The sequence below is a fragment of the Pinus tabuliformis genome, chromosome J, assembly GCF_031772625.1.
Source record: "Pinus tabuliformis cultivar Carrire ecotype Pingquan chromosome J, CPIR1, whole genome shotgun sequence".
Classification (NCBI taxonomy): domain Eukaryota; kingdom Viridiplantae; phylum Streptophyta; class Pinopsida; order Pinales; family Pinaceae; genus Pinus; species Pinus tabuliformis.
Window position 1 is genome coordinate 385,053,803 of NC_142295.1, and position 72,089 is coordinate 385,125,891.

At 35.9% G+C, this 72,089-nt stretch overlaps 1 pseudogene across 2 annotated transcripts; it reads right to left on the reverse strand.

Annotated features, from left to right (window-relative positions):
- Positions 1-27,556: 27,556 nt before the first annotated feature.
- Positions 27,557-33,631, reverse strand: LOC149227392 (pentatricopeptide repeat-containing protein DOT4, chloroplastic pseudogene; annotated as a pseudogene). 2 transcript variants are annotated; one of them, XR_016247796.1, is made up of 5 exons: positions 30,585-33,631; positions 29,095-29,204; positions 28,814-28,962; positions 28,434-28,598; positions 27,559-28,207 (listed from the first exon to the last, which is right to left on the reverse strand). The product of XR_016247796.1 is annotated as a pentatricopeptide repeat-containing protein DOT4, chloroplastic pseudogene, transcript variant X2 (transcript). The 2 variants fall into 2 exon arrangements; XR_016247795.1 differs by having other exon boundaries at positions 27,557-28,598.
- Positions 33,632-72,089: the final 38,458 nt, after the last annotated feature.

A 72,089-nucleotide genomic window follows, 5' to 3' on the forward strand; every position in this document is an offset into this window, starting at 1 on the left:
TTCCCCTGTCCAACAAATATCTCTCCATCTCCTTTCCACACCTCCAAGCCAATTAAGTAGTGAATAAAACCCATATCCTTCATATCAAAATCTCTTGCAAAGTCCTCCTTGCAACACTGGATCAACCTGTCATCTCCTGTAAGTATCAAATCATCCACATAGAGAATTAAGATGAGCAGACTGCCATATACCATAATGTAGTACATATTGGCATTTTCTTCACTCTTTGTGAAGTCCAATCCATTTCTATATTAATATATGTGAGTGTACCAAACACAAGGTGCCTTCTTGAGAATATAGAGGGCTCTCTTGAACCTAAACACATGTGTCTCCCTTCTAAAGGTCTTGAACCCCTCAAGTTGATCAATGTAGATCTCTTCCTCAACCACTCCATTGAGGATGTTAGAAAATCAGAAAGGTAGAAATATTTTCCTATGTTGATAATTACTTGTGATATTCTTATGTTCTTATTAACTTTATTTTGTTCTTATTTTATATTTTTTTCACCAAGAAATTATCAATAGCAAAACATGGAGATCAGGGACACCAAATGTAGGCAGAAAGTCAGGGCTAAAACCCCTATATAGGGGAAAACCCAGTCAAGAATTCTTCCTTCGATAATTCAGATTGAGATGGACCGAAACCCTAGACCAATAGACCTTCCTACTCCACCAAGTCAACCTTCCAAGATTATGTAGTAGTCTCTTCTTATCCAACAACTTCAACCTAGCAACAATCCTGAACTTCGACTTCCTAGTTACAGAATTTCAATCCCCAACAACAGAATTTCGGCCTCCCAGTAACTGAAAAATTTCAGCCCCCTTCCAGCAGCTTCACACGTGTGGGAAAGAGAGAGAGAAATTCTACTTTTATGCTTGAAATATTCCTCCTTCTTTTTTATCCTTCTTCTTCTTCTTCCTTGAATTTCACACTTTTTCTACCCCATAAGTTGTAGATCAAACTTCTTGTGAGAGAGTGACAAATGAGGTTGAGTTGTTGCCTTTATATAGTGATTTTGTTGAATAGTTTTAGGCTAACTTGTCCATTTTGATACCGACTTGGTGGAGGAGGCCTAGAAGACTTATTTTAATAAAAAATAAATTTCTTTCTTGACAAATAATTCTCAAGAAGGGTTCTTTACATTATGACATAGACAAGGACACTTGACATAAACCCTAGAAGCCTACAATGGAGGCTTTGACCTAAAAAAAAGACCCAAGCATGAAACCCATGCTTTAATAAGTCAATTTTATTCTCTTTATTTTGGAAAATACATTAGATTGTGACTTAAATACATTTATGAAGACCGAACATATTTACATTGTTCAACACTCCCTCTTGACTAGGGAGGTATTCATAATCACAACCATATAGAGGTACATGGAAGATCTCAAAAACACATGAACTATAAAATAGTTTAGGCGCACTTAGTGCCACGGACTAGATACCTTACCAGGGTTATCTATCCAGGTGGGACTAAGATGGACTAAATTTTTCATCCACTCTAGGTACCATCAAGCTTACTAACTAACCATCAACCCAAGGATCTAGGTGTTATCCAAGGTTAGAGCTCCAAGGCCAATGCCACCTTCCCTCTTCAAGATCAGGACATAAAACACACATAGGCCAACCATATTTCCTCCCAAGAATCCACCATTAGATGCTTCATCTCTCCCTATAAAACTAAATATATCCATTTTTCCAATCATGCTTCTAGAGTGTTCAACCTTTTTATGGAGAGATTTACTTGTACAAACAAAAACCCCAATCAATAATAAACTTTCAAATATACAAAAATGTACACAAACCTTTGAGGTCGGGATGCTGCTTTTATCAACAAGTCATCAAATACATCTTGTCGAAAGCTTTCTTCTATCATTTCTTTCATTTCTTCAATGACACCAAATACATCGTTAGATCTTCTCAGGTCCTCTTCTTTAATTCAAGGTGTTCACTATCATAATGTGCCCTCCCTCTCAATTGGGGAGATGTACCCTTTCTTCTATCGATGCTCCTTCTTAACTTAGGAAGATCAACTACTTTCTATTTCTATAACTTCGTTAAGGTCATCTTGATCATGTTCATATGGACATCATGCATACCTGCAAAACTTTAATAGCAAGTACAACCAAATATATATATATATATAGATAAGCATGAAGTTAACATTATTAAAGTTGTGGAACCATCAAACAATCAAATACTTTAGACATCAATTACCTAAATCTAGTTATGTTCACAATCAGTAAGAGACATATACTTCTAAACTTCATATTTTTTTGCTAGGGTTTTGTTACAAACCCTAGACTGCAACATAAAGCAACTTAGATTAGTCTCATTATATCTAGAGCATCAATATTATTTTTAGAGATATATGACAGATTCTATGATGATCCATTACAAACCCTAGATTCCATCTTAGAGACACAAAGCCTTAGATATCAGTTATTCAATCAAATAAAAATTATATTATTCATCTAATGTTTTAACAATGTTAGACTTTATGAAGGTTTGATGCAAACACTAGACTAAATCATATCGAAACCAATATCATCATATCCTATAATATCATACTTCTACTAGGGATTTGTTACAAACCCTTGAATAGACTATGAGCATCAACAATTAGGTTAGCATATATAAATATCTAGGCTTTCATAATCATGCATAACCATATCACAACAATATCTACTAGGAAAACCCAAGACACAAATATCAATACATTAAAGTTATACAACAATTGGATGAACATACACTTAGGGCTTCATTCCTAGGATCTTACTATAGACATTACAAGGTTTTGGTCATAAACTCTAATTTACCAAACCCTAAAGGTTTAGGGCTTCATATTAACAACAAACCCTAAAGGACTATGGTTTCTATTATAACAATACCAAGACTCTAAACATCAAGAGAATAGGATTTCTACACTTCATCATTAATCATAAGTAGACTAGCATTTCATGGCTATAGACATACCCTTAGGTTAGGGTTTTATAGAGAACCTTTTATGGTTCCATATGAATGATCAAAATATAATGAGGGTATATTAAATCTAATGATTAATTACCCAAACAAGAACCTCTTATGATTCAAAAACCTAGACATAATGATGTTAGTAATTTAGAGAAAAATTTAAAAGAAGGGATGATTGTTCCCTTTGCATGAAGAGAACTTTATAAAAAAACTTGTAGTTTAAAGACATACAGTGAGTTGTTCTTAACAAACCTTGTATGAAAACCATTGTTAAAGGGTGGACCTTCTTCCATGCTTCAAGTCTATCCTTTGAAATCTTCTCCATGATCCTTGAGCAATTAGCAAGCTTTCCTAGCCAAAGAAAAATATAAAAAGAAATGTTATTAGCATATAATACAAACACATCTTGATAAGAGAGGGAAACCAAACATAAAATATAAGACAAGGAGTAAGATACCTATCTTTGTTAACATGGTGAGGGCTCCCTCTTAATCCAATCTTGAGGGACACCTACAACTTTATCAAAATAAAAGGTGTTCTAACAATACCTATTAGACTTACAAATTCTAGAGATCAAAACATAAATGAAAACAATCCAAAACCTAGAATAGAAGACCAAGGGAGGATATGTGTAAGGGAGGACTTAGTAGTATAAGTCCTTGACTTTTGATTCTTCTTCAGTGTTATTCTTCTTTGGTGGTCCTTCATCGATAACATTTCTTTATTCCTATTTTGTTTCTTATTTCTTGGATTTTTAGGACAATGACTCTGGTAATGTCCCAACTTGTGGCAATTGTAACATTCAACCTTGTATAGGTCCATTTTATTCTTTGGTTCTTTGAACTTCTTGAAGGTTCCCTTCCTTTTGTGATGAGCATAGTAAGCATTTGAGGTGTTTTCTTCTTCATTCTCCTTTTTGTTGTTTACCATCAATATTATGGCTTCTTCTTGGCTACATCCTTTCCACATTTGTTAAAATGTTGGCATATCCTTCCAACTATTGAGTCACGATGCAAAGGCATTCCAAGATTTAGGTAGTCCTAGAAGGGAAGTAATTATTAACTCCTTTTTCGGGATAATTTCATCTATTTCTTGGAGTTCATCCCTGATTCTAGATATCCTTATAAAGTATGATGAAACAATTTCATCATTTGTGATTTTGACAGTTTTTAGTTCATTCTTGAGGCTTTCTATTTTCCCAATGTTCTCGATTGTGAATAACTTGGAGAGAGCCTCATACATTTCTTGAGCAGAATTTATGTTGGATATGTATGGAATTAAGTTATCCTTAACTCCATTTATTATTAGATTCATAGCCATGATTTCAAGTTCTCTAAACTTCAATATATCTACATTACTTGATTCATCAGTAGGCTTCTTGACTCTTCCTTGAACAAAATATAAGACTATTGTTTTCGAGAATGAGATCTATTCTCTTTTTACAAGCCCTATAGTTAAAGTCCCATTCTAGTTTGTTATCTGCCTTCATTGAGTTTGTCGTGTTGATATATTCTATTTCTAACCTTGAAACCCCTTATTATCCTTTCAATAGATCTTCAAACTGCCTTTTTCCTTCCTTCTTTCACCTTAGCTCTGATACAATCTTAGAAAATCAGAAAGGCAGAAAGATTTTCTTATGTTGATAACTAATTTTGATATTCTTATGTTCTTATTAACTTTCTTTTTATCTTCTTTATATTTGTTTCATCAAGTAATTATCAAAAGAAAAACATGAAGATCAGGGACACCAGATGTAGGCAGACATCTAGGGATAAAACCCCTATATAGGGGAAAACGCGTTCAATAACTCTTCATTCATTAATACAGATTGAGATGGACCAAGACCCTAGACCAATAAACCACGTCAACCTTCCAAGATGATGTAGTGGTCTCTTCTTATCTAGCAGCTTCAGCCTAGCAACAATCCAGCACTTCGACTTCCCAGTTGCAAAATTTCAACCCCCAGCAGCAAAATTTCGGCCTCCCAGTAACTGCAGAATTTCAGCCCCCTTCCAACAGTTGAACAACTTCACACGTGTGGGAAAGAGAGATAAAATTTCGAATTTTATGCTTGAAATATTCCTCCTTTGATATCCTTCTTTTTATTCTTCCTTGAATTTCGCACTTTTTCTGGCCCCAGAATTTGTAGATCAAACTTGTTGTGAGAGAGTGACAAATGAGGTTGAGTTTTTGCCTTTATATATTGATTCTTCTATCTAGTTTTAGGCCGACTTTTCCAATTTGAGGCTGACTTGGTGGAGAAGGTGTAGAAGACTTATTTTAATAGAAAATAAATTTCTTTCTTGACAAATAATTCCCAAGAAGGGTTTTTTACATTATGACATAAACAAGGACACTTGACATAAACCCTAGAATCCTACAATGGAGGATTTGGCCTAAAAACAATTGACCCAAGCATGAAACCCATTCTTTAATAAGTCAATTTTAATAATAATATATTTTTATTTTATTTCTTTAGGAAAATATATTATATTGTGACTTAAATACATTTATGAAGACCAAACCTAGTTACATTCTTTAGTAGAGGAAGGAAATATTAACATCTATTTGGTGGATCCTCCACCTCAACTATGCTTCCAATGCAAGTATGGTCTTGATAGATGAGTATCTTGCCACAAGGGAAAATGTCTTCTCATAATCAATCCCCTCCACCTATGAGAATCCTTTGGCCACAAATTTGGCCTTGTACTTCTCAACATTTCCATCAACTGCATGTTTCACCTTATACAACCACCTGGAACCAACAACTGACTTGTTCTCAGGTCTAAGCACCACCTCCCAAACATTTTTCTTCATGATGGAATTATACTCCACCGTCGCATCTTCCCACACCTGCTAGGAAACAACCTCTTCAAAAGAAGATGGCTCAGAATCTATCAAGTTTTTCATGAGTGCCATATATCATGTATATCTATCTGGTGATCTCCTCTATCCACGCAAGGAGCTAGGAGCTCCAACCTACTCCTGAGCTTCCTGCACCAATCTATCAACCATATTGGTCCTCTTCATCCCTTCTCTGGAAGGATATGTGTGAGTGGGTGCCTCCACTCGACCTTCTCTCTGCTCCTTCAAATGTGGCTACTCCACCTCATCCTCCTGGAATGTACTCTTGCCTTTAAGAAAGATCTGTCTGTGGATCTGATTGAGGCTCCTCCATTGGAGCTAGAAGCTCCTCCTCTGGTGGTATACTTCGCTCTCGCTCTAGATATCTCCTCACGATTTTATCCTCATCAAATCTCACATCCCTCCTCATTACGGTCATCCCAAGTGAGGGCATGTACATCCAGTAAATATGGGTTGTCTTAGAATAGCCCACAAATATCTCCCTCTCTACAGTAGGCTCCAACTTTTTCCTACTATATTTTAAGACATGACAATAGACTATGGATCTAAAAATGTAAAAGTGGGACATTTGGCTTCCTCTTAGTGAAAACCTTTCAGGTGTAATCATTCCAAGAATTTTGTGAGGGATCCTATTCTACAAGTAAGCAGTTGTATTGCAAGCTTATGCCCATATGAATAGCGGCAATCCTTGGCCATGCAACATTGCTCTATAAGCTCCTACAACACTTCTAGTTTTCCTCTCTGTAACCCCACTTTATTGTGGGTTGTGGCATGAAATCAACTCCCTTATAATACCCTCCTTGGCAAATAATTATCTTATGGAATTAGAGACATACTCTCCTCCATTATCACTTCTCAAATATTCAATTTTCTTTCTAGTATCATTTTCAACTAAGGATTTAAATTCAACAAACTTTGAATAAACCTCATATTTATTCTTCATGAAATAGATCCAAGATTTGTGGGAAAAATCATCTATGAAGATCACATAATACATGTGCTTTGCATTTGAGACCATGGAGAATGGTCCACACACATTTGAGTGAACTCACTCTAAGATGGGTCCAGCTCTACTATATCAGCCCTAGAAGGAGGATTTAACACATTTTCCGAGAGTTCATCCCTTGCAAACATCATGTTGATAAAGGGTGCATTTTGGAATTTTGGTGGTGATTTTATGCATTATTTTCAAAGCTCCATGGTGTAGGTGTCCCATGTGCCTATGCTAGAGCTCTCCAACATCTCAGCCTTGAACATGTTTTTCCTTGCTACTCAATGCATCGCATGCATCCACCTCTATCTTGTAGAGATTTTAAACCCGAACACCAATTTGTTTTACTTGTATAGTAGCAACATGTTTCAGATAAGCCCTCCCTCTATTGAACACCACATCATATTCTCTGTCTTCAAGTACAGCTACAGAAACTGTATTTTTCTTCAGACCAAAAACATATATTACATTCTTTAAGTGAATATGGGAACCTGACTCCCTCTTAAAGGTGACAATGCCAATCCCTTTGGTACTATACCTTCCATCATCTCCAAGCTCTATGTGTAATTGTAGGTCCTTCTCCTCTAAGTTGTTGAAGAACTCCTTATTTCCTATCATATGAAATGAAGCAATCGAATCTAAGTACCATACACTACTTCATACAGTAATTTCCATGCAAGTAATAAGGGTGAAATCCAACTTGAATTGTGATGTGAGAGCATCTCCTCCTACTCTTGTTGTAGGTTTATTACTGGATTTCTTGTGTGGACACTTGGTTGCATAGTGTCCATACTCATGGCAGTGAAAGCATTTAATTTTACTGAGGTATTTCTTCTTTCCATGGTTTTGGCTAGATTCTACCTTGCCTTGGGCCTTATTGCCTTTGTCTTTATTTCCTTTTCCAGCTAAGGAAAAGTTTTCTTCTTCATTATTTCTATATTAGACCCCATCTCTAGTGTTTCTTCTAATCTCCTCCTGCACCAAGTTAGACCAAAGTATCTCCCAATCTGAGAGTTGGTCTCTTCCATTAATTGAATCCTAACCGTTGTTCCAGGACTTTGGAAGACTAGGCGGTGCTAATCTCACAAGTTCATATGGTGGCACAATCTCTCCAACTCCTCCAATTTCATCTCTCACTTGAGTGAATCTGGATAGGTATTGAACAACAATTTCATGTTTATTTATTTTGAATGTTCTTGAGCTTATCTTTTAATGTTAGCCTCTTGGCATCACTGTTGGTTTCGAATAGCTCTGTGAGAGTTTTCCACATTGCATAAGAAATCTACTTTCCATGAAAATTTGAAACCACATGCTCTCTAACTCCCTCTAGGATAATCCTCTTGGATTTAGCTATATATTTCTTCCATTGAGCTATTTTTGTGCATCTAATGTTGTTGGTTTTGGAATATTAGTTTGTGTGCTCTCTAATACTCCATTTTCATCTAGCACAACTTCCAATCTGTCTTTCCAAGAACAGAAATTCAAAGTTCCCTCCAATGCATACTGAAGCCTCAATCCATTGAAAGACATTGTTCCTACACTGAAGAAATACTTGCACCACAAATATGTTATTCAAAATTTCTTTGAGGGATTATCGAGAACCCAGTTTCTATGTAGTTTTCAATAGCTTTGATACCACGTAGAAATAAATTGAGATTTGCAACTTCTAATGAAATCAGACTAAAATCAATAGACCCAAATTTCTTATACTAAATTCTGCAGAAGGAAAACTGATAATAGAAACACATGCAATCATTCAATCACAATGAACACAATTGTTTTTCTAGAGAGCCAAACTAGGAAAAACCCCTCCTCTGTTTGTATTATATTAGATGAGAACAATGATTTATTGCAATGATAGCTCCAATTCTTGAAGCTCAATCTGCACTGCAATATCGATCTCCTCCTGACTCCGCTCTGGCCAATACTTAGCCAAAATAGGCCTCTTGCTTCCTCCTATTTCCTTGCACAATTCCTGCTCCTAAGGAATAGGGAAGCTCCTACTCCTTGCGCAATTTCTAAGCAAATTAGCTCACCTACTATGTGAAAACACTATACACTCACTAGTATACAGTAATGATTATGTTATGCCTTTTCTCTCCAACTTCACTAGGAAATTGGAATTGCATGCATAACTAAGGCTATTTTTAGTAAATTGATTAGCTAGTTGACTTTGAAACAGTCACAACTACTCAACTGAACTCATACGGACTTTATTCTAGACTAGAGCTCAAACAACTTACTTTCACTCAAGATAACACCTCTAGATATCTAGATCTTAGCCATTAACTTGCACACAACTCTACTTATAGCCCATAAACTCGAATTGACCGACTTAACTGAGTGATTTAGCCATGTCACTCCTGCTAACTACCTTCCAACTCATCCTGCTGAAGTGGAAATTCAAATTTCTTCATTTGACTAAAGCACAAGTCAAATGAATTTTTTCTTCCTACAATTTCACATGAACTTCCTATTTTCCTTCCATTTATAGGAGATTGTAACAAACTAAATTTATATAAAAATAAACACAAATAATGTAAAAACAACAAAAAATATTAAATGATTAATTAGTTAGAAATTAATGAAAATGTATGTGAAATGGTACATACCTGGCTATATATACAAGACCCTCATTCTCACTGTATCATCATTCTCATTCATAAATTTAATATATAATATTTGTATCCTCATGGATATCTTTATATTCCAAGTCTTCTGGAGTAATTAATCTGAAGAAGGAACTTTGTTTGCTTCATTTGGTATCAGATCAGTTCGACCCTTTGGTCGCTCCACCATTGCACAGAGCCACGCTCTCTGATCTAGGCCCTTGGCCATCCAGGTTTTGTCAACATTTTTTCTGTTGAGATTGAAGCCTTTTGCTGCACTTTTGGGAGTTTCTCTGTCGCTAATTCGTCAGAGGCCTTTGGCCATTAAACCAAAAAAAAATAAAGAAAAAAAGAAGATAGTCAAAGAAAAAAAATACATATAAAGATTAAAAAAAGTAGAGAATGTAAAGTTTAAAAAACAATATTAAAAATTCAGAAGCTTATGTGAAAGCATATCTCTTTATATAAGTATAAAGAGAAACATTCAAATATATATAAGTGAATATAAGAAAAGGGTAGTATAAAATTGTATTCCTTAGTGGATTAAAGGGAAGATATATATTCTTATAAAACATAAAAAGGTGAATTTGGAGAATATACCAATTGATATCTAAGTGTTCACAATCCATCAAATTAAAAGAAATTTTATACATTTAGATTACATAATACCTTAAGTCATATCGACAAAACAAATGGGATCAATCATTGAAAAAATATGATGGAGCTCAATTATAAAATGACGAACAAAGAAAGGTTTTCCTATAATGGTATTTCAGTTACAGATCATAGAGTAATTACGTTAAAAGGAAGTATCCAAGGAAGAAAAGTTAATGTCACTATTAGCCCAAGCAATGATAAAAATTATATCAACATCAACTTGGCAAATCAACTATTAATTCCAGATCTAAGCATTAGTGTAAAAAATATATATTTTTGACCAAAACAAGTATAAAATTAGTGATCTACAAGTGGCAATAGGTCATTATGAGTATATATCTCAATTTCATGTTGTAAGGATGGATAAAAAGATAGACATCATACTCGGTCAGCCTAGGTTTAAGGATTTGGGTACATTCATGTTAAACATAGAGAAACAAGTTTTGATGTTTCCTTATAAAGGGAAGATGGTCACTTTTTGAGACATAACAAGTAAATCAAAATCAATAAAATCTTCATTAGAAGACCTTAAGGATATCTCAAACGTGATGTTTCAAGATAACGAAAAACTATATCAAAGAAGAAAAAAGAGCTTGAAGAAGTTATCTGCAGCAAAGACAGAAATTTCGCGCATGAGAGATCACCAAGAAAAACTACTCGAACAAGTCAAGAAAGTTAAAGCATCAAAGAAGGAATTCAAGGAGCGTTTATTAGAATAAGAAGAAGAAAAATTACGTTTAAAGAGCCTTAACCAAAAATTAGTAGAACAAATCAAGTGTTTAAAAGACGAGAAGTGTGAAGGCCAAAATAAAGTTGACTCGGAGAATGAGGAATGCTTACGTCTCAAAAATCATAATTAAAATCTACTCAAATAGGTTAAAAAACTTAAGAACGAAAATAAATCATTGACGAATAGGTTCAAAGAACTTTTCGCAAAGGAAGCACCAAAATCCCTAGATGTAGCAGTCCAAACCGAAGAAACAAACATCAATACCACTAATTCCGCAGTTTAGGCAAATCCAAAACCTATTGAATTAAAAATGTACTCAGAGGTTGTTGTTCAAATAGAGGACACCCTAAATAAGGATTCAGTGGTTAAGTCAACAACAACAATGCCTGATGGAAATCAGGAAACTGCCATAAAAACGTTTAAGGAAGTTCAAACAAGAAAAAAACCTTATCTACATATGAATCACAAGAGTAGACGCCTTAATAAATCTACAAATCTATATGACATAGAACATAAACAACAAACTTATGTTCTAAAGAATACTGAATTGATCTCAATCCAGTCATACAATAACTATTCACCACACAGCTCCAAGGGTGAGAAGATTTCCTAGAAGATTAATCTAGGATGGTCCGATACATTTTCAGTATGACAATTATGTCTATCGCTCATAACATCATATCGTATTGTATCAACAAAGATGAAAGCTCAGAAATAAGAAGATATGCCAATCAACAGAAGAGAATTGATCCTTCATCAGTAAGCTTTGAGGACAAATCTTTTTGAAGGGGAAGGCAATGTGACAAACTAAATTTATATAAAAATAAACACAAATAATGTAAAAACAACAAAAAAGATTAAATGATTAATTAGTTAGAAATTAATGAAAATGTATGTCCCTAAAGGACATAATTGTTCGTGAAAGGGTACTTACCTAGCTATATATACAAGACCCTCATTCTCATTGTATCATCATTCTCATTCATACATTTAATATATAATATTTGTATCCTCATGGATATCTTTATATTCCAAGTCTTCTGGAGTAATTAATCTGAAGAAGGAAATTTGTTCACTTCAAAGATGTATTTTATTCAAATTCTAGCTATGGAAACATGAAAGCCTTAATTGAAATAATAGTTTGATTTAATATTTACTCTTTTATACAACCATTTGTTGTACTTTTCCTTTTGTCTTAGACTATTGAGTTCTTTTATCTCTCTCTAGGATGTAGAAGAGAAACTGAGCAATGAGGATGTATGGTCTTCTTGGGCCTTTTTAATTTATTTTAATTACTTGAATTCTAATTTTTATTGTTTTTAGTTTATAGAAATTATGCAAGTGCTAAAGATTGAAATTGAAAATTATAGCTACGTCCCCATTCCTGGTTACTACCTTACTAGCCCTCACTACCTTAGCGAGGTGAACTTCATCCCTCCTATCACCCTTGACAGTATGATGTTTGGTTCATCCTCCTCTTTCCAGCACTTATTGTCTTTGTGTGAGGGTTCATATCCCTTCGGATGCCTCAAGGAATTGCTTTGCTTCCTTAGGTGGTGATATGTTGTTGCTACAAACTCAGAAACCTTCGCTACCACGAAGGACGAGGTTCCACATTCCTTTCTGCCTCAAAACAATAATACATTTCCTCCTCGCTGCCACAACCAACTTAAACTATTCCTCACTTACCTTACAGAGATTTTGCTGACACCATACCTCAAAGATGATTCACTTCCACATACAAGCCTCAAAGTTTTTTTTTCCAGAGAGAAGCCTCAAAGTTGATTTGTTTCCATAAATAAGCCTCAGAATTTACTCATTGTTACAGAGAATGCTTGGAGATGATACACTGCCAACAATAGTATTTCAGAAGTATCCTACTACCATAGAATGATATACTCAATCCCTTACTATTGTTGAGAAATCTAAGGGCAGCAACATAAGATGATTTATGTTGCTTTGATAATTGTTTGTGATGTATTTTTTACTTCAATTAATTAGCTTCTTCTTTCTCTTGATTATTATTAGTTTTTTTCTTCATCAAACATCTATCAAACCATAAATAACAATAAGACAAAGGACACAAGATATAGGCAATCAATCAAGGCCAAAACCTCCCCAACTCTCAGAGGAAAACCCACAAGAATTCTTCTTCTTATAGAATCTTCAATTGACGAATTCCAAGACCTAGACCCTTGACCAAAAATCCCTCCAAGACCAAGTCAAAGCTTCTTCTTTATGAACTTCTCTTCCTTCAAGTCAACGTTGGTCAAACTCGTTCCACAGCTTCAAATTTTGGCCCTAGTTCAAAATTTCAACTTCTTGTTGCAGAACCACAATTTCATCGTCTTCTGCAGAAACCCTAGGTCACACGTGTGGCTTGAAAATGGACAAATTTGCCTCCTTTCAAATTTGATTGACCTAACGTCCTTTCCTTAGAAATTCGGCTTGCTAGAGAGACCTTTCTTGACCTAGAATTCGACCCTTGATGATGACTACAATTTTGGTACTTGTTGTTGTAGAAGGATGCCCTAATCCACTTCGCACGTGTGAGAAGAATACCCAAAAACAGCTATGAAATCGATCTTTCATCTCTTCCTTTTCGTCCTCCTCTTACTTGCACTTCTCCTTTTCTTTGATAGAACTTGAGTGGGTTGTGTGTGTGATCTTGAATGAGGTCAACTGCCCTATACATAGGCTTCGTGTCACTCCAAATTGGTCGACTTGTCATTGTCTCTAGGCCAACTTGTTGTTTATGCAGGTTGACTTGTTCATTACACTTTAACAAGGTCTTGGAGGGTCTTTTGACTCTAATTTTGACTCAAATAATTCTTTACAATACATAACATGCCCAAGAAGGGTCTTTCATACATGACAATGACTATTTTGACTTGTAGACTTAATGACAAGCCCTAGAAGCTCACAATGGGAGCTTGACCTAAAAATAAATTTCCTTGAACATGGAACCCATGCCTCAAGAACAATAATATTTTTTTTCTCATTACATCAAATAAATAAAATCATGATTACATATGTCATTATGAAGATCGAACCTAGTTACATATTTCAACACTCCCACTTAACTTGGGAGGTATTGATAATTCATACAAGGTACTTAGACATTCTCAATCTGAAGAATTCTCATAAGAAGAGTCGGATTGGTAACCCAGACTTTTAGCATCATATCATCCAGGATTGTCGCATAGTAAGGCCTTGACTAACAACTCTATCTCTCCACAAGATTAGAGCATAATGTTGGCGAGATCAATGATTTATAGACATCATCATCATTGTCTCTTAAGGAGCATACCCCACCAAGGTGTTCACAAGGTATGTCCTTCTAGGACTATTCTTATATTGGATTCTCAGTCCTCAAAGAATATCAGTCCTCTACGACTACTCTTATCTTGGATTCCCTACCACATACTCAAAGAGTATCGTATGTCAGATGCTTACCCAATCCTCCATTATTTCTTCCCAAAGTGAAGACAATAATGATATGTCTATCTTTCCTTCTCAACTAGGGAGGATGTACTCATTCCTATAAAGGAATGTACCCATTCCTACAAGAGGGATGTAACCAATTTCCTCTCATCCTAGAACTTGTCCAAGCTCCCTTTCAACTAGGGAATTGCTTCCAAGTTCCCTCTTAATCAGCGACTTGTGTTCCAACAACAACTCTTTGGTGGAGATCATGGAACTATCAACTGCTAGAAGAGCTCCTCCTTTTGATGTCATGAATTTTATCTTTATCATTATGGAGCCTTCAACTCTTGGGACATCTTCGTATGGCATTTACCATCCATCACTTTCATTCATGAACCACATCATTCATGTCATCCTTTCTTTCATCAGAAAGTTATCTACTAGTTCATATCTGGCTTTTCCTCATACAATTACCTTTTTCACGCCATGTTCCCTTCAAGATCTTCCATCCCTCGACATGAGTACTAGTTGTAGGTGACATACACAACTCTTTTTCGGTATCCTTGTATAATCCCATCCAGATATTGTGAAAAAAAAAATGAACATCAAATCAAAATTACCTTTTGTGATGGTCCTTCATCATGAAATCTACTTGTTGCAACATCAACATCCTACATACATATTAACACATCTCCAAGATATTCAATGTCAAGGGTCTTTCTTTACAGACCTTATCAGGGTCTTCATTCCTTCTCTATGGAGATTTCATGGCCAATTCTTCTAGTTATTGGATTTTGATTTCCTTTTCTATGTGACCATAGTTGCATCTTCCATGATCTCCTTTCTTTCTTCACATATTGTTCCCCGAGAACTTCCATCTATAATTCCTTCATATTTGTTGACCACCTCATATTCCATATGAGGACATATTATGTTGATTTCCTCTAGTCAATACGTGAACCGTTCCTTCATGCATCTTTCCAAAGGAGGAGATCCCTTTTCGTTTTTTTTAATCATGCTCATGAGATAAAGCATTTTCCCATGCAACTATATGACAACATGACATGCATACATACCTTTTTCCTTCTTTTTGGTCATCTAGGCTTCCTTTAACAACTTCCCTTTCTTGATTGAGAGTACTTCAACCATTTCAACATGTTGTATTCCTTTGTCACCATACCATCATCTTTCTAAACAATGAATCCCATACAACGTGGAATTCTCAGTGAGACACTTGCTTCCTTCAAGAGAGGTGAACCTTCCAATGAAGATTCCAACAAAGGATCTAGATTATCCTCATTTGATAGAAGCTCCTTTATCATGATGATGATGTATGATGAATTCCTTCTATCATGCTAGATGGATTTATTTCAACCATATGCACTACACATGCTTGCAATGAGGTTACCAAGAGCTACTTCCTTTACATTATCACTGCTACATCCATGTAGACTTCTACTTCAACTATTTTTCAAGTTTTTCTAATGATATCATGAGCTCTTGCTTCAATGGTATGCTACTATGATGCCATTTCCTAAAATGATGCATCCTATCATGCTTATAATGTTTCATACCATGATAGTTATACTTTAAAATCTGAAAAGAACTAAGTGGAGGAGATTATCTCAATCATAGTAGAGATATTTTACTTCCTCTTTCTTTGACTTCTTCTTTTTAGCTTCTTCCACTTCTTCGGTGATATGGGCCTCTTCCCTTCCTCTTTTGTTGTTGTCCTTCTTGAGTTTAGGACAATCTTTCTTGTAATGTCCATATTCTTGACAGCCATAGCATTGGATCTTTGACATATTCTTCTTGTTATTTTTTTGAAGACCAAACTTTCCAAACTTTCCTTTCTTCCTAGCCATGGCAACAAATGCTTGAGCTTGCCCATTTGATCCTACATCACTTTTTGCCTTTAACCAAGTTTCTTCAATCTTACATAATGACCAAAGTTCATTGAATGGGGTGGCTTCCTTCTTTCCATAGATTCTTGATGTGAAGTTGCTCCATTCCTCAGGTAGTGCCACAGGGGCTTCACTCAATGAACCTCTGACATGGCACATGCATTCGTGGCATACTAAACAATACCCTTAATTTGACTACATATTGGAAAATACCTCTGCAAATCACTTTATTTAACCCCCTACCAATATGAACTCAATACAACTTCCCAATTTAAAAAACCCCCGCCTTCAGTAGATATTATAGGTATCCATTTTTTATTAATATTTTTTATACCCCTTTATATTTATATCCCTAGTATAGTAACATGATGTATCTCTTATGACCCCACATGCATCCTACAATTTACCTTTCTTCGTTTGATATATATTGTAGATTCATATTAGTTCTCCCATAATGCAAAATTAATTAACCCACACTAAAGCACATCTCACTATGATTTGTGGCATTTAATGGTCTAAAGCACACAAATATCAACCATGTTTTAGGAAGATTGATTATGTGCATGTATATAAAATGACATATAAATTGATCTATATGATGATATAAAATCAATGGATGAATCTTTTTTAATACTTTTGCACCAAATAAAGTGTTCAAGCACAATTCTAGATGTTCCCTATGGATTCTGAAGGCAATCTGTCTAAGGCTCATGTTCCTACTGGTGTTTTAGGCTAGGAACAAAACCCATGAACCAGAATTATGAAATGGATAGGCCATGAATTCAAATTATAGATAATCATGAATTCTTGTTCATGGGTTCATTTTATGTATGATTCCAATGCAAGGTGAATGTACATTTTTTCTATGAAAAAGATTAAAATGTTGCAAGATAATCATTTCATTAACCAAGCAATTTATCCCAAAAGGTGCATGAAAGAGAAAAAGTTTTGCCACAGGTAAAAGGTGCATGAAAGAGAAAAAGTTTTGCCACAGGTAACCTCTAAAATGGTTGCATGAGTAGAACACTCAAGAGATTTTACCACCAAGTGATGGAGTTTTGACAACATGTAAAGTATGACCATGGGAAGAAGCCTTATGGATTAAGAAGAAAGGTTAGGTTTAGGTGCAGTTAGGGTTGGAATTTGGATTTCTTTTTACCAGTCAGACAATTTTTTTTTACATTTTGGCTCATGATGCTTCCCTTCAAGGAATGTTATGTTTTAAATTTCACCCTTAAATAGAGATGTTTTAATAATAAATTAACCCTTCACCAATAAATATTTGATTAAAAAATTATCCTTCAATTGTAGATTTTGGAAATATTTTCGAATTTGGTGGATAGGAATTTTTTTTGGACCTAGCTCTTGTCTATCAAATTCCAAAATATTCCCAGAATCTATAATGGAGATAAAGATAGCTCAAAATCAAGGGTGGAATTTAAGGCACCTAGAAGTTGGGGGATGGTAGTGATTTGGGATCAATGTGTGTTTGGATTCAGATTTAGATTGTTATAGTTGTGAAAATGTTGTAGTGAAATTGTTTTAGAGGTTTTTTAATTATTATTTTTGGTTAAAATTTGTCTAAAATTGATCAATTTATCAAGGTGTTGAAATCAAAAGTTTGATTTGTGAACTCTTATCTAATCTAAATACCTCAAAGATTTTTCAAAGTGTTGAATTCATTTGTACTTTGAAAAACAAATTTTAAAAATACAATGTAATCAACCATTGTTTCACCAAATTCAAACTAAAAATTCTAAAACATAGAATAATTAAACAATAACTCTGAAAATTCTGGGTATGGAGATTACTTGCTAGTTGTAGGTCAGTGAATTGCAAAATTAAAACTGTCATTTTGTGATGTGTTTAGTTGGTAATGTAATTCAACACACAATGTGTTATAACGCATTTCAAAGCATGGAATGACAAGAGCACATCCAAAGACAAGATTACCTAATTTTGTTATTTCATAATGAATTCTCTTCAAATAACTCCACAAAATCTATTTAGGTGTTGTAGTTGGATCAACAGTATGTTCATGCAGTATATAGTATATAAAGTAAGGTGTACCATAGAATGAACCTAGTGTCTAGTATCTTGCTATATATAGTAATAAAAACAAAGCACTTAATCCTTATCTAGAAAATGGAATCACAACATGCATGATGCATTCAACCAAGGTTGTGAGGTTGTCAAGTAGAGATCATATGCATATTTAATGTTGTTACAACTACAGAAATAATCTATGCTTTTAGTTATGCATTCACCAAACAGCCTAGCCAAGTTGAAGCCACTCTTCAATGAGCCAGTGAAAAAAACACATCAGCTTGACATGTTCAAACTTCAGATACAAAATTTGCATAAGCAACCTTCTAGCAATACTTATAAATAACAACCTCTCTTATGATGGCCAACTTCACATTTATTCCTGTTGCATAACCTGAACAACTCATATCCAATATCCAATATTGAGTTTTAATTCAACTTAGACTTCAAATTATCTAAGTGCAAAATCAAATGATGCATGGATTCTTGGCCTTCAAAAAAAGACAAGTGAATTTGACTTGTTATACACCCTTACAAGATATTGCTTCAGAGCTTGTGAATACACCTATCCCAAACTATGTTGGCTTCCAAAACTTTCTCAACAAGCTCTAAGGTTAATAGTCAAATTCATTTTCCCTTTTACTTTATATAAATACAATGAAGGACAGATAAGTCTCCTCCAATTGATTCAATCCTCTCACATCGTTATACAGACAAATTAGTAGTGCACATTAATTTTGTTGGTCCTATGTCAGAACTTGGACAGCCAAGGGAAATGCTAAAATCAAATAATCGTTATCATAATGTGATATATACATCAAAAGAAATTCCACTTGTGTCAAGAGTTAGCCCTGTTTCTTAAATCAGTCCTCTTTTGAAGAGAAGTTATAAGATTTGGCACCAAAAGTAGGCCCTCTCTATTCTACTTCATGTCGGACATTACCACAAAGTAGATTTATCAGAGTATCCTAAGAGTATAGGAACCATCCCCATGCCCATAATTTTAATTAAGAGCTTACATACATCCTGCATTTGTCCCATCTGTAAAATGCCATAGATTATCCCACCGGAAGTTCCAAGTTAGAGTGTTTGTCATGGCAATGACCTGGGTTGAAATATTCGTGGGTAGGCTCTAGTAAAAATAACTACAACAAAGAAAAACATAATTACTCTAGGTATCATGAAACATCTGAAATGTGGATTTAAAAGATGTGATTTTATTGACCTTATAACATGCTTCCTTAATGGTCTAAATACTAACACTGTCTAATTAAGAAAATACAAGTTTTTCATAGCTAGGAAGTTTTTTCACTTTTGGAAAGAAGAAACAGTAACGAGGAGCTTTCATAACGGAAGGCTCAACAACAAGATTCAATAAGTGAATGTCTTGCAAATGAGCCTCGTTGCACTTCTCTTATTGATCAAACTAGAGCAAGACCCAACAACAAGATAAATATATATATATATATATATATTTAAACATTAAATATAATATTATTAGAATGTTAGGTATGGCAATATATTAATTTATATATATACTTATATGTTTATATGTTTATATATATATATATATATTAGTTTTGATAACTAACCATTGATCTAATTCAATTTTTAGTAAAAATTATAGTTTTCTAATAATTTATATAAATAATTTAAAAACTAAATATTAAATATAGTATTATATTAGGTATGGAAAAAAAAAAAATATTATTATATATAATTATATATTTATATATTTATATATATATATATATAGAATAATTTAAATATATAAATAGATTAATAACCTCTGATCTGGTTAAAAAATTTACCCGGTTTACTTAGCTCTAGAAGTATAATAATAATTATAAAGAATATTAATATTAATTTAGTTAAAGGGAGTTTGACTGGGTCCTTAAGTTGAAAAATAGCCGTTAGTCTTTTTAGCCGTTGGAGTCTCTGCTTGGACTATTTAACTCGCTATACTGGATCTGTATCTTCAACTTGTCCTGACGATGAACCACACTAGTTGGTTCGAAACGCGTCGACAAATGATCAATTATGTGATTTCGCCAAAAAATTTCTAAACAAAAGATAACTTCTCTTTATGAAACCCCATATTGATACCAAAATATGAAATGTTGAATCGTTATCTTACTAAATTTACTTAGATTGAAATTCTTAAGTTTAGACAATGTACAGAAAATCCCTGAGTCACTGTGAAATGTCTATTCAAGGGATTAAAACCATTACAAACACCCATAATGCAACACCCAGTTCCAGAGAATCAATGCACGTCCCAGATTCCCAGATTGTAGAAAAATCAAAGACATGATTTGGGATAATTCGATAACAGCAGTTCGTTCATACCTGGGTTTATAAATCACAGATAATAGAGGAACAAGCACTCATCCAAAGGGGAATCAAAGCAAGCCTGATGCAATGGAAGGTCTAGCCTTCTTTCAGGAAATCATACACATGGAGGATTTTTGAGCTCCATAGACATTGAAAGGGGTATCACTTTGCTTAGGCCAACTTCCATATTCCAATCAGATTATGAAGAAGTTGGAAAGGAAGAGGATAATCTGTTGCGTACTCCTTTTTGAGATATATGATGTCTAGTTGGAGGCTCGAACACCAGGATTTGTCACCAACTATTCAAGTCTTGCAGTGGTTCTCCAAGCATCATGAAAGAAACATGACACCTTCCCATTTGACTTCTAAACGATTGAACAAAATATTGGTTGTTCAGTGCTGAGAAATCTTCATTTTTCTTTAAGAAAAAGAAGATTTCTACTTTTATAGGCATTTTTCTAGGATTTAAATTGAGAGATTTAGGAACCAGGATCTGCCTTTCTATCTGTTTCACCTCCAGGAATGATCTTGTAGCCATGTTTTTCAGAGACTTTTGGTGATGTATTCATGGCTGTTACAACTAATGATGAGTGCATCCATCAGACTGGTGCAGTGCCAGTGGGTTATGTCTTGTTTCATGCCATAATATGAGTACATGATCTTAGTGCTCCAGAACATGGATTATAGCAAAGGGTCATTTGTAAATTATGGGTTTCCTACCAGATCCCTATAGAAATTTATGGTAGGACCCTTCCTACAACAAATATGTAGAACATATTACAACCCTCAGAATTAATTCCAACTTCCACGTCTCTCTGACATTAAGATATCGTTGGATGCCTAGTGAGACACCAGTGAGACTGTTTTTGTGTTTCACAGTGGGCACAGTTGAAATTTTATGGTAAGGCCCTTCATACAACAAAAATATGTAGGATGTATTGGAATTGTCAGACTTAGTTCTCTCTCTCTCTCTGAAAATATTGTCAGTTGCTAAGTGAGACACTAGTGACATTGTATTTGTGTTTCCACGGTGGGTGCAGAGTTTTTATTGTAGGATTAAAGTTAACTTTATAGGTTGGTAAGAATGAAAAGGCTGACTATCCAGGTCTTCATGTCATCAGATTCAAAGTATAGTATTTCTTGTGGATATTTTCGACTTTCAAACCTCTTTTCAGTTTGCCCATTTAGGCCTCTTGACATTTTATATAAGCTCAATTAGCAGGGGCAGGGTCCTTTAAAATTTAAACCTAATTAAATAAAACAAAGCAGTCATATTACCTACCATATGTATTATAGTAAAAAGGATGAAAAAATTGAATAGACGGTATGAGGTTATAGGATTTCGATATTTGCAACTACCAAGGAAGAAGTTATTTGGAGAAATTCATCTGAAAATGCAAAAAGTTATTAAGAAAGAGGGCTAAAGAACCATGCCTCGTTAAGAGAGAACCAAGATGTGCTCAATTCTATAATTTTTTTGGAAATTAATGAAAATATTATTTATTAAAATGCCAACAATTCATTTCCACCAGGAACGGAAAGATGGCCCTCGGTAAAATTCATCCATTCATTTCCAAAGGAATTAACACATTAAACAGAAAATGAATGTTGAAGAAAGATTAGGAATAAAAAAGCATTAAAAAACTGATATTGAAATAAATTGTGTATTTCTTATGGGCTTGTTTTGTTGCAATTTAGTTTTCATTCCACAACTCAATTATCAAGAGAAGGTGCATATAATGAAGAAGACATTGAGAGCCGGATTTGGATGGAAAATAAACTTGGAAATTTTGGAGTGACCTCAATGCAAAACAATAATATATTGGTCTGTTAAGAATAGATCTTGCAGACATAGATCAACAGAATCATGGAATAGTGGTTTTGCAGTCCTATCATCTTGTTCACAGGTGAAAAAGGTAAATAACAGAAAAGATACCCAGAAAGGCTTAGACAACAAAAACATTGTATTGTTTCATGTAAAACCCAACAGATATATTTCGTGTATTTCTCTTAGCAGTAGACCTAGCATACATATGACACTGCATCAATGGATTCAAAAATCAGTAGTTTTGTGAAGCTATCTTCACGTTTATTAAAGAGAAAAAAAATACTTTGAAGGGAAATAATATCGGTACATCAATGTAAATATTGAAAACATACTCACCAAAATACGTATTGTAATTGACACTGCATATATCTGCATCATAAACAACTTATGAGCCACAGTCATATGAATTGATTCAAGTTAAGACCTGAAGCTTGAGGGGCCATTTAGAATTTGAGGTTTGAACGCGAAATTGTTAATTGTTAATATTTTTTGGAAGTTTGGAAAGTGCTCACAACACTCATTCTTATGAAACTGAGTCCAGTCAGGGAGATTTAAAATATCTCATTGTTACTAATGAGAAAGTTTGAAATCAATCCTAAAGGAATTTGGCCACCATGCTTTTAAGAGGGAGAAGGGATGCCCCAATTGGCATCTGAAACACAACTCTTAAATAGCTTTAACTCTCAAGAAGCACCTGCTAGCATACGCGAAATTCTCCCTTACCAGCCCTCTTGTTGAACAAGAGGCCTAATCTGCAGTGTGCACAACCTACGCACTGGATTAGAACATCATAAAATGCCACACAACCCCATCAGATTCTGATATTCATTGTCATCCCTCCACAGTTGCAAGAAATAGGAAGTCCACATCCACATGTCCCAAGTAAACTTCTTGTGCCTTCCCCCCTCAATTTGGCTTTTTCATACCCATATCTCGCTCATGCACATGCCTTCATGCCTCTGTTACACGTACATAGCAAGCAACACTAGCAGTTACAACCCTAGTTTGCAATGCCAGAATATCTTGCAGTTGGAGAAATTGCAAAGGAATTCCCAACCATTAAAGTTTGACAGATAAGAACAATGGTATGGATGTGAAAATTTCAAGCCCTGGGTGACTAATGTCCTTATGATATCAATTAAACAAACAAGTAGATTGATGAATTTAACTAATGTTGAAATTAAATTTCTGACCGTAACATCGATCACACAATAGCTAAAAATTAAATAGCAGAAGCATAAAAATTAATTTCACATATACACAGATAATTACTACTTCAATTCAGCACACAGGTAATTACTACTTCAAATCAGCTTTTCAATCCTTGAAAAACTTATAAGGAAACCTCCACACACTAACCAAAAATCAGGACTGCACAGTTACCAAAATCACCCTCAACTTGAGCTTTGACAGGCTACTTGAGAGGTACACCTGCTGAAAAAACAAAACAAAACAAAACAATCCTCTGCTATACAGACTATATGACGGGGCATATGATCCTGCTGTATGGATTCCGTGTGGATGTACAAAACTATGCACTGCCCAGAAATGCCTCTTTCCTGGTTGCTTGCACTCTCTCTCTCTCTCTCTCTCTCAACCTCCTCAACTGCTCATGTGTGTTGAAAGCGTTCTCATCCCTCTTCTTCTTCCCCCTCCTCATTGTCATGTTCTTTAGTTTATAGGGGACTACAATAAATGAATATTCCTTCCACTTCTAAGTTTCATTCTAAGAGTAAACAAATTAGAAATGGAAATGGTCTTAAAAAACATTGTAACTGCAACAAGTGTTTTGGCCATTATAATGAACAATGCCTTGAGAAAAAAGCACTCAAATCACGTAAGTTAATGGCTGAGAAAGTAATGTAAACTGAGGAAAAATATAAGCTAACTACTAGTTCTCCAAATCCATTATTAGTCCCAAAGGCAACTCATTGCGCCTCTGTGGTTTATAAAGAAGCTTTGTTCAAATCAAAGCCTAGCTGGCCCAAAGCATAGAGAATGATAACATGAAGAATCTTATTTCAGAAAATCTTAGAATGTCTCTTAATTTTCCCACTAAATCTCATCCTCATCATTTTTGGGCTGAATGAAAACAAATGAGAAACCAAAGTGAATAGATAAGGACCGTCCATAACGTTACGTTTTCCCACTTTTCATTGACAATGTTGAGTGTGGCATCACATTTGTTGATTGTTGTGACCCTATCCTTAAGGAATCCTTTACAACATGACCACCATGCAATCAAATATGCATATGACAACACTAATCAAATGGTACAAACTAGGATGAGCCTATAAATAAGAGTTTTCTTTTGCCTATTCATTTTCAATACATGGTAAGCAGATCTGCACTCTTAAAACAAAACCCTAAGATGGGAATTGAAAACTGATTAGTCAGATATCAAAACAATAGACAATGAATGCTATATCTACAAACACATAATTCTTCAACACTTCACCACATTTCTCTCTATTAACTCAAAGAATGGATTACAATGCAACAAGCTCAAGATTTCTATTGTTTAACCCCATCACAATGAAGTGCATTGTCTAACCATAGTGAAGTTCCCTGTCCTTCTTTTATTGAATAAGAAAGGACTAGGGTTATGCTAGATGTGGGAAATACCACTGGTGTGCATCACATGAGCAGCTAAACCCTAACCCTAATGCACCTAGTGGATATCACCATCACGTGTGGATAACATTGCTTCAAATATAAGACCCAATAGGGTAGACTGAATGCATGAACTCATGCACCCAACACACTTAGAAAATTGCACCATTCACATGATAGACATTCACGCATGCCCTCTCCTGGATGGGTAACTGTGCCTTCCTAACTGAAGACAACACATGCATGCATGTGCCTTATCTAGTGACTGTGATCCTACTAAAATACTGCAACTCCAGTAGAGGATCTCTTATGGGCCCTCTACTAAACAAAAACTTGCCTCTGCACAAGTTGGAATGTATCTGTTGAAGGATGTTTTTGTTGCTGAAGGAGAACAACTGCTGAGAAACATGTAAAATCTAAGACTTCCAACAGTCTAGTATCAGATAAAAATAAAATTGTTGTCAAATTGAGCAATACTGCTAAGAAATTTTCTCTTTGTATATTCAGCAAGCCAAAAATGGAAAAGGATAATTGTAACATTCTTTGAATTTCACCTGACGAAACAAAGAATCTTTTGAATGCCTGCTTTGCATTTTTGAGGAACCTAGTTGTCTTCCTCATTTAATGATTACACTGACGATATTCTTTGCACTTTTCATCAACTACTATATTGCAATGTCCTAAAGCACATTTGTCAGCTCGACTTCATTGTTGTTGTAGTCAGCAATCTTATCAGATATGAATGTGCATGCAAGTGGGTGTGAGAGTAGGTGTGGTGAATTTCCAAAAGTCTACCAAGGATTCCTTTATACACATAGTTTTGAACATATACCAGTAATAGATATATAATTCCTTTATACACATAGTTTTGAACATATACCAGTAATAGATATATATATATATACTCTCACACCCACTTGCATGCACATCCATATCTGATAAGATTGCTGACTACAACAACAATGAAGTCGAACTGACAAATGTGCTTTAGGATATTGCAATATAGTAGTTGATACTAAATTCTTAGAAATATAAATTTAACATAGTTCACATCAGTCTTACATGTATGCTGCCTAACCTTATACTAAAAAGGATAAATAAATTCCTACTCACTCGAGAACAACAAAAAGGAAATTATTAGACTTTTTTTTTCTAGAAAAATGAGAACATACTTTGTTTAAGAGCAATAAAAATGAATATTGTCCATGAACTATTGCTATTATAGCTAAATATACTCTAGTGTTTCTCTTTCATGCTCCACAATATATATAGGTCATCTCCCTAAATAGAATGGATTGTCCATAATTGCACAAGTTACTATTTTTCCACTGACTGTAAGATGTGCAATCTGCTCATTTGAGTCTCTCAAATGCAGTCAGATTTGAAATAACTATTATAGAGAGACAACTACTTCAGTGCCAGAATTCAACCCTTGTCATTTTTGCATGTTTTTTCCAAAGTTCTCTTTATTTTCCCCATTGCAAATGCTTATACATTGATAAAAACTATCTATTTATTCTTGAATCCCTATTATACATCAATGATGTTGCAATAGTCTAGACTAGATATATACAACTGTCATTGGAACTGGTTGTGCATAACTGCACAGTGCACAGTCCTTGATCTCAAATCTCCAATATTTTGGATGTGACTGTTCCCTGTGACTTGGAGCTGATTCAAAAAATCAGAAGTCACAAGAAAATTCAAGATATAAATAGAACGAAATGACAATATAAAGAGAACCCATTGATTATAAAATGGACCTCAGGCAACTTTATCTAAGCAAAAACATTTATGTTCATTCCCACATGAAACCAGCTTAATCTCAAATGAAACACAAAAGATTATAATTTGTAATTTTGTAATGGAGAAACTCTATTTCAGACAACACACAAAAATAGAATGTTAGGGGATTTCATATGCTACTATCACACTTATTGATATTTTTCTTGCTAGTTAACCGTGATTTGAAACAGAAATTTCATTTTTTAGTGATTTTGCATCACAGCAAGTGTGCTAATGTCTGATACCACAACCCGATCACTTAAGAGAAATGAAAATGTTGATGATTTAAAACGGAAAACTGAACTACAGATGACCTACCCACACATAGAACAATAGAGAATTTGATAGCCCACTAGCAACATACTGTTAATGTTATTCCACTTTTAATTAGCTATGTATTGATGGATTACAGTGACACCCGCCTGTTAATTTTTACGTGTAGATATTAATTTGGCCTAGATGGAAATATTCCCAGAGGAAATCATGTTAAAATAATATTTATTCTATCATTTCCATTATAATTAAACAGTAAGCAGTGAAATGCACTTTAGCTCATTTGACTAATCTAATCACAGTTGGTGTTTAATTCTCCTTGAGGTTCACTATATTATGCGTGTCTATGCTACATTGAGACTCAAGTATATGCCTCTAATGTTTTACCTGTCATCCATATGATCAATAGAAAAATGAGTCCATTAATAATTTGAGAAGGATAGCTTGGAATAGTCAGATCAATGGCCTGTCCAACATAAATGTGCAAGGCAGCCAAAAAATTGTTGGCTCCAAAATAATTTTATGCACTCAAGCATGGTTAAGTGTGTTTATTTAAAATAGCAAAATGTAGGAGCACACCAATGAAAATTGTTTAGAAAATACAAGTTCAAATCTAGTCTTCTTGTAAATTTTATAGGTCGCAGGTACAACTACGTTCTTCTCTATTTACAAATTGCATTTCCCTTTTGAACCGCTAGAGATTATTCACAGGAAGATGGAATTTACAACAAATGCATTACAAAGCATATTGTTTTTGTAGTCTCATTAAATAAGACAACATAAAACAGTGATATATATATAGTAGTCCCCTAATCTATATATATATGAAATATGTATTCAAAATTAGCACCGAAATTTTATGTAATTCATTTAGAAAATGCTAGTAATTTTATAATCCATGAACAGTAATTCAAGTAAGTTTACAGTGTAATTCTTCATTCGCTGGAAAATTGCACAACTTGTCAACATTGCAGTGATAATAATACTGAGAGTCGAGACCTGGCTTTGTCAAAACTATGTCAGAAGCACTTCTTGTTGCATCAGTTGCATCGACAACAACAATTCCTATGCCTGCCTTCTTCAGTGTAGGGACATCATTAACACCATCACCAGCCATTCCACATATGTTCTTTCTAGCCTGCAATGGCTTAACAATCTCGTACTTATGCTCTGCAATGACCAGTCAAAATCAGGAAGGCCATGGAATCAGACATTACTTAAAGAAATGAAAAATTAGAAGTATTTGAGATAAACATTTACACTAGCGAACAAATAGTTATAATATAAACCATGAAACATAAAATTCCATAACCAAGAGAGGAGGGAGAGGGAAATATAAATAATTGACAGGAACTCCCAAGAAAATCCACAGAAGTAAAAGATAATCGTTACTCACCAGGGAAAACACCATAAAAACCATCAGCCTTCTCTATCAGTTCATCAATTGGAAAAGCTGCAATTGATTATTCTTTGTCCTGGCCTAGTAAAGAGGATGATGGATACATGTTTGTACCCATGCCCAGTCAGCAACATGTCTCCTTGGCAATAGTTAATTGATCTCCTAATGAACATTTGAGATTGTGTCTTATAGGACATGGGCCAAACCGATCTTAAGACTATTTTGAAGATTGCCTCACTGTGGCATAATATTAAACAAATGTTATTTGATAGACGTTTGGCATTAAACATATATATTTATGATCGATACAGTCAACTAAATTATCTAATGCTTTCCCATACAAAACTTGGAGAAGTTAATAGCAAACTCAATCCTACCTCCATCTTCCTGGAGATCATATGTCCACAAAGTGAGATTATCCCTCAAGAGTTGCATGATTAAAGTGCTATCTTTGTATGACTCTTCACTCAAGGTGTCAAGTTCTGCAATAGCTTCATCAAAAGCTTGCTTGGCCAGATGACAAGCCCTGCAACACACATAATATATATGAAAAAATGTCATAGCAAATTTGGCATATACTCACTTCTAAAACTTTCTAAATGCACTAGGCTACTTAAGCATACTTTTTATATCAGTGAAAAAAGGGAAACATGCATACCTTTCAGGTGAATTTATTATTTCATAGTAGAAAATAGAGAAGTTCAAGGCCAATCCAAGCCTAATTGGATGAGTTGGTGCTAAATCCGACTTTGCAGTACTTGAAGTTGTCTGCAGTAATGCATTGTAAATTGTAATAAATCACTGCTCTGGACAAACTCTTTGGACCCAAGTACTTTAATCGAAAGGACCATCAATATTATAACAAGGAAACAAAAGTATTCTCAGCAAGGACAACTACACTAGTTTTCAACCAACAAACTAATGCACACATATGAGCAACAAACACAGTAAAGTGGTTAAATTGTAAATAAAGTAATAGAGTAAATTGAAATTTGAAACCTGAAATAGGAACAATATAAATTTTCTATGAAGCATTTATACCAGTCGAAAAGGCCATCAATAGTATAGCAAGGCCGCAAAAGAGTTACTTTATTTTCTACTTCATATAACCCTCAGGGAATAGTGAAAAAGTAAATTCAAAAATCAGAAAACTAGAAATACACTGCAACACCATCTAAGCCATATTAGTCAACCCAAGAAATCAATGGAAGAAAATAATAGAGAGCCAACCCATTAACCATCAGATTTACTTAGGTATAGTATAATCATCAAGAAGAACCACTATGTTAGTTTCACTCTTTAAACATCTAACAAAAGCATAATGAAAACCACTGCATTCCAACTACCTCCATTGTTCAACCGAGCAGGAGCTGTCAATGTCAGACAACATTATGCAAAGCAAGTATGCTCCCTGATCTGAGAGGGTTTTGGTTTTCATTTTTCAAAAAACCAACGATATCCAAACAGATTCCAAGTATGACACGCTCTCTCAAAAAATGTGCTTCATGAAATAATCTTCTTCTTGTGTACCCACACAGTCTATGTTGGATAGAGCAGAATCAACCTGCCACAAAGAAGATGACAAAACTCACACCAGGCTCAACATGTTCTATCTCTACAATCTGTTCAACTGACTAGAAGCTGTCAGTGTCGGATAGAGTTATGAAAAACTCATACCAGGCTCAACATGCCTCATCTCTACAATCTGTTAAACTGACCAGAACCAGTCAGTGTCAGACGAAGTCATGAAAACCAAGCATGCTTCCCTAATGTGAAACGGTTTTGGTTTTCATTCTTCAGAAAATTCCAATGGTATCCAACCAGATCCTTCTTACTATGATATGCTCTCTCAAAAAAACATGCCTCGTGAAATATTCTTCTTATAGTGTATCTCATACACAAATCCATTAAGTCTATGTCCGGTAGATGTGAATTTCTAGCAGTTATTGCACAGTGAACACTCAAACTCTATACCATGGTGGTTATGACATTATAGCTATGTCATGTCACCAAAGCAGGGAAATTGGGATTCAGAGGTACTTATTCTATCATAAGCATATGGTTGTTGCATGTTGCACTTAAAATCATAAACAGTCACCAGAACATAGTCCTTTTTGGAAGCAAAGAACAACTCATGGTGCCACTCACAATAAATAATGGAATATACAGAAGGTAGCATCCTTTGAAATTAAGGAACATCATTTGCATGTCTCTTGATAGTCTCTCATCCTTCAATTTTGGAGATAAACTTGTTGCCCATGTCTAACACAACTCAGAGAAAGGTTCTTGGACCTGGAGAAATTTCAGAACACGTCTCAAGAAAAACCCTCAGCAATGAACATAGTCTTTTTTGTTAGTGAAGAACACCACATGGTGCTACTCACAATAAATGATGAAATATACAGAAGGTTGAATACTCTGAAATTAGGGAAAATAGTTTTCATGTCTCGTGAGAGTTTCTCATCCTTCAATTTTGGAGATAAACTTGTTGCCCATGTCTAGCACAACCCAGAGAAAGGTTCTTGCACCTGGAGAAATTCCAGAACATGTCTCAAGAAACCCTAAGCAATTGCCAGCTACTAACCATGTGCACAGAGGATATATTCCCTTTCCCCTTCATCCACACCGTGTAGCAGATAGTGAGTATCTGGTACATACCCTGCCCCCTTCAACTGGACATCCAATGTCTCTATCATTGCATAGATTTCCTTCCATTTTGGGTGAGATTTGTCACCTGTGACAAATGCATGAACTCTGTTCTTAACCTCAATCCAGCTACATCCAGGGTTCTTTTTCAATCCTCTGTCTCTCATCATTGTCCTCATCTTTGCTACACCATCCCATTGACCTGCTTCGGCATAGATGTGTGACATCAGTACATAATAGCTAGCCTTCTCAGGTTCTAACTGAAAAAGGTGTTCTGCTGCATATTCTCCTAACTCGACATTGCAATAAATTCTGCAGGCACCAAGCAAAGCTCCCCACACACCAACACCAGGTTCTATAGGCATATTTTTTATAAAATTGCATGCCTCGTTTAGACGTCCTGAACGGCCAAGAAGGTCAACCAGGCATGCATAATGCTCCACCCTTGGTGTAATATGATGGTCTGAAGTCATGCAAACAAAATATTTGCACCCTTCATCTACAAAACCTGCATGGCTGCATGCAGAGAGAACGGCAATGAAAGTTATGTGGTCAGGCATTACACCCTCCTGTTGCATTTCACGGAACAGTGCAAGGGCATTTTCAGCATAGCCATGCATTCCATACCCTAGAATGATAGCATTCCATGACACCACATCTCTATTAAACATGTTGTCAAACACTTGTTGTGCAAGATGAATACTTCCACATTTAGCATACATGTTTATGAGAGAGCTTCCCACAAAATCATCTATCATCAACTCGTTTCTTATCAGGTAATCATGAATCTCCTTGCCTTGTGGCAGAGCAGCTAAATGGGCACAGGCTGATAAAACGCTGGTGATAGAAACAGAGTTGGGCTTGAAACTTGCAAACAGCAAATCGCGGAAGAGCTTCAATGCCTCATCACTGTGACCATTTTGAACATATCCTGAAATCATTGCACTCCAAGAAACCACATCTCTCGAAGACATTTCATCAAACAGTTGATGTGCGAACTCCATATGCCTGCATTTAACATACATGTCTATGAGGGCACTCGTGACATAAGGATTCGACTCAAGTCCTCTTTTAATAACATAATCATGAATTACCTGGCCATCTTGGAGAGCTTCTAAGTGAGCACATGCTGGCAGTATACTCGAAACTGTAAGTGCATTTGGTTTCAATCCAACCCCTCGCATTTGTTTAAAAAGTCTCAGGGCTTCATTAGCATTCCCATTCTGCGCACACCCTGCAATTATCGCAGTCCACAAAACCACATTCCTCTGAGACATTTTGTCAAATACTCGGCATGCATTCTCCAAATTCCCGCATTTTGCATACATGTCTATCAGAGAACACAAAACAAAATCATCCGTATCAAATCCAAATTTCAATATAGCATTGTGCATCTCCTTTCCCTGTCGAAGAGCGATTAGCTGCGCGCAAGCCGGTAAAACGCCCGCAATGGTGACCACACAGGGCTCTATAGATTCAAACTGCATTTGACGAAAAAGTTCCAGAGCCTCTTCGGCAAAACCATTTTGCACATAACCCACAATCATAGCAGTCCAGGACACCACATTTCTCTCAGACATTCCGTCGAAGACTTGGCGTGCAACATCAACTGTTCGGCATTTACAATACATGTCTATCAGAGTTGTCCCTACAAAGACATTTGACTCAAATCCTAATCTCATAATCCTATCATGGATGTCTTTTCCCTGCTGCAAACCCCCCAGACCAGCGCACGCCTTAAGAACAAAGGGAAAAGTTAAATCATCAGGCAACACACCCGTAGTTTGCATTTGGTTATAAATTCTTATAGCTTCCTTCCACTGGCCATGTTCTACATAACCTCTGATCATTGCATTCCATGAGATAACGTTTCGTCTGGGGATTTTCTCGAATACCAGGCAAGCATTTGTTAGACTCCCGGACTTGGCATACATACCCACAAGCTTCGATCCCGAATAGTCATTCTGCTCAATTCCAGTAATGAGCATCTGGGCATGGAGTCGCCTCCCTTCTTCGAGTGTCCTGATGTTGGTACATGCCTGCAAGAGAGAAGCGTGGCTGGGGAAGTGGGGATGCCGTTGGTTAGCTGTGGAGATGTCAAAGTTGAGTTTGGGATTTTGATGAATGAGCCTAACAATCAATTTCATCTTTCATTCATGTGAAGAAACGTTAGCACAGAGGATACTACTGTGCTTAAATGTGCCAACAAAATCCATGAATCCTTTCAACATTCACTAGAATTTACAGGGTTTTTGTTCGATGGAGTGCTTTGAATAGAAATTTTGAATGCCTGCGCTTTGAACCTTAGGTTGGCGTGTTGAGTGATCAATACCTTCACTGATTGTGAATCAGTGAAACATTCGTGTTCTGTGTTGAAAGATCACTGTTCCCCTACTGCCCACGCTGTAAATCCCAAACCAATAGACAAATCTATGTTACGGGACATGGTAAATGATCATAAAACACAATATTGTTCAGTTTGTTTTTCGTTTGAATTGTGTTTTTTTATTTTTCCTTTATCAATTTTTTTTAGACAGTGATGATGACGATCTCTCTTGGTTGTTCAGAGTTACGATTATTCAATAAAACCACATCATATTATCTAAAGTAGTTTTCCAGTGATGATATGTAAAGGACTAAATTTTTAATGTTACTATAAGTTTATGCATTTTGATTTTCGTTTGAATTGTGTCTTTGTATTTTTCTTTATCATTTTTTTTTAAATAGTGATGATGACGATCTCTCTTGGTTATTCAGAATCACGATTATTCAATAAAACCATATCATATTATCTAAAGTAGTTTTCCAATGATGATATCTAAAGTAAATGTTACTGGGAGTTTAAGGATTTTGTGTTAAATTTTGAATGTCTTTGGAAGTTCTTCTCTTTTTCGATATTTTTTTAGATGTTTTTAGTCACATTTTACTTACTAGACAGGAGCTAAACAAGATCATCAGGGAGGACATCTACAAGTAGTTCGTCTAGGTCACCTGGGTCAATCGTCTAAGAGTGTTGTGCCCAAAGATGACCTTCTATGCTGAGCACTTCTTGGAGTTGAGAGACGGGCTCATTGTTCGACCTTAGTATATGTTTCACCACTGGATGCATGCTCTTCGCATTCCTCTAGGCCATTTCAGAGTAGGTTCTCATAGACTTCGGGTAGAGACGGACCACCAGGTGGATAGACTAGACAAGCTCTGTCAAGTATGTCATTTACAGGGAGCGGAGACCGAGGTGCACTTCATCCTTGGATGCCATGTCTACTACGAGATCAGAGGAAGGTTTCATTGCTTGTTCAAAGATTCTCGAACCCTCGCTGACTTTTTCAGGTACCCCGATCAGAGATGTTTGGCCCTATATATGCAGGAGGCTCTTAGGTTCCAAGCGCATATTCTTCAGCCTCCCATCAAACCAGACCCCACACAAAGGATCACGACATTTTTCAAGGTACTACCTTCAGACAAGGGCACCAAGAGATCGATTGATACCAGTACGTATCCAAACTCCAGATTAGTGAGGATCTGTGGGACCTCACCCTACGACACGAGATCTCAATAGCAGTTTCGTCTCAAAGCCGTTCCTAGGAGACGGACTAGGTCCTCCAACATTCAGCAGCATGTGAACCCCCAAGGAAACGATTTAGTGGACAGTCTGCAATTGTCATCGGCTCTTCAGCGGGCCAACATACTTTGTTGAGTTTCTTCAGTGTTATTCATTCAGGCTCAGATGTTAGGAGAGATGGGTCTGATCCTCAAACCTATTAGCTCCCGGATCTTCTCCGCTAGGGCCAGATGTTGATTTACTTCATGCATTGTATCTTTTATAGGAGATTGTTTGGTTCTGCCACTTTGTATATACATCAGTGTACTCAACAGCCCCTTTGACCTACTTTGTGGTCATTAGTTGGACATAAATATAATTATCTTATCTTATATGAAAGAGATAACTTCTTGATGAATCAAACGGGCTTTATCTCAAAACTAAAAGATATACAAAAATGCTTAACACATTTGTGGCCATGTCTTCCAACATAATTATGAGCTTTTTAGTGATATTTAACCTTAATCCCATACATGAAAATGAATGTTACTCTTGATTGTAGTGTGACTTATTTCCCAAAAAAAAACATTTTCCCAAAAAAAAACATTTGCTAAATGTTTTTTATATAGTTTGAAAACCTATTATAACTCAGTGGTTAGTGGGACAACTATCACTGATTGTTATGCTAATGCAGCTTGATTCATCATTGTTATTCAAAGAAAACTATGCCATATGTAATTACACGTTGGTGGTTCATAAGGGGGCAAGTTTTCACTCTTGGCAGATGTCTCTGTGTTTTGAGTTGTTAATCTGTTTCCTTACTTCCAAGGAAAACAAGCTCTTAACCAAAGAGAAACAATTTTGAAGCTAAATGATATGAGACAATCAAAATTTTTAAAAGTAACATAGATCTATTATTTAAAAAAAAAATTATGATAAAATCCTCATATTCCTATGTATTCAATGTCAAACTAATAAATATTGTATAACATATATTTCACTTTTAATAATAATAATTTAATTTTAAAGTCACAAACAAATCACATTTATACTTTAGTTATTCATTCATATGTATTCAATGTCAAACTAATAAATATTATAAGATATTTTTCACTTTTAATAATAATAATTTAATTTTAAAGACACAAGCAACCCACATTTATACTTCAGTTAAAAGCAAAATATTCATATAAAAAATATTAAATATTACCTTGTCATTGGGTGTACAATTTTTTCCATTCTTCTTCTTCTTTTTTAAATAGGGGATTTAAAATGTAATTTTTTTAAATGTTACATATTCAAGTTTGAATTATTTGTCTCAGTTTAGAAAATAACTATATATTTGAGCAGTTGTAGATGGCCATTTTTCAACGACTTGAAATGAGAGAAGGAGAAATCAATATTTTTTTTGCCTAAATTCAAGTAGGAATCATTTTGGATTAATGGAATCGTAGATATCATATGGAAACATTGAATTTGATCGCAACGAACACATTCAAAGGTGTTGAATTTATTTATGCATCAAAACAATCATCACATCATCTAAAATTGCAATTTCAACAAAGATTCATCCTTAGATTCTAATTATGACAAACCAGAGAATGTCAAAATCATAAAACATTTATCACCTTTTAGATTTTGTACTTTTTGTGACATTCAACCTTGAGCTCTTTGTCCAAGCCTAGAAAATTAGTTCTATATTTTTCTTTTTAGAGGTTATATATTAATATGGTTATGTCATAATTTACAATTTTAAAAAATAGATTATTTGATTTGTATTACCCGTTTATTCCTCAAGAGGGGCTCTGAGATGATAACCAGTACGTAAGGAAGCAACACCTTTATCATTTAGCAAATTGATGTTGATCCCACTTATGTGAAGAATGAAATGAATATAAAAATATAGGTAGAACGACACAGTTATTTCAAAGAGCACAATAATATAATGAAAACTAATTAATGAATGAAACATAAAACACTACAATATGCAAAGCAATACAAAGTATCTAGAATGGTGCCATAACTTATCTCTAGAGAGAGATGTGTTGGCTATGCTCATTACAAGAAGTCCATTATGAGAGGACTAGTAGATGAAGTGGTGAAAAGAATGTGGTGACTTAGAAGGTAGCAATCCTTGGAAGGTGCTAATATGAGGCTTTGTTTTGTTGGGATCTCCTTTTAGCAAAGTGCCTTAGAAGTAAGGCTAACCTCCAAAGTCTAGTTGTAATCCAAATTGTGGTTAAAACTAATGGTTATTTTGTGATGTAAAGCATTTAGAAAACATGGGAAGTAGTCAAACCATTTTTAAGTTGGATGGAATATTAAATGAGATCAATAGTCTCCTTTAATGGCCACTCCTTTTTGTGGTCTCCAATTTTGGCATAGGAAGGAAACTATGGATAGGATTCCTTGATTCTTGATCTTTATATTTTTCAGGACATATATTAACTCAATATTGGTTTTGTTTAATAATCAAGAAAGATCATGGGTGTAATGGCCATATCTAAAAGTATGCCTTTGGCTAATCAACCTTGATAAGATAATATTTTCAAGAAAAGGCCAAAACCTTGATTCTATAATCCCCCTTTCTTACATTGGAACTTTAATCCCATCCAAATTGGAAATGGAATCAATCTAATGACTTTACCAAATATAAGCTTGTTGTTAGATACAATGATTCCCATGTCCCATCCTTGATAGGTCACTAAACATGATTTAGAGAAAAAGGTCAAAATAAAAGACATACCTTTTTAGGCTTCACAATATGTGGAAGTTACAACTAGAAAGTAAAAAAGTTATCTTTGTTTTATCACTAATATTGGTTGACCTACCTATCGATAAGGGACTTACCACTCTTATGGGTGTCACATCATAGATTTCCTCTGTGTAGATAAGAGGAAATGCTTGAACTCATATTTTCATTCTATCCATTTGCTAAATATGCTTAGGATTACGTTGACTCTTTTTATGGTTAGTTTGCCCACTGGCACTAAGGAAAATTACTTTGTTAAGGGACAAGTTCTTATCAGCTGCAGAGTTTTGAGCCTCGTGGTAACCAATAAGAGTGGAAAATCTCTTTTTCATTTGGAAGAAAGAAATGAAGGCTTATTTAATCACACACAACTTGCTAGATCTCTCTCTTAATATGATAAGTACCTAATGGAAGATTGCAGATGCAAATTCTCATAAGAGTGCTGAAAGTGGAGATGGATGTGGCCTACTTATGAAAACTTTGTGATTTTTGAAGAGTTACGTTATGCACTATGAGATAGAGCCACCTAGATCTTCTCTAATGCACTTAGTTTGGTTGTGATAATTATAGGGGTGATCACAACAATCATAAGGGTTGTCACGACACCTCATTGGCTAAACAATGAAAGTATGAGCCTCAACATAGCTAGCTACCCTAGCCCACATAATAGAATGGTAAGTTCCCTAGAGTCCTACTTGTCATATCTAAGGTTGAGATGTTTTTCGAACTTGGCAATGATGTCTAACCGATTACTATTGATTTAAGCTTATTATTTCTAGTTGGGATCAACCACCAAGAACTATGATAATTTATTTCTTAATGTTGTGTTATTTTCTATTATTGTTTATTATTGTTTAGTGAACATTTGGTTATTCAAAACCTTTGACCAACTTATTATAATTGTAATTTATTAGATGCTTTTGAATTATTGATATATATTTTTATCCTCAAAGGTTTATATTAGCATAATGTGTGTTTTTATATGACACTAATCCAGTTTTGTAGTTAGTATATGTAATATGCAGAATGTTGACCCCTTTTTGTTATAAAATGTTTAGATGCATTTCTTGTTATATAGAAATAACCTAGGTGAATTTTAAAACACACTATGAATAAGTTGTGTAATGTAATATTATTTAAATGAAATGAAAGAAAAATTGATATCAAAATATTAAAAATTAAAAAAAAAAAATACCACAATAATATTAATTATATGATAATAATATTGAAAATGTAAATTCATTTTAACTTAACTATTATGATATTTTTTACTATATTTTTTTAATTATTCTTAATATTTAAAATATTGAGAATAAAATTAAATTTATATTCATATTTCAAAGAAATATTAATAAAATGAATAAATAAAAATTAAAAGTCAATATGAGAAAAAAATTGAAATGAGAATATAAGAGAGAGCAAGTTGTCTTATGCCTTTAGCTATTTATAGCGAAATTACTTGAACAAAATCACCTTAAAATAATGAAGTAAATTAATAAGTAGATAAACTTATTTTTTAATAAATCTATTTTTCAAATTCAAATAATTGAATTTGTTCTAAAATTGTCTTAAAATTAGTCAAAGTCTTTCATTTTAAATTGTTTTAAAATGTATCAAAACCATTAATAATAAAGTTCTATAATTAAAATTCTTATTAATTAGATAAAAATATAACTACAAACAATATTCTTACCAAATTTTGGAAAAAGGGAAACAAAATAAATTTATCTCTTTATTTACTGACTTTTAAAATTACAATAAAAAAAAGTATCCCCACGATGGTGTATCAAGTCGACAATTATGGAGGAGATGACTTGTCAAACAAGGAAGCGGTGGGAGGGGACAACACCTCCACTTGGCACATGATCAACTTCAATGTATTTCAATGTGGAGTTGTCATAACCTATCCCACTACCCTACACACTCAAGTTAGTTGCAGAGGAAGATTAGGCATGTTAATTCGATGGAGGACGAGGAACTTTGTAGTAGCAAAGTAGTACTAGTGCATCATGGTGGCAATTGTGATTGGTTCAATGATAGTTAACGATAATGGAAACTAGGAGAGGAGTCCATAGGCTGTGCTGAGAAATGAGGAGAAAGGACTCCTCTAGGATGACAAGTCATTATCTGTTGAGAATCTTTAAAATGAAATGTTATCTCTATCTCCATTTCCAACTCCAATTTGTTAACATGTCTTAATCTTAGCAATGACTCTACTCTAATTTTTCTTTCTAATATTTCCATTCCCTTATGGTCTCATTCCTTACATGTGGAGATTGGATCACGGGGCAAGTATAGTATTCTAGGTCTGCTTTTGAACCAGTCTCTCTGTGTCTATATTAGCTTTCACAACTATGCTCTTCTTGTTGTCTATCATTTTTCTACTTTGTTGTTCCTAGTCTCTAGTGTTTTCTAGAAGCTCAAGGCTCCACCATATTCTCTCATATATTTGTTGTTTAAGGGATTCCTGGACTCCCAGCGTTGGCTTTGTTTTACTTCGGTTCACATTTAACTAAGCAAATTATTTACTACTTCTCAAAGCCTCATCCTTATGAAACATGTAGTTAGCAGGGCACTACAGGGCTACATTCAACATTCTATCTTGTGGAAATCTTGCAGAGGTAGTTTATAACATTCCCTCTCATCATTCCCTCTCCATAGTCTTCTTGTTAGTAATTTTCTTGTGTCTTTGTCTAATGAACCTCTATCCACCCTAATATGTGTAATATGTACTTATATCAAAGAATTTCCATGTTGTGAGGTAGGGGTGGTCATCATCATAAATGTTGTCAAGATGGCTTGGTATTGTAGAAACTCCTTGTAGATTCAAATTGCTTATGTAATTTTCTAAAACAAAAGACTTGAATCTACTCTACTCATCATCAAAAACAATTAATTGATATATAAATCATGAAGCATACAAGAGAAAGAATTCAATCAACACATTACAGAATGATTTCCTAGGGAAATCCATAGCTAAAAACCCCTGTTATCTGTATATTTCATTAGTCAGAAAATATGAGAAGATTACAATGCTTTGCTCAAGCCCAAGAAACCTTTACACTATCTCTATCTGTCTCACAGCTTCCTAGACAACCCTAGGCCAATACTTAAACAAATTTTGGCTTTCCTAAGAACCTATTTCCTTGTGTTGTTTCCTTGGGAATTAGCCCCCTATTAATTAGGGAAATTCCTCAATATGAAATTGTGCAATCCTCATAGGCCTTCCTCTAACTGCATGCACCACCTGTACAATTCAGATGATTATACAATTGATAGTACACTTCCCTTGAACTCCAATCCCAAATGGGTAACTCTAAGATCTGACATGCATGAGTTATTTATGAGTGAATCATCAGTTAATTGGTTGAACACATGAAGTAACATCCTACTAGTTGCTTTAACTGACTTTAACTCAGTTAAACTGAATTAATTAATTACAACTCAAAATAAACTCAACCAAGGCTCCTATAAAGTATGAGATACTCTTCATGACTCAAGTTAGACCCTCAACTCGAATTAACTGAGCCAACTACATCAAATTAACTTAGTTAACTCGTACAAGTGTCTTGTGATCTGGAATTACAATTTTATTCCAAATTTAGTTTAAGGACAAAATTAAATCAAGATTTTCTTGTTGCGTTTTCAACACTCCCTCTCAACAATAAATGGATTATCAAATACCCTAATCCTGCCTCCATGGAACTCAAATTTTCCTCTTGAAAGTGCCTTAGTCAAGATGTTTGCCTCAAGTTCCTCTGTTGGAATGTACTCCAACAACATGACTCTCCTTTGCACGCAACCTCTGAGGTGGTGATACCAGATGTCGATATGCTTGGACCGATCATGAAAAACAGGATTCTAAGATAGTTTGATACAACTCTGATTGTCACAGTAAATCACTGTAGATTTGCTGACCAAATAACCCAACAAGGATCTTCCTCATCTAGATAGCCTCACAAGTTGCTTGACTAGAAGCCATGTACTCTGCTTTTGCCGAACTGAGTGCAACTAATCTCTGCTTTTTGTTGTACCAATAAATTGTTTTTGACCCAATACTAAAGTTTCCCCCTGAAGTGATCTTCCTGTCTAATGGACACCCTGCCCAATCTACATCTATGAAGCCTTGCAGCTTCACTCCCTCTGTCCTTATGTACCAAAGACCAAACTGAGTGGTGCCTTTGAGGTATCTCAACACATGTTTAGCTGCCTTCCAATAGAGTTTGGTTGGCTTAACCATAGTTTGACTAAGTTGGTTAACTGCAAAACATATGTTTGGTCATGTGTTCATCAAATACATAAGTGAACCCACAAGTTGCCTATAAACAATAGCCTCCACTACTTCACCTTAAGTAGAATCTTCCTTCCTCCAATTTCCTACTAGAGGAGTCTCCATGGATCTGTTGCTCTCCATGTGGAATTTCTTCAGTATCTTGTTGGCATACTTTCCCTGCGAGACAAACAGTTCCTCGTCTCCTTGCCATACTTACATACCAAGGAAATAATGCATGAGCCCTAGGTCCTTCATCTCAAATTCTCTTGAAAGATCCTCTTTGCAAGATTTGACCAACTTCTCATCACTTGTTAGAATTAAATCATCGACATATAATACTATAATCAATAATTTACCTTCAACCACAATATGGTAAAGGTTTGCATCTACTTCACTTTTGGTGAAGCCCAACTTGGTGAAATAGTTGTCGATCCTAGTGTACCAAGCAGGGGTGCTTGTTTCAATCCATACATCACTCGCTTGAGTCTGCACACATGTGAATCTCTGTTGAAGGTCTCAAATCCTTTCAGTTGCTTAATGTACACCTCTTCCTCAATCACTCCATTGAGGAATGTTGTCTTCACATCCATCTGATGTATCTTCCATCCCATCTACGTTGAAAGTGCTAGAATAGATCTAATTGAAAAATACCTTTCTACTAGAGCAAAGGTCTCCTCGTAATCAATTCTCTCCACATGAGAGAACCCTCTGGACACAAATATGGCCTTGCGTTTCTCGACACTCCCATCTACTGCTTTCTTTACCTTGTAAAGCCATATGGAACTCACCATTAACTTGTATGTTGGTCTTGGGACCACTTCCCAAACATTGTTTCTGATAATGGTTTCATACTTCTCCACCATGGCATCAACCCATACTGGTTGTTGCACTACTTCCTTGAATGAGGATGGCTTAATCTCTACACTTTTGCTCATCAGATCCATGTAGCTAGTGTACCAATCTGGTGACCTCATCCACCTGCATTGTGATGTGGATGCTCCCACATTCTCTCTAGCATCATGCATCAATATCTCAGCTTCTCTGGCACACTTCCTTCCATCTATGGAAGTCTTCGCATGAGTGGGTGCTTCCACTCTCTTCTCATCTGCATGTGGTTGTTCCACATCATCCAAAGGTTATTCTTTTGGAGCTAAAAGATCCAAATCTACATGCAACTGAAGCTCCCTCTCAAGAGAACATCTCATGGCCTTCTCTTCATTGAACTTCACATATCTACGAACCACTGTCATCTTGTGAGATGATAGGTACACCCGATAGTTTTGAGGTGTATCAGTGTACCCCACAAATATGCCCAACTCAACTATCGATTCTAGCTTTTTCCTTGCATCCTTGGTAACATGACAGTAAAATGACGAATCAAATATCTCGAAGTGTGCCACATCTGGTTTCTTACCTTAAAAATCTTCTTCTAGTGTACTCATCTCGAGAATCCGATGAGGACTCTTGTTCTGCACATATACAGTTGTGTTGCATGCTTCAGCCCACAAGTGAAATGATAGGCCTTGATCATGTAGCATCGCTCATGCAGCTCCCACAATACTTTTTTTCTTCCTTTCAGCCACCCCATTCTCCTGTGGGTTATGGGGTTCTATTAACTCCCATCAAATGCCTTATAATGCACAGAAGTTCTTGAATTCATTCAACACATATTCTCCATTATTATCACTCCTAAAAGCCTTCACTTTCCTGCCAACTCCATTGCTTGCTCAAATAATGCCGAACAATCAGCGACTATGGCATCTAGGGTGGCCATTCCTTCTTTTATCGAGCCCGGACCTCAGGCGGAGTCATGGGATGCAACTTTAATTGTAGCTCGGTGATCTTCATGTTGATTTCAAACTGAACTCGGCCAACCTCAGCTTTGGCGTCGCGCACACCAACGGCTAGTTTTCTAATCTTTGCTTCTAGCTATGCATCCTCCGGGATATGAAGCTCAAGCACTATCCTGCATGCCTCTGTGACTGCTAACTCTAGTCATGAACTTTGCACCTACAATGTCTCCTTTTCCTTTAAAGATTGTCTTTTCAGCGAACATTTGCTCATTGTTTACTTTGTACTTGCTGATGAGGTTGAGAAGACATTGCTCCTGAGCTCTCAATTCCTCTGTCACCCCTACATGTAGCACATGGAGGATCTCGTTGGGGAGCGCTACTATGTTCAGCTCGATGTTCTTAATTGTGCTCAGGATGATGCAATCATCGGCTGACTCCACGTGAAGGGATCCATCTGGCACTACAATAGTCCTAAGGTCTAGGTTCCTTACCAACTCGGCTGCTTGGCTCGTCTCAGGTGCCAAGCTCGCTTGTTCTACACTCACTTGTCTAGTGCTCACCTATATTCTTCTTGCCTAGATATGTAGCTCGCATAGATCCTTTTGGATGCTCCCCAATGTCTGCATATATTGCTACTCGAACTACTGCAACACTTCAGTTGTGGTATCCCTGATTTTATCCCCGATCTCATCAAGATCACCCTCCGTCAAGACCATGGGATCACCCTGTGACTTATCCGATTTCTTCTTCTCCCTTGTACCTCCATGTTATTCCTTGTCGTGTCTCTTCAGAATAAATGGGGTGCACTACCCCTCATCTCCTCCGCCACCTTGTCCTGAAAGTTCCTCCTCCTTTGTTTCCTGCAAAGGTGACTTGTCACTTTTTTATGACTTGCATTGCTCATGTTCTTGCCTTATGTTCACCAAATTTTCTGACTACGCGGTGCCCATCAGGGACCTTCTCTTTGCTGGCACATTTGTTTATTAACTCCTGTAGGCCTTCCATAGCTTTTCTATCGTGTTTTATGCATGCCTCCAAAAACGTAGTAAGCACCGATGGGTCAACCTCTGTAGGCGCGTTGGTTTCTTGCACCTCAGACACCAAACTTCCACGTGCACCTCTAGTTTAGTCTCCTTGTCTTTCTTCAAGCTTTGCAATTCTAAGCAGAGGCTCTGTAACTGAGAGTGAATTTGTTGTACCCCCAAGGTCGCATCTTGAATAGGCGTTGCATGCAACCTCGTTGCAATTTCCAAAACTTCCACTTGTGTTCCTATCTTTTGTTGTGACAAAGCAATCCTTAGGTGGGGCAGAAGCGAAGCTATAAACCACTAGTGATGTTGACCATCTGTGAGATACATGTTAGCTTCTTGAATCTGACACTTCAACCTTTGATCTAATTCCCAAGGTGTCTCATCAACCCTCATCATGATTTCCTTAAATCCAACTACTAACTGTGAGTCAGACTTAGGCTTACTAAACTCCTTGTTTAAAGCAGCCTTAGTTTCTGCTAGTGATGCCAGAGGATTATCAAAATAGTACTTAATATACCAATTCAGCGCATGATCTTGCAGAGCGGTAACCAATTGTGCCTTCTTTATGTTATCATCAGTAATTTGTTGCGTTGTCCAAACAACATTCGCAACAAACCAAAACTGCTATGTATCTTCACTCCCTATGCCTTTGAAAATCGACAACTTCATAGTGTTCGCCATGTTGAATGGAGGTGGTGGAGGTGGAGGTGTGGGTGAAGGTGTATGCGATGGAGGTGGAGGTGGAGATGGAGTGGATGGATGATGTGTTCGCGAAAAACCCTGTGTTATTAGCTGAACTGCACTCTGTGGCGAAGCCTGTACTACTCCTCCATCGTTGCTCGAAGGAGGTCCGATCAATGGGCTATATTCTAGACCTGATCTCTCTCGATCTCTAAAGAGTTTTCCACTTCGCGTAGCTCTGAACATCAAGGCAATGGCATAACCCGTTTTTCACATAACAACATTTTAATCCAGGTATTCAAAGATCTTAAATACTTACCTCGCGATCCTTTGAAAAATCGCCACTCCGCTTCATTGTAGCTCATTGAGGTATCAACTGTGAATTCTGTAACAAATCCTCCCATAATCTGATCGAGCCAATGATCAACAACCCGTGTGATCTGGTTTTTAGAGGCTTCTAATCGTTGAACTAATTCAGGAGTCCACACTATAGGATTATCAAGCTTCCACCTTCCTTGACTGTCTGTTAATTTATCCAACCACTCATACAGTTCAATGGGGAAAGTGCAAAAGAAGGTCTCGTGTATCTCCATGTACAAGTATCTGTTCAACCATTGTTCCTTTGACAGGTGAAAATTCATGTTTTCTTGCATTGCGAACTCGTGAATCTTACGATCCAACCACTTTTCAATTTCTTTATTGGTCGGATTCCAGTGATGCGACATCACACATCTCTTTCAAGCAGATCCTGGTCCCGACAACGAAACCATTTGTTGGCTTAGGGGGTCCTAACCCAAGTTCGGAGTTAGTTGCGCCAACCAACAAATCCCAACACTACTAGCCCTTTCGGCAACAACCTACATAACACAGGTTGCAATCTCACCTAAGCAGTATGGGGGGATGCTAGAACCAAGTTTCTGCATCCAAAGACTAGTGTGATCTCTTTTAACACCTCAGATCTACCTTCACGCAGATTGATAAGCCCTTAGGGCTCGGTACTGCAACTCAGAAAAAACAGCCTTCAGACCTTCGCGAAGGTCTACGATCAACCTTTGCGGACCCTTAACAGTCGATTTATCCACTTACGCACATCAAAGAACAAACCTAAATTAGTCTTCACGCAGATCTACTTAAGTTATTTAGTAAACATAACAGAATTCATCAGAGCCTTCGCGAAAGTACTTAACATGCATTGTGAACATTTATTAAGAATTATTCAAGAGAATCATGCATCGTTAGCTCAATATTCCACAAACACATTATTCATCAACAACATATAGCATAAACAAAAGTAAACAGAGATAAAACAGATGTACACAAGAATTATTCAGTAACTTTATTTATTGATCTTCAGTTCAGATTTACAGACTCAAAAGTACCCTGCACACTCAGCTGCAAGGGTCCGCGCACTCAGTTGCGAACTCTACCTAGGCCTCTACGTACTCAACTACAAAGCCTTTCTCCTCCTATCTGACCCACTTCTTTGTGTTATCACTTCTCTTCTATTGACCCATTACTAACATGACATCCCAAGACATGCCTTGACTCTCTAAGACACACCTATTTATAGCCTTTAGCATACAATCCCATGGTCCGCGGACCATGGGTGGATCTCAAAACCGACTCGAACTTTACATAAACAAGGGGTTAAAACCCCTTTGAATCCTAATCATCTACGTGCTTCGCATCCAAAAATTGCGGAGACTTTACATTAATTACAAAATTGTATCAACACTTGGGTTATCTTAACCCAAAACTAACCCAGGGGACCCCATCCCAACAGACTTGCTACTGAAAGAGAAAGTCATAGGAGATTCATCTCAATCCAAAATCTAACAGTTGAACAAGTCTTCAATATCACTCGCTTGATGTTGTTTTATTCCTCCGTTGCTTTTACTTGATCACTACATGTTGTCTTTTGAGTTTGACTTTGAATTTGACTTCTATATTTCTCCATCCTCGTAGCTTGCCAAGTTATGTTGATAGGTAGTTATCCATATGGTGGACAATTGTCATCTCCAGGTAGTCTTCATCCTTTTATTAAAGTGCTGCAACATGTCTAACAATGAATATTGTTGCGAAAACCAATATTAGCTATAAAATGTTTATTATTTTGTCATTATAAGAATATTTTCATTATAATTCATTAAGAATAGAGATTTTAATTATGGATGATGAATATCGTTTTAAGATTTGAACTTGACCTTGAACATGCTGAGATTGTTATAAAATGGTGATAAGAATGTGAAATGAGATGGCAAAAAGGATAGTAAAAAATAAACAATTCCAGACTTCATTAACTTCCTAGACAAGCCTAGGCCAATACTTAACCAAATTTTGGCTTGCCAAGTCCCTATTTCCTTGTGTTGTTTCCTTGCGAATTCGCCCCCTATTAATTAGGGAAATTCCTCAATATGAATTGTGCAATCCTCATAGGCCTTCCTCTGACTGCATGAACCACTTATACAATTCAGATGGTTATACAATTGATAGTACAATGCCTTTGAACTCCAAGCTTGTTATGAACCCAGCTCACAAAAAGAGTTACACTAGTAGTATAGGGGCCTAACAAAGCTAAACTGGGTAACTCTCAAATCTGACATGCATGAGTTATTTATGAGTGAATCATCAATTAACTGGTTGAACACATGAAGCAGCACCCCACTACGTGACCTCCTACTAGTTCCTCCATCAGTTGGAACTAGTTTAATTGACTTTAACTCAGTTAAACTGAACTAATTAATTACAACTCAAAATAAACTCAACCAAGGCTCCTATAAAGTAGGAGACACTCTACATGACTCAAGTTAGACCCTCAACCCGAATTAACTGAGGCAACTAAGTCAAACTAACTTAGTTAACTTGTACAAGTTGTCATGTTATGTGGAATTACAATTTTATTCCTAATTTAATTCAAGGACAAAATTAAATCAGGATTTTCTTGTTGCATTTTTAACAGGTACCCTCTACATCCAAAGATCTAAAAAAATTTGAGAGCTTTGCTCAAAATTATCACAACACGACCACCATGGTTGTCCAACAAGAAATTGAAAAGGCAGAGGAAGAAGCTTAGGTACAATACTAGTTTGCACCAAACAAAGAAGTGCTTCCTTAGGTCACAAAATGGATTCCCAACACAAGGACAACAAGGACACATGACACCACATACATGCAAGTTGTCAATGTATATTGGAAGTTAAAAACTATAATGGGCCAATTTCTAGTGGAGCAATCAAAGGAGCAATAGGAATTTTTTATCTACCTAGATGAGACTTAACGACATATGAAGAAGTTGGATATTAAAGTGATAGAAAATACACTAAAGGTCATAAGTTTGCTAAGAATATATTAAATTACATAGATTGTGAAGATGATGAAGAAAAGGAACAAGAAACATCAAAAGAAGAGGATATACACTAGGAACCAACTCTAGAGAAAGAAGAAATGAATCTAAACATATCTTGTAATGCATTGGTGGTAATTACCACTCCTCAAACTCTCAGTATAGAAGGATATATCAAGACCAAAAAGGTAATAGTTCTGATTGATTCGGGTAGTACCCATAATTTTATTCATTGTAAGATAACCAAGGAATTGAATTGTTTTCTATATCCAGCACCAGCGTGTCTAGTGATGGTTTCAAATGGAGTAACTATAAACTGTTATGGAAAGTTCCATAATATCAAGCTAACCATGAGGGAATATGTATTGAATAGTCCAATGCTTTCTATTCCAATGGGTGGTGTTGATGTTGTACTAGGAGTCCAATGGTTACAATGTTTGGGGACGATAGCTTTTAATTTTCAATAACTCTTCTTAAATTATGTTTGAGAAGGAAAGAAAATTGAATTAAGAGGTATCACAAGGAAACCAGGGAAGATAATTATCTCTAATGGCATGAAAAAGCTTTTGAATAAAGAACAACGGGGCATAATTGCACAATTACGCTCTCTAGAGATTCAAACATTGAAATCATCTATTTCTCTGGATCTCCAAAAAGTCTTGGAAAATCATTCCAAGGTATTTGAGTCTCCCAAAGATCTCCCACCTATTCATGATTAAGATCATGTTATTCACTTGATTCCAGGAAGTGTTCCTCCAAACATAATGCCTTATAGATATCCCTATGCCAGAAAGAGTGAAATTGAACATATGGTTGCAGAAATGCTAAAGGCCGGTATAATTCAACCTAGTCAAAGTTCTTTCTCTACTCCAGTAGTATTAATGCACAAGAAGGATGGATCATGGCGTATGTGTCCAAATTATAGGGAGCTCAATAATCTCACTATTAAAGATAAATTTCACATTCATGTCATTGATGAAGTGTTGGATGAATTACATGGAGAAATTTATTTCACCAAGATGGATCTTCGTTCAGGATATCATCAAATTAGAATGAAGACTGAAGACATTCCAAAAACAACATTCAAAATTCATGAAGGTCATTATGAATTTTTGGTCATGTGTTTTGGACTTACTAATGCACATTCTACATTTCAAGATTTTATGAATTCCATTTTCAAACCATTCCTTAGAAAATCTATGTTAGTATTTTTTGATGATATACTAATCTACAACAAGCCTTGGAAGGATCGTGTTCAACATGTTGACAATATGCTCAAAATATTGGAGGAGAAACAATTATATGCAAAAACCTCCAAATGTTTCTTTAGAGTACAAGAGGTGGAATATTTGGGTCATATTGTATCTCATTAGGGTGTTAAGGTAGAGCCTAAAAAAATTAAAGCCATTAAGGAATGGAAAATCCCCACAATCCTAAAGCATCCTCAAGGATTTCTTGGGTTGACAAGGTATTATCGCAATTTTGTTAAGAATTATGGGAGAATAGTAGTGCCTCTAACAACATTACTGAAGAAAGACACATTTTCTTGGACTCCAAAAGAAACTAAGGCATTTGAACATAAAGGCAATGTGCCAAGCACCGGTCTTAGCTACACTAGACTTCACAAAAACCTTTATTGTGGAATGTGATGCCTCAGGAAATGGAATTGGTGTCGTTTTAATGCAAGAAGGAAGACCCATTGCTTTTGAAAGTTTTCCAATCAAGGGAAGGTATTTACACAAACCTATTTATGAGAAGGAAATGTTGGCAATACCACATGCACTAAAGCAATGGTGACCTTACCTAATGGGAAGATACTTCAAGGTAAAAATAGATCATGGTAGTCTTAAATATTTTTTGGAACAAATATTATATTCAGAAGAGCAGAAAAATGGGTCACAAAGATGTTGGGTTATGACGTGAAATCATTTATAAAAAAAGGGAAGAAAAATGTTGTTGCAGATGCACTCTCAAGAAAAGATGAGGATGTGGAAGCATTACTCTATGCCCTTTCTATTATCCAACCTGATTAGATAAGTGAACCAATGGGTGAATGAAAGAATGATGAAGAGATGTGGACGCTCATTCAAAAGTTTCATAAATATCCTAGTACATCTGATACATTTATCTGGAAATATGATTCATTCTGGTACAAATATCGCTTATATCTTTGTAATAATTCCCAACTCAAACAAAAGATTCTTTTGGAGTTGCACACCTCCCCTTTAGGAGGGCACTCAGGATTTTTGAAAACTTACCACAAGGTCAAGAAGAATTTTTTTTGGGATGGCCTTAAATATGATATTTAGACATTTGTGGTAGAATGTTTGGTTTTCCAACAAAATAAAGTCGAGACAATTAAGACACGGGGTCTGTTACAACCTTTATCCATTCCAAGTCAGCATTGGGAGGAGGTCTCAATGGATTTTATCATAGGTTTACCCAAGTCTGAAGGAAAGAGTTTCATCATGGTGGTAGTTGATAGACTTACCAAGTATGCACACTTTTGTGTGCTATATCATCCTTTTAAACCCAATACAGTTGCTACTGCATTATGGAAACAATTCACAATCTACATGGAAACCCAAAGTTTACTGTAAGTGGTAGAGATCCCATTTTCACTGGAACTTTTTAGATGGAATTATTTTCTTGTCTTGGTGCTCAATTAGCTCATAGATCATCTTATCATCCTTAATATGATGGGAAAACTTAGATAGTGAACAAATGTTTGAAAGGATATATTCGTTGCTTTGTATCTAATAAACAAACTCAATGGGTCAAGTAGTTACTTATGGCTTAATGGTGGTATAACACTTATGTTGACATTGTGATCAACACCCTCCAAAAATTTCCCCACATATGAATCTTGGAACCTATTGAGGATCTTGTTGTCTATCACCCTATGGTTACTCCATGGTCAATTGATGCTTTCTAAAGGTTTCAAGACTTCTTCCTAATTTTGGACTGTAAAGTCACTTGCTCACACATGCACAATCCTAATTGAACTCATAAGCACACTTTATTTTATGCAAGCTCAAACAAGCATAGCACCTCCCTTCAAAACAATGCCCGTGCAATGTCTAGCTCATGTCAATAGTTAGTGTGCACATTCGTTGACATTCTCCCTCACTTTGGTTGTGATTATATTTCTATTTCTATGAGCGCTCTCAATTATCGCTTTTGCGTGCATCTGCATTCACAAGTGTTGCTTTTGCTTTCGCGGCTATTTATTTTGCTTTATTTTTCTTTAATAAGTGGCATTTCCATGTTATATTCGCTCTAGCATGTGTCGCTTTCACAGTCGCTCACATTTTGCAAGTGTCGTCTTCATGTTTTCCTTATGTCGCAGGTGTTGTTTTTGTGTTTTCACTCCTGCATGTATCACACCTTTGTACATCACCAAGGTTAGTTCTGCTGCACTCTTCTACATTAGATGATCTTACATATCATTGGAATATGTGCTAGACACATTCCTACAGCTTAGTGCACCTCAGGGTCACAGTCGTCATTTCTGTCATAACTGGTGTTCTAATTGTTGTAATGTGTTGTTTCAATTGTCACACTTAGAAATAGGTGTTTCTTTGTTGTTTTTTTAAGGTGTGACCATTGTTCATGAGTCTTATGCATTTTGTTGTCTTGTATTGATGGAATTTATGTGTGTGATCCATGTTTGAGTCATATTATGATGCTTTTCTTTCTCCTACTCTGTTGGTCCCATAGTTTTCCATTGTGAGAGCTCTTCTTGGTCCTTCAGCCCAACGCAAGTTCTAAAGGCATTAATCCTCTTACTAGGTGATAAGCGCAACTTATTCATAAGCCTTATTGACGTATCTTTCCTCCCATACTTATGCACTAAGTATTTTCTAAGGTCTCCTCCCTCTCATAGTGCATTAGTACTTCCTAAGGATAAGTCACCTAGCCTTGTGTTGCCTCCCTCAATGAAAAGCACATTCCAGATGAACAAGTAGCCATTGTTGGAGAGAATTTCACCCTTCCAAGCTTGAGTGCACTTCAAAAAAATGAAGTGCACTTCAAATACTCAGTGAAAAAGCACACTTCAGAAGAACAAGGACCTTCTCTCCTCTAAAAAATGCACTTTGGACAAACAAGGACCTTCTTGCCTTAAAAAGTGCACTCTGAGAGCTTGAGTGCACTTAAAAACAACGATCGCACTTCGGAACTATGAGCACACTCATTCAAATTGAAGAATTTTGCCCTCCTTGAGCACATGGCACACTTACAAAGCATGAATCTTCATTCTTCTCGTAGAGCACATGGCACACTCATGAAGCATGAAACCTCAGAGTGCATGGCACAATCAATAATAATGAAGATTCATCTTCACCTTTGAGCGTATTGTGCAGTCACAAAGCTTGAGGCTTGAGCGCACTCCTTCAGCATGAATAATTGCACCCTCTTTGAGCGCATGAGTGCATCCTGAAGGCTTGTGCGTTTATCCTTCATCTCTTCAGAGTGCGCCCTTACGCCCTCTTATTCTCTTTGAGTGCATGAGCACACCTTGAAGGCTTGAAGGCCTAAAGCCTCACTTCTTCATCTCTTTGGAGTGTGCCCTTGTGCCTTCTTAGTCTCTTTGAGCGCATGAGCACACCTTGAAGGCTTGAAGGCCTGAAGCCTCACTCCTTCATCTCTTCGGAGTGCACCCTTGTGCCCTTGGTGTTTTCTCTCTCTTGCTTGAGTGCACAAGTGCACCTTGAAAGCCTCTTATGAGCCTCGAAGAGTTTAATTGTTCCCTCCTAATCAAGCCTTCTTCTTTTAACCCTCTCATAGGCCTATCATGAGCAGATCATTCCATGAGCTAGGTAGTGATAGAATAGATGTTTTAAGACTGATTTTTCCTTGCCATGAATGATCTTCATTTGCAGGAGTACTATCTCAGCATGAAAATGAGATGCTTAAGAAGATATCAAGGATAAAGCATAAATAAACACCTATGGAGAAGAAGAATAAAAAAGAACAATCATGAAGATATGAAGCAGATCATGGACCAAGACAGAAAGAATACATTGCATGATGACTCAGAGGATTCTGATAGTGATCAAAGACCATTTGGAGGGTGAAGATAAGAAATAAAGCAGATCTTCCATGAAGATGAAGCATAAATCAGATTTATCATCAAGAATGTAAGATGAAGTAGCAAAGAAGACAACTTGGCATTGCCACCTCATCATGAAGTCTATATCATCATGGTCAAGTTGTAACATGTACAAGTATCATCATAATGGTCAATATGTGTCCATGTATCTTGCCACATCATGTGGGATGTAATGATGTATTCTCAAGAAAGGAAAAAATCTAATGTGTGGAAGTTCAAGAGTCATATGTGGAACATGAAGAGTCGCATAGTTATATATGGAAAAACATTGTATAGAAGTCCAAAAGTCATCTAGAAGTTCAAGATTATTTTAGAAGTCCAAAGGACACACTAGAATTTCAAGAGTCATTAGGATATGAAAGGTCATTCCTCCTTTTATAAAAGCGACCTCATAACTCAAGAAAAGGGATTTTGGAGTCTTAACCTTTGGAGAGCTAGTCTTGGCTTCTCTACTTAGCATAGGAGATAAAACTATTCTTTGGAGAAGCATGAAGTGACTTAATGTTCCACTATTGGAACTAGTGTTCACCATTGTAATTGATGTACTTGGATATTTTGCCTTATAATTGAAGCTCTATGAGCCAACACATTTTCATGCATGTATCGCAAAGGTTTTAGGACTATTCTTGGGATGTCTACAATATATGTTGTGTTCATATGTATTGGAGAAATTGAATTATTTCAGTGGATTTTGTACTCATCTTATTGATTTTTTGTTGTATTCACTTTAACATCGTCATGTGAACTATTTCTTTAACAAATCTATTCATTGTCTTGTATGCCTCTTCTAGAATAGTATTATTACTTTCCTCTTAGAGACTCACTTCTGTATCCCCTTGTGAAGGTTTTCTATTACATCTTGCAATAAGTGCTTCACAATGTCATCTTACTTGCTTGTTTAAGGGTTATGTATATAATCTCTTATGCTATTCATTGAAACCAAGGTGAACCTTACGGTTACGGCAATCGGGCCAATACTCCATATGGGGCTCCTACTCCAAACAATGTGAGGTCTAATTGGAACTTCACATAAGGGATACCCCCTGTATGTTGGCGGTATCCAGCACCGTCAACAACTTCATTCCATATTGCAACAAAAATGACCCCATTTATGGAACTTTATGGATATCATCCATCATCCATAACATCATGGTTAAGAGAAAATTATAAGGTTCAAGCACTGGAAGATCACATCGAGCATCAACAACAAGTTCTTCGTCCCTTAAAGGATAACCTCACTCCAACGCAGAATTGAATGTAACAATAGACAAATCAACATCACAGTGAAAGAAGTTTCAAAGTAGGCAACTAGGTATTTTTAAGGCTACAACCATACAAAAAAATGTCTCTCAATGAAGCTAAGAAGGATAATAAATTATCACCCAAGTATTATGGTTGTTACAAAGTGTTGCAAAAGATTGGTACTATGGCATACAAATTGGAGTTGCCTACATCTTCTTGGGTACACCTAGTGTTCCATGTTTCATGCTTAAAAAAGGTTATCGGTGACAAGCTCCCACCTCAAACAATATTTCCAGAACTTGATGAAGAAGGAAAAATAATATTGGAGCTTGAAGCAATCATGGAAACAAGAAACCAAAAACTATGGAATCGATCAATTTCAGAGTATCTCATTAAGTGGAAGAACTTACCCACTAAAGATTCCACATAGGAGGATTAGAATTTTATAGAGAAGCATCCAAAACTACTCAAGCATTGAGGACAATACTTTTTTGAACGAGGGGAATATTAGGTCCCTATAATACTAGTGTAGCCCCTGTATTGTTATTATTATTGTAGCCTCGTTAGTGTTATTGTTGTGCCCATGTAGCCCCCATATTGTTATTGGTGTGCCCCATGGAAGCCCACTATTGTTATTGTTGTGCCATTACATTATTATTGTTATGTAGACTCGGATTATATTGTGACCCCTTAGACTCCTATATATACCAACGAGGTCTTGTCATTTGTAGCATCCAAGAATTGGTCATTTATGTGATGCAAAAAGAGGTTTCCCCCCTCAAAGAGGCTAATTTTCAAGTCTTTGATCTATATTTTCTTATGTTTTGTGATATGGTTGAATATCATAAATAAATATTGAAACTTATATTAGAAAAAGGAGTTGTCTATAATGCGATTTTTTGGAGATTCCGGTGACGGAATCTGGCGGAAGAAATTAAGGTTAAATCTTGATTTCTTGCAGTTAAAATAGTTTTTTAACTGCATATTTGGATTCAGTGCCCTGAAAAACCCCTGGGACACTTTGATTTTGCAGAAACTAGCTATCAAACTTGTGATTCCAATAAATTGCTGCCGGATTTTGACTGGAAAAACCCACCGGAAAAGCTTCCAAAAAGTCGCATTATAGACAACTCCTTAGAAAAATGTCATTTGAGCATGTTTATTATATATTTAAATAAATTGGAGATTTTTTTTTCACTATATAAAATGTCAAATATATTTTAGTATAAATCCACCTTGACTTCAAATTTACTAAGTGTAAAAAGGAATCACGTCCCTTAAGATGGAAACCTAGGATTATATTAAAAGGTGGTCATTTCAAGTGTGTTTATTGATATATTTAAATATAATGGGAGATTTGTTTAGTCTCCAATAAATAAAATGTCAAATATATCTTAGTTTATATTCATCTTAATTTCAAAATCTACCCAATGAGAAGGATCGACTCTCTTAAAGTGTAAAATTCTTTTTATAATGTAAAGCTTCAGAAAAAATTTACATCTTAAAGAGTTTAATCCCTCTCGACATTCAATAAAATCCAAATTAAAATGAATTAAAATTGATTTTAGTCCAATACATCTAAAATGGAGCATTAAAACTATATTAATTTTTTAAAAATAATTAAAATTAAAAATTAAAAATTAAATTTTAACTTAAAAATTCATAACATTAAAGACTATGCAGACAAAAAATTGCACCTAAATAATTATATCATTATTTATTTATTTTATTTTTTTTATCAACAATCAATTTAATAAAAACATAAAAGAAATCTTTTCAATTATTATTTTTTTTAATTACATTTTCTATTTTAATTTGAAAAAAAATCATAATTTTCACATACTTAAATCGCCATATCAAAGAAGAAAGAATACACATACCTAATACATTTACACAAAAAAATAACACAATTAATGTACGTGTCATTTTTCCTTTTGAAAAACAATGTTTAATCTTTTCCTTTCTCTGCTTCTTCAATTTAATCTTTGGCCAACACTCTAAATGAGCTATAATAAGTAATTGTAAGTTAGAAGGTAGGTGATTAGAATTCATAAAGGAAATCAATTACTAATTATCCCAATTGGAGGCATCAATATCATGTGGTCTCGTATTTTCATGTAGAAAGACTTTAAAACAATCTTGTTATCCATATTTTTTTTTCTCTATCCCTCAAGAAAATGTTTGATCCCCTAATTGACACTTAAAATTTCTAAGTAATATCATTCTCATTCTTATCAACATTTCCATTATTTGCAAAATTCCAACTATTCGCTTTTGATATGGTCCCCTCTTTCCTTGGATTATGTGCTCATGCTTGAGGCCAAGTGACTTGTAGATATCCTGGAAGTTGATATATCTAATCAGTGAATGTTGCGTGCTTATAATTCAAAACTTAGTATGTTTAAAGTTTTTTCATTTGGGAATGGGAATTATGTTGTTTTAAAGACTCTTATTAAGACATAACAATCCAAGATACACTGGAGAACCTCTCTTACAAAGGGATTTAGGTTGGCTTTTGATAATCCACTAATGGCTCTTGATAATCCAGATTTAGTTGGGCTTTCATCCCAAAAACATGTATGTCTGGTGTAAAATGGGTCTATGGATTAGAGCTTGGACAAGACATAGCTTGTGTAAATGGAGAAGAGTCGATTATAGAAATGGGCATGTGCTAACTAGAGAAGAGTCAAGATAGAGAAAATGAGGAATAAGGTTTCTGACACAACATTAGAATAATGCAAAGAAATGAGTGATGGATTTTCTCACAAAATGAGACAAGTATGGTGGGTGCACAAGGTTTTCCTAATAGGAGAGATTCCATAAAGGAAGCAAGCACAAGAGGAAATTGGCACCAAACAAAGAAATGGTAGGAGAATAAACACTCATGACTACTAAGAAGCAAAAATATCAAAATGGTAGAAAGACATTTCTAAGCAAAAATCATGGAGTTATAACTTGTGATACCTTTGTTGCACAAAGGAATAGCTCCACACTTGATGATTTCCATTAATGTTAACCATTCTTAAATACATAGAGAAGGTGGTTATTGGTTTTGATTTCCAAAACCTCTAAACGACTCTTCGTATCCACATATGACTCTTCAAATTCCTCTACATTTGTATCTACAAGACTATTTACTATTACTTCAATCTGTAAGGATTAGGTATCTAGTGACTTCCTTGGATAAGGTAAGTATGTAGCCAAAATTTTGAAAGCATTTTAGATGATGGATTGTAAGCACATGGCTACTCGTATGGTATCAAACTTGAAGTTATCAACAGATTTAGATTTAAATTGGTAGATCCATTTGTGTAGAAGTAGTTGATAGGTTCCCTTATATATCTGGGGCAATTCATACTATGATTTATTTTTGCAAATAAATCTTTAAGCCAATAAATGGTTGAGCCACCAAATAGAAATTAGATTGTTGTAAAATAGGTGATTTGATACTTAAAAGGCACATTACATTATGGTTTAATATGTTAGATATGGTGAGTTGATGTTGCATGGTCTATGGATTTTAACTAGGCTGGAGATGCAAATGGTAGGAAGCATTCTTAAAGGTTTTATTTTAGTGTGGTTTCAAGTATAATATCTCAGTTCAATGGGACGTAGGAAGCAACGACACTTCATTTTAGATGCAGAAAGGTGGAATACAGTTGCCGATTTAATGAGAAATAACCTAAAAATGAGAACTTTTACCCTAAATAAACATATTTTTTAATTAAAAAGGTTAAAATTAGCCCTTAAATTGAAAAGTGGTGCCCCTAGAATCACCTTTTTCTTTGAGGTTAGAATTACAACATTTCCCACCATGGTCTTGAACCCTCATGAAGTTGCAAACATAAACCTTCAAATCAAAAAGTGGTGCTTCTAGTGTCACCCTGTTTCTATGGTTAAAATTACAAATTATTTGAAATTGTGGCTTTAACAATTGGTGCCATTCCAAACAAAAACCCTAAAATGGATGGATGAAATGAAAATTGGCCCTTATAGTAGCATCCACTTTTTTTCAAGATTAACCTTGTAACTTATCTAACATTGTAACCTTGACTACTGATAATGTTGTAAACCAAAATCTTAAAATCATTTTCTAAATGAAAATATGGTCTCTTCAAAAACCAACACTACTATAAATAAAATCATAAAAAAAAATAATTAATTAAACAAAAGGAAAAACAAATATATGGGAAAACCTCAAAACAAAGGAAAATATATATAAACATCGTAAATAAAAAATATAATCATTTTTATAAAAATTAAAAGGATAGAAATGATTCTTTAAGAGAAAAGGCAGTTAAAAATGAAAGTAGAAAAAAAATCACTTAAAAACGCATAGGCATATCAATATTATAAAATAATAATAAAAAATAAATAAAATATAAAAAATAAAATTAAAAGTATTAAAAATTATTGGACATCTAATTTTTTAGGATTTTTTTTTGTAGGTATAATTGTAAATTTTAATAAAATAAGAATAAAAAAATGCATAGGCATACCAATATAATAATGATAATAATAATAAAAGTATTAAAAATTGTTGGACACGTAAATTTTTTAGATTTTTTCTTTATAGTTATAATTGTGAATTTTAAGAAAATAAGAATACAAAAGATAACCAATCTTTAGTAGATGAAATCAAAAATTAGTTTATTATATAAATATGTTTCATATTAATAGAGTAGCATCGTAGTCCTGAGAGTTAGCTCAATTGGTCGAATCCTCGTTGTTAACCAACCTTTGTTGTTGAGAGGTCATGGGTTCAATTCTCTTGACACTCTCGAGGTTAGGCTCCATGGTTGATTTGGCAAGAAGTGATCCCTTGGGTGGATCTGCTTGGTACAAATATTATGTGGATCATTGATCTCTGAGATCCGTGAACCACATAGGAAAAAAATAGATTGGAATCATGTGGAATAATTCTCAATCTAATAGTGGTATCAAAGAAGGCTCTTATATCTCCCTCTCTTCCATTATTTTCATGCTAAACACGTTTTGCTAGTCGTAACCCATGTTTGTGGAGCACTAGCAACCCCAATGCATATCTTTCTCCTACAACCCATCGATTTTCCTCTTTGTAACTTGTAAACCTACTCTCCATTAGATCTCTAAAAGTGTTACTCTATTATGGGCTCTCCCTCTTTGAACTAAACTCACTTTCCCACTCTATTCCTTTATGTACCCTTTGTAATTGTTGAGTTTCTTAGAGCGATTCTAGTTGAAATTTTTTTGATGCCATATTTTCCCATTTTCTCATTGCATTGATCCTATGCATGATATTTTTTCATGACATATTCCCTCCATGTACCCTAAAAAATTCACATCCAAGCAAGGAAGAGAAAGAATTAGCGTACATTAGTGCCCATCATTCTCGTGCTCGGATGGTTATGGGCCTCTTTTTTGTGGATGTTGTAAACTTTGTGGAACCTTCATTATTTGTTGAGCAACAAGTATCAATATCTCCATATCTTGGTCATCATGGTCCTTCTAAGAAACAATTCAAAATTCAAGAAGGGGTCGTTGCTATCTATAGAGATATATTAGATTTTTATTTCAGATATTTTGTTCTATTTGAAGATACATTCCTTCATGTTTATTGTAGGCATGGTGTTAACTAGAAAGGAAAATTATTGAGAGTGGTCCAAAAAGATGAAGTGTGATTTCACCTTTAATGATTTGTGGAATTGTGTCTATGAAGGAGACGTTACCACTAGAAAAGGAGAGGAGGACAATGCACCTACCAAGCCTACATTAGATAAAGAGCTAGCCATATGGAAGAATAAAGATGATTATTTCTATGCCTTGATTTTTGCATCCATAATTGAAGAGGTGAGCTATCATATTGTTTCCATTGTAGATTCTTATGGTGCATTAAATAAGTTAAAAGATATATATAACTCAAAGTCAAAATTAGAGCTTGTTCAACTAATGGTCAAACTCTACAACCTTGAGTTGAAAGGTGATGACCACTTGGCACTAGCTTCTATGATTAGAGCCATCATGTATGAAATATATTTCGTTGGAGTGAATATATGCATTCTTATAGCCTTCATCAAGGTTTTATACCCTACATACACTTTCTACCTTGAATCCCTACAAGTTAGTGATCAATTGAGGTCCATTAGATTTGTCTCTTTGGTGGAAAATGTTGTAGAATAAGAGAAAGCCTTTAGGAAGAAGAATAGAACAACCCAACACCCTAAAGAAACAATGTTCCTTGCTAATAAAGGTAAGAATATGCAAGTTGAATTACACTTTAATTGTCACATCTTAACTATGTATTTGATTTATGATCTAATCCAAGCTCAGTAACAACATGTTATAACCAAACTACTTCTTTAGTTAATTCCTTAGCTACCTTGTTCTCTGCTTCACTAGAAGAACGAGAGTTCTCAACTTCTTACTGGACCATGAAATCAGACTTGAACCAAGCTAAAATATGTACATTGTGATAGATTGACTATCTATATTGTCACCTACCCAATCAAAATTTGTATAACCAATAAGAGAAATTGTATTTCTACTTGAATAGAAGACACCATAGTTTAATATCCCTTATAAATATTTGAGAATTATTTTTATTGCATGCCAATGACTTTCTTGAGACTTGTCCATAAGCCCTAAGACTATACTAATAGAAAAAAAGATATCATTCTTGTTGTATGTTAAATATATAAACTTCACATAAGATGATGATTAAAGAATAACATCAACAAGAGGAGTAATACAATCAAAAATTAATTTTGTGCCATATTGAATTGACATTGGTGAAGACATCTATCACTCATATAGAACCAAGTAAGTAAATATGGCACATACGTAGGTTGCAAGATAAATATACCATCAGATATATCAATCAATCCCTTCACAGTTTCCTAACCTTCCTTTAGTTTAGTACCCTATACCTTGGCCCTAGTGGCCCTCTCATTTGAATCAAACATTTCCATGGCCTCAAGGATGGCATGGAACCTATTTTCGAGGGAAAATTTCTTGTACGGTTACCCATGCAACAACAACAGTTGCAACTTCCTTCTAATACACCAATGAGTGACCCCAACTACTTGTACAAGCTAACCCAAATCCAAATAATAAGGTAGTGCAACAAGTTGAAGAACCCATTTTTCCTACTTACTGTATCTCCCCTGTTGGATGTAAGGTAAGTTGCTTGTGATCGAGGAGGATAGTAAATCCAAGAGTTTCCCCTGTTATTACAGAACACAAAGAAGAAAACTCAAGAAACTCCATTCCAAGAACCATTACACACACAACATGATGAGAATTATGTAACAACTAATGAAATTATTATTGTTAAAACCATTATAACAAAAGATGTTGTTATTACTGGTGAGACTCTTGTAACAGTCGATGCCACTGTTATTACTAGACCCTATCTAGCAGTCGATGCCACTGTTATTACTAGACCGTATCTAACAATCGATGTTGTTGTCACTACTAAAACTCCTTTGGTTCCACCTTACCTAGAGAGATTAACTATATCCAAGGCTACTCCACATCTTAAGTCCGATTTCTTGAAGAAGTTGAAAAATATGTACATCTGAATTCCATTTGTCCAAGAAATCTAAGATGTTTTGATTTATGCAAAAATAGTAAGGTAGCTTTATGTTAATAAACTTGGTGGGAAGCCTCTAGATCCTCTCACTATCCATGTGGTGGGAAAATTGTCAAAACTAATGTTGGGTGAAATTTCTCCTACCAAATATGATGATCTAGGGAATCCAACAGTAACTATCCACATTAAGGACATGGTTGTTCCAAACACATTGGTTGATTTGGATGTTGCAATAAATGTAATGACCAAAGAAATCTTTCAGTTGCTTAAATTCACTAATTTGATACCAACCTCTATTGTACTGGAACTGGATGATAGATCTAAAATTTGGTCCAAGGGAATTATAGAAAATGTTGTGATTTCAATGGACTTATGGGAATATCTAGTTGATTTCTTAGTGTCATGGCCTAAGACACGCCTAAGAGAACATCCCCTAATCTTGGGTAGATCGTGGTTAACCACTGTGGATGCATTCATTAGTTGCAGATAAGGTTTTATGACAACGTCTAATGGAAATACTACAAAGAACCTCATCCTCTACCCTACATCCAAACCAAGTGTTGATTATGAAATCCCTTTGTTGTATGAATTTGAGATAAAAGGGGATGATGCGCAACCACTCCTCACTATTGGTAAGGCCCTGCATTTTAACAATGAAATAGAGGATGACACTATTAGTAGTTTTATTAGTAACCCCTCTGTTGTTAGTCAAACAATATGCCAACTTTTAAATTTTATAATGAATGAACCTAGTACAGATGATACCATTGATGATCTTATTACAAAAAAGGTACCAACTACTCCAAATCTTAACAGCGTCCCAATCAAAATTGATCCCAGAAAGGCTTTAAATATTAACCCAAATTTTTCTCTTGAGAAAATAGAGAAGCTAATTCAATTATTGTGAAAGCACAAAAAGAATATTTGGCATGGGATTATACGGACAAGAAGGGCATTCCCCCTAGTTTATGTATTCATCATATTTATATAAAGGATGGTTTCCATCATGTTTGGAAACCGTAGCAACGAATGAACCCAAATCTATTAAAGGATATTGTTAAGGAAGAACTTAAAAAACTATTGAATGTTAATTTCATCTATCTAATCTTTGATAGCTAGTGAGTGTCCCCACTTGTTGTTGTGTCTAAGAATAATGCAAATGGAGAAACTATGTTGACTATAGGGAGCTCAATAATTCCACTCAAGAGGACCACTTTCCAGTACCTTTTATTAATCAAGTCCTTTATACCCTATCTGGAAAGAAATTATTTTCATTTCTCAATGTGTTTAATGGTTATAATCAAATCCAGATTTCCCCTGAAGACTAGGATAAAACCATCTTCACCTACCCCTAGGGTACATTTGCATACCAATTCCTTCCCTTTGGACTCTGCAATGCACCAGCTATCTTCCAATGAGCTATGTTAAGAATATTTGCAGACTTGGTTTTAGAGATTTTTATGGATGATTTTACATGATACGAAAATGAGTTTGATATAGAATTAGTTAATCTTGAGAAAGTGTTGGAGCAATGTAAGAAAACTCACCTTTCCTTCAACACTAAAAAATGTCATGTGATGATGAATGAAGGAATTGTTCTGGGACACTATCCTTTTGTTGCTAGGATACAAGTTGATCTAGCGAAAACAAGGTAATCTTGAGAATTCCTACTTTCAAAACCCAAAAAGAGATACATAGCTTTCTAAGGCATGCAAGTTATTATAGACACTTTCTAGAAAAAAATTCTAAGATTGCATCCCCATTGTTTACATTACTTTCAAAGGAAGTGGAATTTATATGGAGTGATAAATGTAAAAAAACTTTTGTAGTTATGAAATGGTGTGTATCAAAAGCTCCTATTTTACATGGACCTAATTGGACCTTGCCATTCCATATTTCTACGGATGCCTCTAACACTACTATTGATCCGGACTTAAACAAGAACGTAACAAATTACAGAGATAACCATAAACACAGATATGCAGTGGAAATAATACTTCACTTCATTAATGTAAAATACTGAAATATGCTTACAAACAGTAATGGAAATAAACCAGCTAGGGCGATGGTAGCTTATCTATGAGAAGAGACGTGGTGGCTACATGCCTCTGAACTGTGTTACAATGAGGCTCGAAGGCCCATTTATTGTTGAGAAACAATGGAAAACCTTTCACATCCTGAAATCTACCCCTAGAAGATGAAACGCCAAATTGTGGGCCCCGTTTGGGTAAATTGGTACATCAATTTCCCGGGGTCGTAACTTTGGCATACGATCTCCGTTTGACGCGTATAATAGCTCGTTAGAAATATCTATCCAAGCATTACCACTTTGGGAAGCAACATGGGTCCATACCCATGTTGCCCCAGATTTCCCAAAAAACGTCGTTTAGGGCCTCAAAACGGCTCCAGAAGTTCAGGACCCGAAAAACTGCTAAAAATAGTAAACTGTGCTACAATTTAGGAAACTGAAAAAGCTGAAAGAGACAGTTGTGGGGGTCCAAATGGGATAGGTGGGTGGCCACCAACATCCACCTGGATCATTCCTCCCCCCTTAGGAAGCAATGGTCCCCATTGCATTGAGTTCCTCCCTGAGATGAGGAAGCTTCTGCTGAGCTGGGTCTCTGGTGAGTTGTTCTGCAATCTCTAATGTGTCCAAAAATGGTGGGAAGCATGGTCAACGACGGTCCACATTGAACACTCGGTGCAAGCCAAGGAATGGAGGAATGTTGTGCTTCAAAGCATTGTTGCCCGTAGCCTTGGTACTGGTGTAAGGACCATGTCGGAGTCGCCTGAGTTTCTGATGGGTTCTGGTAAGGCGTTCTCTCTGCAGATGTAACCAAACTTTGTCGCCCACCTAAAACTTGTGTGGTACCCCTGTGGGTGAGGAGAAGTCATTCCTGTGTCTTGTCATGACTGTATCCCTTTGCTGCTGCTGCTGCATGGAGGAACCCTTCGTCGGGGTCATGGATGTGATGACAATCTTCCCCTTACTTTGGCAGTGAACCAGACAGATGAATTTCCTGGTTTGGGAGATGAGCTTGCTGCCTTTCTTAGCGGTGATCAAAGATGTGGCAGTAGGTGGGGCTACCTCCGGTATCCTGTATAATGAATTATTCAAAGAAATAATGACAACACAAGGCCTTGACTCATACACAACATGTTGCCTCCACAAGTATGGTTGGCCTAGTAATACATCACAAACATCCAGAGGTGTAACATCACACAATACCTCATCTGTGAAGGGCTTGATGCTGTAGGGAAGGCGACACTGCTGGCGAACTTTGAGATCTCGTCCTTCATGAAGCCATCCGATACTGTACGGCTGGAGGTGTGGTGTAGTTGGTAGGCCCAACTGCTTCACGACCTCTGCTGAAATAAGGTTCTTTTGGCTGCCACTGTCGACAATGAATTGCAGCAGCGAACCCTTCACCCACATCTGTGAGTGGAAAAGGCGCTCCCCTTCCTTTGGATTTTTGGGCTCATTTTTCTGGATCTTAGCAGTGGCAACAGTGGCGCTAGGATCCGCATCAATGATTTGCTTCCCTTTTCCATTCCTCTTGTCGGGTTCTAGCTCAGGGTCAAAACATGCATCTGATTCAGAAGCCTTCAACTCGGCCACCAGCGACTGCTTGGTCCGACACTCACTTGTGTTATGAGTGGGACTCTTGTGGAACTCACACCATTTTCCTGTGTCCTTCTTCGACTTCGTGGTGTTGTTCTTTTCTTGCCGCTTCGACAGGTTGTCTTAGGTCACCCCGCCTTGGCTTTGTCCTTTGGGCTTCGGATTTGCAGATCCAAAGTCTCGCTTCTTCTGTTTGAACTTTTGCTCGATTTTGACAGCGTATCGGTATTCTGTGCCGAGTGAGGAGATGTTCAAGAACTCCATCTCTTCCTGGATGTATCTGTGTAGGCAGCCGCGATATTTGAGTACCAGATGTAGCTCAGAATCTTTGATACCCAACTCTGTGCGAAGGGTATGAAAAATGTTTGTGAACTCCGACACATCTTGGTCTCGTCCCTGCCGCAGTGTGGTCCATTTGATGTATTTGTCCTCATAGCTTTTGACAGGGTAGTATTGCTCCTTGATGGCATCTCGGAAGTCATTCCAAGTGGGTGCGGTAGAAAATAGTGAGCTTGTACTTTCATCCTTCTACTCGCAGTAGGTTTCCCACCAATCCTTGACGTGGGGGGCTGCTTTGAGAAGAGCGAAAACAATCTTTTCCTGACTCGAAAATTCATGAACAGAAAAATAACCTTCTAGTAGATTTAACCATTTATCTACGGCATCTGCGTCTATCTGACCCTCGAATATTGGGATTTCAAAATTAACTTGTACCTTAAAGGGCGTGGCATTTCCAGAGTAGCTGCTGGAAGCCGATGCGTCACTTTTGGGTAGCCGCTGAAGGATCTGGGCAAAGCTGTCCATCATCGCGTTCCGTTGTCGCTCGAGGGCTTCTTCGAGCAAGATTTTGATAGGATCTCCTGCTCCCTCATCTTTCTTCTCATCCGCCATGGGAGGCCATCGGGATTTTTGAGGCTGGTCTTGCAAAGGTTCGACCAGTTCAAGCCCTAACTCCTTATATCCCGACCTCGTTGGGGACATGCAAAGAAAAACAGAGAAAAAGCAGACTGCTCTGATACCACTGATCCGAACTTAAACAGGAACGCAACAAATTACAGAGATAACCATAAACACAGATATGTAGCGGAAATAATACTTCACTTCATTAATGTAAATACTGAAATATGCTTACAAACAGTAATGGAAATAAACCAGCTATGGCGATGGTAGCTTATCTCTGAGAAGAGACGTGGTGGCTACATGCCTCTGAATTGTGTTACAATGAGGCTCGAAGGCCTATTTATTGTTGAGAAACAATGGAAAACCTTTCACATCCCGAAACCTAACCCTAGAAGATGAAACGCCAAATTGTGGGCCCCGTTTGGGTAAATTGGTACATCAATTTCCCGGGGTCGTAACTTTGGCATACGATCTCCGTTTGACGCGTACAATAGCTCGTTAGAAATATCTATCCGAGCACTACCACTTTGGGAGGCAACATCGGTCCATGGACCCATGTTGCCCCAGATTTCCCAAAAAACGTCGTTTAGGGCCTCAAAACGGCTCCGGAAGTTCAGGACCCGAAAAACTGCTAAAAATAGTAAACTGTGCTACAATTTAGGAAACTGAAAAAGCTGAAAGAGACAGTTGTGGGGGTCCAAATGGGATAGGTGGGTGGCCACCAACATCCACCTGGATCGACTATAGGGGTTGTGCTGGGAAAGAAAGAATAACAAAAGCCTTATGTTATCTATTACATCAATAAGAATTTAACCCCTCTTGAATTGAACTATATGGTAACTGAAAGAAATTTCTTTTGTTGTACATGATATCAATAAGTTTTGACATTACATTACATGCTATCAAGTTTTTGTACATACTAACCACTCTGTCATTATATTCTTAATGAATAAACCAATAACCACTGGTATGTGTTGTAATCTAGTGAAATGTATGCATTGATACCAGTGGTAAATACACAAAAGTAGTATAGAGCCAACAAATTCTCACTTGTATTAATATATCCTCAACAACAAACTAATTATTATGTAGAGTTGAGTACATCCTGAATAAAAATTTACAACAATTTAACTATGTCAACCAACTTAACAAGACTGACTTGGTCAGTCGAATCAACTTGGGAGTCCTCTGACTTACAATACATCCTTTGTTATGTTGACTCCACTGGGCTAGTCGAATGAGTCAATTGGACCTTCCAACATCTCCCTTGCCCTCAATGCCTTCTTCGTACTAAAGAAGGGGGATACTTGGAGAATTACAAAATTTATAGAATTATAGTAAAAGAGGATAGAAGAAAGAAAGAGAGAAGAAGAAAATATATTTTTGGCTGAATGTTGAAAAATCATTTTTTAGTGTCATTGCATGTTCCTATGTTGGTTGGATGACTGATCCTATCGGTTGATCATATTTTTCTCCTTGCACTCTTCCCAAGGGGCTTAAGATATGAATGCCTCTTCTTATTTTTTTGCTTGACAACCAATTAGAACCTTCGACCTTTAAATATAAAATGTTGAATTGTTTCTCTAGCATTACTTTGCATTCTAATGTGCTTGGATCAAAGAATTGAAACTTAGGTTGAGGTGGTGTCGGATGTGTTGATGGTGTTAGGACATGAGTTTCTCCAAAGACCACCTGATAAATTGTAGGTGCAATTGTTTGAAGATGTGGATCAAATGACGACCAATATTTAATAGACTAATGGGCTTGCAACTCAAGTGCTTTCATGTCTACCAAGTACTTGACTTTTTATTACACGGAGCTATCTTGATGAATAAGCAATTCGGGAGTACCTTGTTGTTATAATCACTGAATTTTTGCATTGATGTTTTGTAGCGTGTACTCGGAAACATTAGAGGCTTCAATTTTTTCTTTCTTTCCTTCTCTAAGCCAATGCCTTTCTTCCTGCATTAGCTTACTTTCGACCTTCATTTCTTGTGCTAATTGATTATCTAGTGCAATTCTGGCCCGAATTTCAAATGTAATATGTTGCCATGATGATAAGTCATGAATTAGCATATGTTATGCTCACATATGGTTGCATGTATTTGATAGGAAAGTCAACGAATTGTTAAGAATGGTGTCAAGTGTGGCTACCATGTCCAAGGTTCTTTCCAAATTATATTTAGATTTGATGAATGCTCTATATTCTTATTGAATCATAGTTGAAAATTCTTGGTTCCCTTATTCCTAGGCATGTTGTTGCAGTTGGGAAACCTGTTCATTTGTTTACATATTATGATATAAAATTGGTAGACCAATTGTTGAATAGTAGTAAGTGGATCAATCTAGGTCGGAATGTAAAGATGAAGCTTTTCTACTGTCGGGCTCATACAATCTAGATAGATATCCTCTTCTTGTTTCTTTTGTTGTCTCAACTTGTCACTGTCAATCGACTTCTTTTTCCATCTTCCATTATATTCCTTTGTCATGTACTTTAAACAAGAAAAAACAAGTTTGTCCAATGCATACATCAAATCATATGGTAGGTAAGTCTATTTAGATTGATCTTGAACTTTTGGATTTTTAGTTTACTCTACATCCTTTTGCTCAAGTGATCTTTTCGATGATCCTAACCCTGTTGTCCTAGCAGATGTCTCGACTGGGGTCGACTCCCTGGTTTCCTCCTAATTTTGTGGTGTGTTGTGTATGTGCCTTAACTCTGGTTCAACTTTTACTAGAGTTTCATTACCCAGGTCAGTTGGTTCAACATGTTCTAAGGAGATTTCTTATGTTTGTCTATTACCCACCATTCTCCCCTACAAAATGTGTTGGATTAATAGGTGAGGATTTTGAGGTAAGATCGACATTGGGGATCTATTAGTTTTATTTGTCACCCCCACTGGACTGACCCTAAGTCGATTTTTGTGGTGGTGTTCTCCATGGGATACTCGACTTCCTTGTCATTATATGTTACTAAGCTTCTTTGTCCTTTTTTTTCCAACATTAGTTTCAATAAAAATATCTTTTGCATGGCCCAATGATTGTAAGATGCATTAGAGAACTTTTGAGGTCTAAAATGGGCCTCCTAAGAAAAATGTACAACCAAAATAAGCTTTATAATTACCAACAGGATTCAAGATAATGATGTCAACCATAGGGGATGATTCACCATTTTTGGGGTAAAAAAGTAAAAATAATAATAAAATAATAAAACTATTTTTTCAACTTATCTCCCCAAGGTTTTACTCAAATTTTGAACGAGGGTACTCGTTGGATGCAAAAATTATTTCCTCATCCAAGGAGTACCCATGTTGCATACTTTCGATGGATCTTTCTACACAAAAAATGAGAAATACATGAAAAAAATGTGATTGCAATCACATTTTTCATGTATTTCTCATTTTTCGTGTAGCAGTGTCCATCAAAAGTATGCAACATGGGTACTCCTTGGATGAGGAATCAAATTCTGCATCCAATGAGTATTCCTGCTCGAAATTTAAGTAAACCCATAGGGAGATAAGTTGAAAAGGTAGTTTTTTATTTTTTTTCACTATAAAATTTGATGATGTAATCTAATCTTATTTTATTATTTCCACTATTATTTTATAATTTCCTTAGGAGGCCCATTTAGACCTCAAAATTCCCCTAATGTCTGGGCCAACTAATGATCCCAAAAAATTTTGCATCTTCCTCGACTTTTGTGTAGATTTTCCTTTGGTTGTTGCTTCTTCTAACACCTATTTTGCTATTGCATATAGGAATTTTTATAGGTTTGGGTTTTCGATGGTGATGTCTGTCAAGACTTCTTGCCATTTTATTCCGACTACTTGTTCCTTGACCTCGACTGTTTTGTCGATCTCCTTGCTCATCGGCTTTTTGGATGACTTTGATAGGGGTCCCGATAAGTCAACTTCAAAGGGTACTATGTATTTCTTTGCTTCCCTTTCTTCTTCTTGTTCCCCATCTGTAAGTGGTCGGAATAATTCAATCTAAGTTTCCTAAGTAGCTGTTAGAATGGGGAATATTGTATTTTTTCATCGACTTAGTTCATCAAAACTTTGATGTGTCGAAGGCTAGTATGGGAGTTCATGAGGTTGAACGTTGTCAGAGTCAACATACTAGACCTTCGTTGTGTCGAGGCTCAATTTTATATGTGAACTATTTGGTAACATTCATCGAATTTGTTGGGATACCCTCCACCTATTTGACACAAGTTTCAATTTCATCAGCCAATTCTTGAAAATTTCATGTGGTGAGACTGACTCATGGGTACCCAACCACCCGTTTACAAAGAGCTTATAATTATTCATCAATGGGACACTTTTTCTTGTAAATGTTGTGTCACCTACTGGCAAGACTTGCATCATAGCTATCCATATCAAAAGGGATGGTAAACGAATGACCTTACCAGAATTTTGGCATTCTTGGCAGTTGGTTAATTGTATTTTTTACCTGACCTTGTTATTTGGCTAGTGGCTTCTAGCATATTCAGTTTTACGACGAACGTCAGCTAGAGTAAGGTATAGATAGACAATAATGCAAGCCCATTTTACTTGGGGGTCCTAGAATTGACTACTAATTAAACCTTTGGAGTTCTTCATTGTTGTTCCACCAAAGAACTCTTTAATCCATGCGGTAGGGTCGATAGTCTTCAGGATTTTTTCCCTGGTGTGCAGTAAACCAATGATATTATAGATGGTGGTATCTGTAATGTGAAGTGCCTTCTCCAATCACAAGGTGCCCTCATGACGCTGACTAATAATAAATTTTGTGGTTTCTTCTTTCAAGCCCTAGAAGTCTACAACTAGGGGTGCGCCCAAATAATCTTGAATTTCAGCTTGATGGAGCATCTAAACATTCGTAGTCCACCTTTTGTCGACTATGCCCCATTCCTTCGAGGCTACAAAATGTTTCTCCTAGGAAGGTTTGTCCATTTTGGCTTGGTTTATATTATGGAGTCAAACCTCTAGTTCTATCACGATGCTCTTGTCAAATTGCGCTTTGGTTCTTCACTCTGTAGAGGTCTCTTCGACTTGGAAGTGGACTCATCTCCTTGTCATCTTGAAATATTCTTGGAATACTTGTCCTTGTAAGCACTCAAGAAGCCTTGAATCTGAAATCACCAGACTTGGAATGCTGAGAGTTC